Source organism: Eriocheir sinensis, chromosome 20 (genome assembly GCF_024679095.1).
Source record: "Eriocheir sinensis breed Jianghai 21 chromosome 20, ASM2467909v1, whole genome shotgun sequence".
NCBI lineage: Eukaryota > Metazoa > Arthropoda > Malacostraca > Decapoda > Varunidae > Eriocheir > Eriocheir sinensis.
The window spans coordinates 8675077-8746497 of NC_066528.1; the positions used below are offsets into that span (position 1 = coordinate 8675077).

Below are 71421 nucleotides of genomic sequence, written 5' to 3' on the forward strand. Positions count from 1 at the left end.
GTGGTGGTGGTGATGGTGGTGATGGTGGTGGTGGTGGTGGTGGTGGTGGTGATGGTGGTGGTGGTGGTGGTGATGGTGGTGGTGATGGTGGTGATGGTGGTGGTGGTGATGGTGGTGGTGGTGGTGGTGATGGTGGTGGTGGTGGTGATGGTGGTGATGGTGGTGGTGGTGGTGGTGATGGTGGTGGTGGTGGTGATAGTTGTGGTGGTTGTGATGGTGGTGATGATGGTGGTGATGGTGGTGGTGGTGGTGGTGGTGATAGTTGTGGTGGTTGTGATGGTGGTGATGATGGTGGTGATGGTGGTGTGGGGTGGCCAGAGCTACGGAGGCATGGCCAAGGTCGAGGGGAAGGAAGAAAGACGAGCTGACCTCCCTGGCTCTTTCCTGTCGGGACTGCCTCCGTCCCCGTCTAGAGTACTGTGTACAGCTTTGGTCTCCCTACTACAGAAAAGACATAGAAAAGTTGGAACGGGTTCAACGAAGAGTAACAAAGATGGTTCCTAGGTTGAGAAATTTATCATATGAACAAAGGCTTAAAGAAGTAAATTTATTCAGTCTATCAAAACGAAGAATGCAAGGCGATCTAATAGAAGTGTTTAAAATGTTTAAAGGATTCAGTGATATTAATGCGGAAGTTTACCTCACAATTGATCGATCAAATAGAACAAGAAGAAATCACAATTTGAAGATAAGTGGTTAAAGATTCTCGTCGCACGAAGCTAAACACTTCTTCTTCAATCGAGTTGTTAATGTTTGGAACTCTCTACCTTGTGATGTCGTTGATAGTACAACAGTTACGGCCTTCAAGAATAGATTAGACAAGTATTTTGAATCCAACCAGCAACTAAGATATTACTCCTCCTCCTCCCTATCTTCCCTCCTTCCTTCCCTCCCTCCTCCCTATCTTCCCTCCTTCCTTCCTTCCCTCCTCTCTATCTCCCCTCTTTCCTTCCCTCCCTCCTCCCTATCTTCCCTCCTTCCTTCCCTCCTCCCTATCTTCCCTCTTTCCTTCCCTCCCTCCTCCCTATCTTCCCTCCTTCCTTCCCTCCATTCTCCCTATCTTCCCTCCTTCCTTCCCTCCTCCCTATCTTCCCTCCTTCCTTCCCTCCTCCCTATCTTCCCTCCTTCCTTCCCTCCCTCTTCCCTATCTTCCCTCCTTCCTTCGATCCTTCCTCCCTATCTTCCCTCTTTCCTTCCCTCCATCCTCCCTATCTTCCCTCCTTCCTTCCCTCCCTCCTCCCTATTTTCTCTCCTTCCTTCCCTCCTTCCTCCCTATCTTCCCTCCTTCCTTCCCTCCCTCCTCCCTATCTTCCCTCCTTCCTTCCCTCCCTCCTCCCTATTTTCCCTCCTTCCTTCCCTCCTTCCTCCCTATCTTCCCTCCTTCCCTCCGTCCTCCCTATCTTCCCTCCTTCCCTCCCTCCTCCCTATCTTCCCTCCTTCCTTCCCTCCTCCCTATCTTCCCTCCTTCCTTCCCTCCTCCCTATCTTCCCTCCTTCCTTCCCTCCCTCCTCCCTCTCTTCCCTCCTTCCTTCCCTCCCTCCTCCCTATCTTCCCTCCTTCCTTCCCTCCCTCCTCCCTCTCTTCCCTCCTTCCTTCCTCCCTATCTTCCCTCCTTCCTTCCCTCCCTCCTCCCTATCTTCCCTCCTTCCTTCCTTCCCTCCTCCCTATCTTCCCTCCTTCCTTCCCTCCCTCCTCCCTATTTTCCCTCCTTCCTTCCCTCCTTCCTCCCTATCTTCCCTCCTTCCCTCCCTCCTCCCTATCTTCCCTCTTTCCTTCCCTCCATCCTCCCTATCTTCCCTCCTTCCTTCCCTCCCTCCTCCCTATCTTCCCTCCTTCCCTCCCTCCCTCCTCCCTATCTTCCCTCCTTTTTTCCCTCCCTCCTCCCTATCTTCCCTCCTTCCCTCCATCCTTCCTATCTTCCCTCCTTCCTTCCCTCCTTCCTTCCCTCCTCCCTATCTTCCCTCCTTCCTTCCCTCCCTCCTCCCTATCTTCCCTCCTTCCTTCCCTCCCTCCTCCCTATCTTCCCTCCTTCCTTCCCTCCTTCCTCCCTATCTTCCCTCCTTCCTTCCCTCCCTCCTCCCTATCTTCCCTCCTCCTTCCTTCCCTCCCTCCTCCTTATCTTCCCTCCTTCCCTCCCTCCTCCCTATCTTCCCTTCTTCCTTCCCTCCTCCCTATCTTCCCTCCTTCCTTCCCTCCTTCCTCCCTATCTTCCCTCCTTCCTTCCCTCCCTCCTCCCTATCTTCCCTCCTTCCTTCCCTCCCTCCTCCTTATCTTCCCTCCTTCCCTCCCTCCTCCCTATCTTCACTCTTTCCTTCCCTCCCTCCTCATTATCTTCCCTCCTTCCCTCCCTCCCTCCTCTCTATCTTCCCTCCTTCCTTCCCTCCCTCCTCCCTATCTTTCCTACTTCCTTCCCTCCCTCCTCCCTATCTTCCCTCCTTTTTTCCCTCCCTCCTCCCTATCTTTCCTACTTCCTTAACTCCCTCCTCCCTATCTTCCCACCTTCCCTCCCTCCTCCCTATCTTCCCTCCTTCCTTCCCTCCTCCCTATCTTCCCTCCTTCTTTCCCTTATCCCTATCTTCCCTCCTTCCTTCCCTCCCTCCTCCCTATCTTCCCTTCTTCCTTCCCTCCCTCCTCCCTATCTTCCCTCCTTCCTTTCCTCCCTCCTCCCTATCTTCCCTCCTTTTTTCCCTCCCTCCTCCCTATCTTCCTTCCTTCCCTCCCTCCTCCCTATCTTCCCTTCTTCCCTCGCTCCTCCCTATCTTCCCTCCTTTCCTCCCACCCTCCTCCCTATCTTACCTCCTTCCTTCCCTCCCTCCTCCCTATCTTCCCTCCTTCCTTCCTTCCCTCCTCCCCATCTTCACTCCTTCCTTCCCTCCCTCCTCCCTATCTTCCCTCCTTCCTTCCCTCCTTCCTCCCTATCTTCCCTCCTTCTTTCCCTCCCTCCTCCCTATCTTCCCTCCTTCCTTCCCTCCCTCCTCCCTATCTTCCCTCCTTCCTTCCCTCCGTCCTCCCTATTTCCTCCTTCCTTCCCTCCTTCCTCCCTATCTTCCCTCCTTCCTTCCCTCCCTCCTCCCTATATTCCCTCCTTCCTTCCCTCCCTCCTCCCTATCTTCCCTCCTTCCTTCCCTCCCTCCTCCCTATCTTCCCTCCTTTTTTCCCTCCCTCCTCCCTATCTTCCCTCCTTCCTTCCCTCCCTCCTCCCTATCTTCCCTTCTTCCCTCCCTCCTCCCTATCTTCCGTTCTTCCTTCCCTCCTCCCTATCTTCCCTCCTTCCTTCCCTCCCTCCTCCCTATCTTTCCTCCTTCCTTCCCTCCCTCCTCCCTATCTTCCCTCCTTCCTTCCTTCCCTTCTCCCTATCTTCCCTCCTTCCTTCCCTTCCTCCTCCCTATCTTCCCTCCTTCCTTCCCTCCTTCCTCCCTATCTTCCCTCCTTCCTTCCCTCCCTCCTCCCTATCTTCCCTCCTTCCTTCCCTCCCTCCTCCCTATCTTCCCTCCTTCCGTCCCTCCTCCCTATCTTCCGTCCCTTCTTCCCTCCCACCTCCCTATCTTCCCTCCTTCCTTCCCTCCTCCTCCCTATCTTCCTCCTTTTTCCTCCCTCCTCCCTATCTTCTCTGCTTCCTCCTCCCTCCTCCCTATCTTCCCTCCTTTTTCCCTCCTCCTCCCTATCTTCCCTCCTTCCTTCCCTCCGTCCTCCCTATCTTCCCTCCTTCCCTCCCTCCTCCCTATCTTCCCTCCTTCCTTCCCTCCTCCCTATCTTCCCTCCTTCCTTCCCTCCATCCTCCCTATCTTCCCTCCTTCGTTCCCTTCCTCCTCCCTATCTTCCCTCCTTCCTTCCCTCCCTCCTCCCTATCTTCCCTCCTTTTTTCCCTCCCTCCTCCCTATCTTCCCTCCTTCCTTCCCTCCCTCCTCCCTATCTTCCTTCTTCCCTCCCTCTTCCCTATCTTCCCTCCTTCATTCCCTCCCTCCTCCCTATCTTCCCTCCTTCCTTCCCTCCCTCCTCCCTATCTTCCCTTCTTCCCTCCCTCCTCCCTATCTTCCCTCCTTCCTTCCCTCCTCCCTATCTTCCTTCCTTTCTTCCCTCCTTCCTCCCTATCTTCCCTCCTTCCTTCCCTTCTTCCTCCCTATCTATGACAGGGTCATTCTTAAACATTTCGGAACCCAAGCACACACATTTGACAAGGCTTTCGTAGGAGCTTCGGGCACTTCCAGGGGCAGTTTATGACCATTCTGGTAGTCTGACCCTTCTTCTGTGCCATGAACCTAAAAAACACTCACTGTAACCCGATTGATGTCCTTTTTCGGCCCTTGGAAATAGTTGATGTGAGAGGCGGAAGCGTCTGGGAATACCGACCTGTGACCTTACGTAAAATCACAACAAGGAAAAGACACAATACTAACGTGATGCCGCTGATCTGCGTCTTCGTCGCCTGCGGCAGACCACCACCACCACCACTATCACCACTATCACCACTATCACCAGGAGTATCACCACCGCCACCACCGGCACCACTATCAGCAACACCACTGACGAAGACGAAGACGCAGATGTAGTGCTTTGGGTGGTGGTTGCAGGTGAGATACTGCCTGAAGGTGGCCTGAATGGAGGAGGCTTTTCGCAGGTGTACACAGGAGGGTGTGATGGCCTCGGCACATTTACAAGACACGTTGTTCCTGGATGGTCACTTCTCCAATTTGAGGGCCCACGAGCCACAACACTCAGACCTCCAAGGGGCCACGCACATGAGACATCATTATAGCGTTCACATGTCCTTCGGCAATAATCAGTAACCAGATCAAAGTGAATGAGGCAATATTTTAAACCAAGATTCGTCCACCCCTGGTACATTGTTACGTTCACTTTCATCCACTCCCACTTCTCTCCTGTGGCAGGGAAGCAAGGGTCAGCAGGGAACCAAGCTACGTGTTGAACGTTCCAATGATTTACTTTGACGCTGATCCCTCCAAAATCTTTCCCCGGCTGCACGTACCCCACGCTCCACAGATTGTATCGTACTGCATTGGAAGACATCACTTCGTCTTCCGAGTATCCCACTCTTCTATCAGAGTAGCCACACCACTGCTGGGCCGAGGCGGGGTTGAGGGCGCCCCCAGCACCCAGAGCGAGCAAGGCAGCGACAATCACACCGGTCTGCACCATGGCGAGTGTATCTCTTTGTGTGGAGAAGCGAGCCTACGTGTTGAGCATGGGACAGGATATCCTCTCGACGACGTCTCGCACACACACGCTGTCATCTTTACTCACTGTTGCAACTATGAGGAGCTCGGGCCACCTAAGTAAAGAAAAGATTTTCCAACTTATACCACATTTTGGGAAATAATAACTCAATCTACGTAAAGCAAAACGGATAACACCTACTACTGTGTGGGCACCGAGCTCCCTCACGAGTTACTTCCCCTAATAACCCTAAGCGCTTACCCCATATACAGACTGTATAGCTCCTGTTTGTGTTTTGTTTTTTCCTTATCTATTGGCTGAAATACAATCTTTCTTTAAAATATATTAATAAAAGATAATGGTTTATAATTACAGCGCTCATGAATGAAAGTTTTATGTTGCCATCAACGGAAATCTTTATATATTGTCCACAGAGTCAACCTTTACAAATGAGTGTTTGGTAATCACTCGACACTCCGTCACCCTCAGCCTTCCCTCAGCCTTGTAAAATAAAGGTACAATGGGGACGCGTTATAGCCGCGCTCATCACAATCTCGCTGGCCCCAGAGCCTGCAGCGGGGAAGAACCATTACCCCGGGACACAGGGCCAGTGTGACGTGCGGGTAATCACTGTTTATCTTCACAATGTTACCGTAGATGTTACAACCAAATCAACAAAACAGAAGTTAACCTTTCCAGGAGCGCTACAAGTAATTCGTCTATCTATTCAGTGTTTTGGTCGCTGCTTCGCTCAGAACATATCGGACTCAGCGAGGCACAGAAAAACTTATTATTTTGCCATAGTGAAAAAAGTTTTCATGTGTCACAGAGGGGAAAGCTAAGTTTGAGTAGTGCCATATACACAGACGTCTATCAGAGAATAAAATAGTTTGAACCACAAACGAAGGTACACTGGAACACACTGTCGGTTCTTACTATGACACCTTTCCTCTCTAGCAGGTCGGTATTCCCCGACGTTTCCGCCTCTCACGTCAACTACTTCCAAAGCCCGGAAAACACATCAGACGGGTCCTGATGAGTGTTTTCATAGGTTCACGGCAGCCTACAGAAGAAGGGTCATCAAACTACCCGTGGAAGTGCCCAAAACTCCCACGAAAGCCGTGCCAGATATGTTTGCTTGGACGCCTAAATGTTTAAGAATATGACCCTCGGGTTCTGTGTGAACGCGTTGACAAGCGCTTAGGCCTATCAATGTGGTAGCAATATAACTGATACCACTGCCTTGAACTCACTTTTCCTGGGGCCAAACCTGTAAGCCAGCACACCTGTCACCACGGGCCGGTGCCGTCACCCTACCTCAGCAAGCTGCCGCAGGAGGGGAATGACGACACACAGAAATACGGTGACGCTGCAAAGGTTGGTCTGTTATGGAGGGTTTGGTGAGCAGCAGAAAAGACAACAATTTTATCTGTTTTCATTTAATGGTGCTAAGGACGCTGTTTGCTTTGCCTCAAAATAAAGAATAATTAATGTCATAAGTGTTGGCACTGTAGTGATGATAATGGGTAACAGTTGAAGCTCTCATAATGGATCAGAGTTGTTGCCCTCGGTGAATCACGTATCAAGGCATCGCATCCTCATGTCAGTTGTCTTTGTACAAACTCAATCCTGTTTTGTACTGCCATTAACCCGTCCGCTGCGATTGGCACGGATTTCGCCTTCACTGGTAGCCTGGCAACATATGCTATAGGTCTTTCTTTGCCTCTGTGGTGGATAGTGGAGTGTTTGCCATGTGGTATTGGTATGCTAGATTTCCCCTCCCAAGGTGCAGAACTTTATATTTTTCTTCACTGAATTGTAGCAGCCACTTTTTCTTACACTCCTGTATAGCTTGGTGATGTCTTCTTGTAGGAAATCTGCAGTCAAGGGATTAACTCCAAATTATGTTCATCCCACACAGGTGCTGGTGGTTCCCTCAGCCCAAGGAGACTTGAGCTTCCTGTCACACACAGAAGACGCCCCTCGGCCTGCCCGGGCTCGCAGACACAGGCTGAGAATTGCCTCTAACCCCCCAGCAGGTCAGTAGCCCTCCACCTCAGCCCTCAGTGATACACACACTGAACTTGCCTCTAATTTAAGTTGCCTCTTGTCTCATACTTATTTATAGAAGATAAGAACACTAGTCTTTCACTCCAAGATGTGTTTTTGGAAAATAAATTAATGAAGAGGAGGCGCAGGTCCACCAGTAACGGCCCTTCCCCCTCCCAATGCCTTAGGACGAGAAGTAACGCTCAGTGTGCCTTGCCCAACCAGTGGCCTTACACAATCAGGTACTCCTGGCTTCCTGCCCAGCCTTCCACCACTCCTTGAGGGGAGGACCCGGCCTTTGTTGAGTGGTTGTGCTGCTCTACTGCAGTAACATTATTAGCTGTCGTAGAGGTTGTGGGTCTACAGTAGCTGTGGGTTCTGCTTGTAGATGTTTTCCTGTTAGTAAGTCACTCTTGTATTTTGAAGATTGGCTGTCCAGCGGCTGACCTGTTTAGTCTAGTCATTGTTACATTGTGCCTTCCATGCTGTTGTGCAAAACAGTGGCTGTGTATTGTGCAGGACTACGCACATCAACACACCTCAGAGGCCACAGCCAAGGTTTACTACAAACAGATAACTTTGTTGTCTGTAAGACCTAAAGAAGATGTTTTATTATCAAGATAGTGGTTATTGTACAAGAGATCATCACAGGCAGATTCAGTGTGTAATGTTATAAAGCAGATACACATCCTGTGCTGCAGCAGAGCAATTATCTAGTCACACAAGGTCCTATACTTTTGTCTAGTCATATGTAGAACAGTTAGATACATGTACTAACCTAAGTATTGTTTATAAATAAGTACCTGAAGAGTGTATGCACTCACCCTTCTACATGTACTAACACCTTCACGGAGAACTTGCAGTAGTTTTATATAACAACATAACGGTGCTCCACATCAGGTCTGGAGAAGTAGTTACATGGGACAGTTTTATATAACAACATAACGGTGCTCCACATCAGGTCTGGAGAAGTAGTTACATGGGACAGTTTTATATAACAACATAACGGTGCTCCACATCAGGTCTGGAGAAGTAGTTACATGGGATAGTTTACAGCCAATACAGCAGTTTGTCAGCTCCCAAACCAAACACAGAATATAAAAAGGAGGAGGGAATTTTAGGAAACTTTATAGTAAATCTCTTTATTAGTACCTGGTATTGAGTATAAATAACGGATCATTGTGGGGAATATGGTTTGGTTTGGGCGCTGACAGTGACTGTGTTGGACTGTCGACCTGGCCAATAGACAGTAACATCTGTAAGGCAAACAAACCCTTCACAAGTGACTGTTTTCTAACCCCTGACAGTTTACTTTTTATATATGTCAGGAAGTGGTGAGCAAGCATTATTAAGTACTACAAAATCATAACACAAAAGGCCAAAGAAAGTGTTCATTCAATTCAACATAGAGATATTAAAAGTAAAACCGGTTAAATAGGTGACGAAATATATCACCTTGAGGAATGCCTCCTCTACCAGCCAAAACCTGCTGCAGCATTCATCAACCATTACATTTACTTGCTTACATTACATTTACCATCAACATTTACATTTTCTGGCTGCTGGAAAGTCACCATAATCAGAAACACGGCCACCAACACACCGTGACTTAACTTAACACAGGCAACACGCTGTAACACAAGGCTAAGTAACAATCCGGTGCACTAAGGTCACTATTCTCAAACACACCCTTCTCTTACCTCAATCATTTCTAAAGGCCAAGGAAGAGGTTAAACACGTCATCTTGAGTGTGTCTTTACCTTCATGGTGCAGGAACTTTGCCAGACTACCACCAGGTCATAAAACTACTACCACTGGAAATGCCCACAAATCCCCTGAAAGCCTTGTTAAATGTGTGTGCTTGGCGCTGAAAGTTTACGAACATGACCCTAAGGCAGTGGGGCAAGGAACGGTGTGTGCTTGTTGCCCAGCGTCCAGGAAAGAGTTTGTGCGTCTGTCCAAGTGTTATTAGCTGTAATGATGCTGTTTGTGACCGTCTGTGTGCCTTTGGACAAGAAACAGATTATGCGGCAAACCAAAAGACTCCTAGTGGTAGTTTTCTTATCGGCGCTGTCCCCTCCTATAAAAAGTACAGGAATTCAGGAACCTTACTTAAACTTACTTAAGCCTTATTTAATAACAGGACGCGGATTCAGTTGGTTCATGACAGTATCTAAGCTCCATAGTCAGCATGGTCAAGGTAAATTATAGGAATCTTTATTATACACATTACTTTTTTATCAAAGTGTGTCCTCTGGTGGTGCTGGTACGAGGGACACGGAGTGGTTCATTGAGACCATTTTCCACGACTACTGTCCCTTGCCGTTATATTATAGGAATCTTTATTATACAAACCAGTGTCTTCATCTATGGGTGTGTCCTCTGGTGGTGCTGGTACGAGGGACACCGAGTGGTTCATAGAGATCGTTCTCCACTACTACCGTCCCTTGCCGTTCCCATGTAGCACCAGGGTTGGCAGGTCCAGGGAGAGGTTCGTACAGGTTGTTCTCCACGACGTATACTTGTTGCTGGTCATCCCTGGCTCTGGTGGGGTTTACAGGTCCAGGGAGAGGTTCATACAGGTTGTTCTCCACGACATATACTTGTTGCTGGTCTTCCCTGGCTCTGGTGGGGTTTACAGGTCCAGGGAGAGGTTCATACAGGTTGTTCTCCACGACGTATACTTGTTGCTGGTCATCCCTGGCTCTGGTGGGGTGTACAGGTCCAGGGAGAGGTTCATACAGGTTGTTCTCCACGACGTATACTTGTTGCTGGTCTTCCCTGGGTCCAGTGGGGTTTACGAGGCCTCCGAGTGGTTCATACAGGTTGTTCTCGATGACATAGTCTTGTGTGGGTGTGGGTGGGTCAAGCTGGTGATGATACTGGACCCCCATGCCTGTTGATCAGTTGTTATAATAGTCATAAGTAATATTAATAGTAGTAGCAGTAGTAGTAGTAGTAGTAGTAGTAGTAGTAGTAGTAGTGATAGTAGTAGAAGTGGTAGTAGTAGTAGTAGTAGTCAGGGTCAAAGGAGTAGTAGTAGTAGTAGTAGTAGTAATGGTAGTAGTAGAAGTAGTAGTAGTACTAGTAGTAGTAGTAGTAGTAGTCAGGGTCAAAGGAGTAGTAGTAGTAGTAGTAGTAGTAGTGGAAGAAGTAGTAGTAGTACTAGTAGTAGTAATAGTAGTCAGGGTCAAAGCAGTAGTAGTAGTAGTAGTAGTAGTAGTAGTAGTAGTAGTAGTAGTAGTAGTACTTAGTAGTAGTAGTAGTAGTAGTAGTAGTAGTAGTAGTAGTAGTAGTAGTAGTAGTAGTAGTAATGGTAGAAGTAGTAGTAGTAGTAGTAGTAGTAGTAGTAGTAGTAGTAGTAATAGTAGTGGTAGAAGTAGTAGTAGTAGTAGTAGTAGTATGATCAGTTTCTAAAAGGTTTATATAAGTATTATCATTTCTAGTATCACACACACACACACACACACACACACACACACACACACACACACACACACACACACACACACACACATCCGCTCCGCTAGCTTATACCGCTCCAGTAGCTCAATGGTTAGAGCGCCGTGCTGCAAGGCTACACGGCCAAACAGGCGGCGGTTCGAGCCCCGCTCTGGCCGGATTCTTTCCGATGACTAGAAGTGGTTACTGTCCCCCCTTGAGCAAGGGGGATGGGGTGTGTGTGCTGTGTGGGGTCCTGGCAGTGCCCAGAGATCGACGATAATGAACATGAACTTGCTCGTGTCGGGAGGGTACCTGCTGGCGACAGCGAGTCCAACTCTTGATCAGGCCGTGGTGAATTACACACACACACACACACACACACACACACACACACACACACTGTAGCCCGTAATATGTTCCTGGTTTACGTAAATTACATGGTGGACAGAAGTGAAGACCTTGAGGAAAGTGGAAATTGAGAAAGACTTAAAAATACTCCGGGATGATCCAGACGGGACTCACGAATGGAACCAGTCATGGGAAACGAAATTCAGTGCAAAAAAAGCAAATTATTAGCCGACAGTTGTAAGAGGCATCACTGAACTATTCATTGGGAAACTGACGGATTACAAGAACGAGAGGGGAGTGTAGGAGTTAAATGGGGGGGGAGGGGTGATTCAGCCTGATCTGTCACCCATAAGACACATTAAGTTAAGCTGTAGATAGACTTGAGCGAAATTTTACGAAGAGAGGAAAGAAAACATGATGGCTCTTTTGCGCTTTAGACAAAGCAAGAGAACGAAAAGTGTAATGAAGATGGAGATAATACAAGTAGTTAGTTACATATATATATATATATATATATATATATATATATATATATATATATATATATATATATATATATATATATATATATATATATATATATGTAAGGAAACACAGGAAAAGAATGTAACTGCTGTCCTTAAGAGAGAGAGAGAGAGAGAGAGAGAGAGAGAGAGAGAGAGAGAGAGAGAGAGAGAGAGAGAGAGAGAGAGAGAGAGAGAGAGAGAGAGAGAGAGAGAGAGAGAGAGAGAGAGAGAGAGAGAGAGAGAGAGAGAGAGAGAGAGAGAGAGAGAGAATGGGTGGGATAGTTTAACAAAGGAACATGGAAAGGTTTGAAGAAGACAGACGAAGGATGGAATACAGTTTTCCACATCGAAGCTTTGAAAGGTCAAACAGCCTCGGCAAAGAGATCGTCAAATAAAAATAAATAAATAACTACAAAGCTACATAGGACAGCTGAGACTCGAAGCCCCACGAGAGCAGCGCATTTCCGGCTGTGCTACGGTCTTTGTTCTCAGACGCTCCCGGTTCCCATAATATTATCAACTATTTCCAAAGGCCAAAAAGGAGGTCAGCAGGGGTTCTAATGCGTTCTTTTTAGGTTCATGGCACAGAAGAAAGGTCAAACTACAACCTGAGTCATAAAACTTCCCCTGGAAATGCTCAAAACTCCCTCGAAACCCTTGTCAAATACGTGTGCTTGGTAAAAGGGTTGGTTTTCTCCGACGTTTTCGCCTCTCGCATCAGCTGTATTTCCAAAGGTCGAAAAGGAGATCAATGGGGTTTGCAAGGTTCTCTTTAGTTTCATGATACAGAAGAGGGGTCAAGCTGCCGCCAGCCCGTAAAACTACTCGTGGAAATGCCCTAAACACCTGTATACGAAAGCTTTGTCAATTACGTGTGCTTGGACGCCGAAGTTAATAGGGTTACGACAGGGTCATTCTTAAACATTTCGGAACACAAGCACACACATTTGACAAGGCTTTCGTAGGAGCTTCGGGCACTTCCAGGTGCAGTTTATGACTATTCTGGTAGTCTGACCCTTCTTCTGTGCCATGAACCTAAAAAAACACTCACTATAACCCGATTGATGTCCTTTTTCGGCCCTTGGAAATAGTTGATGTGAGAGGCGGAAGCGTCTGGGAATACCGACCTGTGACCTTACGTAAAATCCCAACAAGGAAAACACACAATACTAACGTGATGCCGCTGATCTGCGTCTTCGTCGCCTGCGGCAGACCACCACCACCACCACCACTATCACCACCACTATCACCAGGAGTATCACCACCGCCACCACCGGCACCACTATCAGCAACACCACTGACGAAGACGAAGACGCAGATGTAGTGCTTTGGGTGGTGGTTGGGGTGGTGGTTGCAGGCGGGATACTGCCTGAAGGTGGCCTGAATGGAGGAGGCTTTTCGCAGGTGTACACAGGAGGGTGTGATGGCCTCGGCACATTTACAAGACACGTTGTTCCTGGATGGTCACTTCTCCAATTTGAGGGCCCACGAGCCACAACACTCAGACCTACAAGGGGCCACGCACATGAGACATCATTATAGCGTTCACATGTCCTTCGGCAATAATCAGTAACCAGATCAAAGCGAATGTAGCAATATTTTAAACCAAGATTCGTCCACCAATAGTGCATTGTTACGTTCACTTTCATCCACACCCACTTTTCTCCTGTGGCAGGGAAGCAAGGGTCAGCAGGGAACCAAGCTACGTGTTGAACGTTCCAATGATTTACTTTGACGCTGATCCCTCTAAAATCACTTCCCGGCTGCACGTACCCATCGCTCCGCACATTGTATCCTTCTGCATTGGAAGACATCACTTCGTCTTCTTCCGAGTATCCCACTTCTTTATCAGGGTAGCCACACCACTGCTGGGCCGAGGCGGGGTTGAGGGCGCCCCCAGCACCCAGAGCGAGCAAGGCAGCGACAATCACACCGGTCTGCACCATGGCGAGTGTATCTCTGTGTGTGGAAAAGCGAGCCAACGTGTTGAGCATGGGACAGGATATCCTCTCGACGACGTCTCGCACACACACGCTGTCATCTTTATTCACTGTTGCAACTATGAGGAGCTCGGGCCACCTAAGTAAAGAAAAGATTTTCCAACTTATACCACATTTTGGGAAATAATAACTCAATCTACGTAAAGCAAAACGGATAACACCTACTACTGTGTGGGCACCGAGTTCCCTCACGAGTTACTTCCCCTAATAACCCTAAGCGCTTACCCCATATACAGACTGTATAGCTCCTGTTTGTGTTTTGTTTTTTTCCTAATCTATTGGCTGAAATACAATCTTTCTTTAAAATATATTAATAAAAGATAATGGTTTGTAATTACAGCGCTCATGAATGAAAGTTTTATGTTGCCATCAACGGGAATGTTTTAATATTGTCCACAGAGTCAACCTTTACAAATGAGTGTTTGGTAATCACTCGACACTCCGTCACCCTCAGCCTTGCCCTCAGCCTTGTAAGATAAAGGTACAATGGGGACGCGTTATAGCCGCGCTCATCACAATCTCGCTGGCCCCAGAGCCTGCAGCGGGGAAGAACCATTACCCCGGGACACAGGGCCAGTGTGACGTGCGGGTAATCACTGTTTATCTTCACAATGTTACCGTAGATGTTACAACCAAATCAACAAAACAGAAGTTAACCTTTCCATGGAGCGCTACAAGTAATTCGTCTATCTATTCATTGCTTTGGTCGCTGCTTCGCTCAGAACACACTGTCGGTTCTTACTATGGCACCTTTCCTCTCTAGCAGGTCGGTATTCCCCGACGTTTCCGCCTCTCACGTCAACTACTTCCAAAGCCCGGAAAACACATCAGACGGGTCCTGATGAGTGTTTTCTTAGGTTCACGGCAGCCTACAGAAGAAGGGTCATAAACTACCCGTGGAAGTGCCCAAAACTCCCACGAAAACCGTGCCAGATATGTTTGCTTGGACGCCTAAATGTTTAAGAATATGACCCTCGGGTTCTGTGTGAACGCGTTGACAAGCGCTCAGGCCTATCAATGTGGTAGCAATATAACTGATACCACTGCCTTGAACTCACTTTTCCTGGGGCCAAACCTGTAAGCCAGCACACCTGTCACCCACGGGCCGGTGCCGTCAACCTACCTCAGCAAGCTGCCGCAGGAGGGGAATGACGACTCACAGAAATACGGTGACGCTGCAAAGGTTGGTCTGTTATGGAGGGTTTGGTGAGCAGCAGAAAAGACAACAATTTTATCTGTTTTCATTTAATGGTGCTAAGGACGCTGTTTGCTTTGCCTCAAAATAAAGAATAATTAATGTCATAAGTGTTGGCACTGTAGTGATGATAATGGGTAACAGTTGAAGCTCTCATAATGGACCCGAGTTGTTGCCCTCGGTGAATCACGTATCAAGGTATCGCATCCTCATGTCAGTTGTCTTTGTACAAACTCAATCCTGTTTTGTACTGCCATTAACCCGTCCGCTGCGATTGGCACGGATTTCGCCTTCACTGGTAGCCTGGTAACATATACTATAGGTCTTTCTTTGCCTCTGTGGTGGATAGTGGAGTGTTTGCCATGTGGTATTGGTATGCTAGATTTCCCCTCCCAAGGTTTGTTATTTTTCTTCATTAAATTGTAGCAGCCACTTTTTCTTACACTCCTGTATAGCTTGGTGATGTCTTCTTGTAGGAAATCTGCAGTCAAGGGATTAACTCCAAATTACGTTCATCCCACACAGATGCTGGTGGTTCCCTCAGCCCAAGTAGACTTGAGCCCCTCGGCCTGCCTGGGCTCGCAGACACAGGCTGAGAATTGCCTCTAACCCCCCAGCAGGTCAGTAGCCCTCCACCTCCACCCCCTCAGTGATACACACACTGAACTTGCCTCTAATTTATGTTGCCTCTTGTCTCATACTTATTTATAGAAGATAAGAACACAAGTCTTTCACTCCAAGATGTGTTTTTGGAAAATAAATTAATGAAGAGGAGGCGCAGGTCCACCAGTAACAGCCCCCCCCCCCCCCCCCTCCCAATGCCTTAGGACGAGAAGTAACGCTCAGTGTGCCTTGCCCAACCAGTGGCCTTACACAATCAGGTACTCCTGGCTTCCTGCCCAGCCTTCCACCACTCCTTGAGGGGAGGACCCGGCCTTTGTTGAGTGGTTGTGCTGCTCTACTGCAGTAACATTATTAGCTGTCGTAGAGGTTGTGGGTCTACAGTAGCTGTGGGTTCTGCTTGTAGATGTTTTCCTGTTAGTAAGTCACTCTTGTATTTTGAAGATTGGGTGTCCAGCGGCTGACCTGTTTAGTCTAGTCATTGTTACATTGTGCCTTCCATGCTGTTCTGTGCAAAACAGTGGCTGTGTATTGTGCAGGACTACGCACATCAACACACCTCAGAGGCCACAGCCAAGGTTTACTACAAACAGATAACTTTGTTGTCTGTAAGACCTAAAGAAGATGTTTTATTATCAAGATAGTGGTTATTGTACAAGAGATCATCACAGGCAGATTCAGTGTGTAATGTTATAAAGCAGATACACATCCTGTGCTGCAGCAGAGCAATTATCTAGTCACACAAGGTCCTATACTTTTGTCTAGTCATATGTAGAACAGTTAGATACATGTACTAACCTAAGTATTGTTTATAAATAAGTACCTGAAGAGTGTATGCACTCACCATTCTACATGTACTAACACCTTCACGGAGAACTTGCAGTAGTTTTATATAACAACATAACGGTGCTCCACATCAGGTCTGGAGAAGTAGTTACATGGGACAGTTTTATATAACAACATAACGGTGCTCCACATCAGGTCTGGAGAAGTAGTTACATGGGACAGTTTTATATAACAACATAACGGTGCTCCACATCAGGTCTGGAGAAGTAGTTACATGGGACAGTTTTATATAACAACATAACGGTGCTCCACATCAGGTCTGGAGAAGTAGTTATAGGGGACAGTTTTATATAACAACATACAGGTGCTACACATCAGGTCTGGAGAAGTAGCTACATGGGACAGTTTTATATAACAACATACAGGTGCTCCACATCAGGTCTGGAGAAGTAGTTATAGGGGACAGTTTTATATAACAACATACAGGTGCTCCACATCAGGTCTGGAGAAGCAGTTACATGGGACAGTTTTATATAACAACATACAGGTGCTCCACATCAGGTCTGGAGATGTAGCTACATGGGACAGTTTTATATAACAACATACAGGTGCTCCACATCAGGTCTGGAGAAGCAGTTACATGGGACAGTTTTATATGACAACATACAGGTGCTCCACATCAGGTCTGGAGAAGTAGCTACATGGGACAGTTTTATATAACAACATACAGGTGCTCCACATCAGGTCTGGAGAAGTAGTTACATGGGACAGTTTTATATAACAACATAACGGTGCTCCACATCAGGTCTGGAGAAGTAGCTACATGGGACAGTTTTATATAACAACATAACGGTGCTCCACATCAGGTCTGGAGAAGTAGTTACCTGGGACAGTTTTATATAACAACATAACGGTGCTCCACATCAGGTCTGGAGAAGTAGTTACCTGGGACAGTTTTATATAACAACATAACGGTGCTCCACATCAGGTCTGGAGAAGTAGTTACCTGGGACAGTTTTATATAACAACATAACGGTGCTCCACATCAGGTCTGGAGAAGTAGTTACCTGGGACAGTTTTATATAACAACATACAGGTGCTCCACATCAGGTCTGGAGATGTAGCTACATGGGACAGTTTTATATAACAACATAACGGTGCTCCACATCAGGTCTGGAGAAGTAGTTACATGGGACAGTTTTATATAACAACATAACGGTGCTCCACATCAGGTCTGGAGAAGTAGCTACATGGGACAGTTTACAGCCAATACATCAGGTTTGTCAGCTCCCAAACCAAACACAGAACACAACAAAAATTCCTTGTAGCTCCAGTGTTTGGCGTTGATATAAAAAGGAGGAGGGAATTTTAGGAAACTTTATAGTAAATCTCTTTATGAGTACCTGGTATTGCGTATAAATAACGGATCATTGTGGGGAATATGGTTTGGTTTGGGCGCTGACAGTGACTGTGTTGGACTGTCGACCTGGCCAATAGACAGTAACATCTGTAAGGCAAACAAACCCTTCACAAGTGACTGTTATCTAACCCCTGACAGTTTACTTTTTATATATGTCAGGAAGTGGTGAGCAAGCATTATTAAGTACTACAAAATCATAACACAAAAGGCCAAAAAAAGTGTTCATTCAATTCAACATGGAGATATTAAAAGTAAAACCGGTTAAATAGGTGACGAAATATATCACCTTGAGGAATGCCTCCTCTACCAGCCAAAACCTGCTGCAGCATTCATCAACCATTACATTTACTTGCTTACATTACATTTACCATCAACATTTACATTTTCTGGCTGCTGGAAAGTCACCATAATCAGAAACACGGCCACCAACACACCGTGACTTAACTTAACACAGGCAACACGCTGTAACACAAGGCTAAGTAACAATCCGGTGCACTAAGGTCACTATTCTCAAACACATCCTTCTCTTACCTCAGTCATTTCTAAAGGCCAAGGAAGAGGTTAAACACGTCATCTTGAGTGTGTCTTTACCTTCATGGTGCAGGAACTTTGCCAGACTACCACCAGGTCATAAAACTACTACCACCGGAAATGCCCACAAATCCCCTGAAAGCCTTGTTAAATGTGTGTGCTTGGCGCTGAAAGTTTACGAACATGACCCTAAGGCAGTGGGGCAAGGAACGGTGTGTGCTTGTTGCCCAGCGTCCAGGAAAGAGTTTGTGCTGCTGTCCAAGTGTTATCAGCTGTAATGATGCTGTTTGTGACCGTCTGTGTGCCTTTGGACAAGAAACAGATTATGCGGCAAACCAAAAGACTCCTAGTGGTAGTTTTCTTATCGGCACTGTCCCCTCCTATAAAAAGTACAGGAATTCAGGAACCTTACTTAAACTTACTTAAGCCTTACTTAATAACAGGACGCGGATTCAGTTGGTTCATGACAGCATCTAAGCTCCATAGTCAGCATGGTCAAGGTAAATTATAGGAATCTTTATTATACACATTACTTTTTTATCAAAGTGTGTCCTCTGGTGGTGCTGGTACGAGGGACACTGAGTGGTTCATTGAGACCATTTTCCACGACTACTGTCCCTTGCCGTTATGTTATAGGAATTTTTATTATACAAACCAGTGTCTTCATCTATAGGTGTGTCCTCTGGTGGTGCTGGTACGAGGGACACCGAGTGGTTCATAGAGATCGTTCTCCACTACTACCGTCCCTTGCCGTTCCCATGTAGCACCAGGGTTGGCAGGTCCAGGGAGAGGTTCGTACATGTTGTTCTCCACGACGTATACTTGTTGCTGGTCATCCCTGGCTCTGGTGGGGTTTACAGGTCCAGGGAGAGGTTCATACAGGTTGTTCTCCACGACGTATACTTGTTGCTGGTCATCCCTGGCTCTGGTGGGGTTTACAGGTCCAGGGAGAGGTTCGTACAGGTTGTTCTCCACGACGTATACTTGTTGCTGGTCTTCCCTGGCTCTGTTGGGGTTTACAGGTCCAGGGAGAGGTTCATACAGGTTGTTCTCCACGACGTATAATTGTTGCTGGTCTTCCCTGGCTCTGTTGGGGTTTACAGGTCCAGGGAGAGGTTCATACAGGTTGTTCTCCACGACGTGTATTTGTTGCTGGTCTTCCCTGGGTCCAGTGGGGTTTACGAGGCCTCCGAGTGGTTCATACAGGTTGTTCTTGATGACATAGTCTTGTGTGGGTGTGGGTGGGTCAAGCTGGTGATGATACTGGACCCCCATGCCTGTTGATCAGTTGTTATAATAGTCATAAGTAATAGTAATAGTAGTAGCAGTAGAAGTGGTAGTAGTAGTAGTAGTAGTAGTGATAGTAGTAGAAGTAGTAGTAGTAGTAGTAGTAGTAGTAGTAGTCAGGGTCAAAGGAGTAGTAGTAGTAGTAGTAGTAGTAGTAGTAGTGGTAGAAGTAGTAGTAGTACTAGTAGTAGTAATAGTAGTCAAGGTCAAAGGAGTAGTAGTAGTAGTAGTAGTAGTAGTAGTAGTGGTAGAAGTAGTAGTAGTAGTAGTAGTCCTTAGTAGTAGTAGTAGTAGTAGTAGTAGTAGTAGTAGTAGTAGTAGTAGTAGTAGTAGTAATAGTAGTAGTATGATCAGTTTTTAAAAGGTTTATATAAGTATTATCATTTCTAGTATCACACACACACACACACACACACACACATACATCCGCTCCGCTAGCTTATACCGCTCCAGTAGCTCAATGGTTAGAGCGCCGTGCTGCAAGGCTACACGGCCAAACAGGCGGCGGTTCGAGCCCCGCTCTGGCCGGATTCTTTCCGATGACTAGGAGTGGTTACTGTCCCCCCTTGAGCAAGGGGGATGGGGTGTGTGGTGTGTGGGGTCCTGACAGTGCCCAGAGATCGACGATAATGAACATGAACTTGCTCGTGTCGGGAGGGTACCTGCTGGCGACAGCGAGTCCAACTCTTGATCAGGCCGTGGTGAATTACACACACTGTTGCCCATAATATGTTCCTGGTTTACGTAAATTATATGGTGGACAGAAGTGAAGACTTTGAGGAAAGTGGAAACTGAGAAAGACTTAAAAATACTCCGGGATGATCCAGACGGGACTCACGAATGGAACCAGTCATGGGAAACGAAATTCAGTGCAAAAAAAGCAAATTATTGGCCGACAGTTGTAAGAGGCATCACTGAACTATTCATTGGGAAACTGACGGACTACAAAAACGAGAGGGGAGTGTAGGAGTTAAATGGAGGGGGGGGGGGGGTGATTCAGCCTGATCTGTCACCCATAAGACACATTAAGTTAAGCTGTAGATAGACTTGAGCGAAATTTTACGAAGAGAGGAAAGAAAACGTGATGGCTCTTTTGTGCCTTAGACTTGAATATACAAAGCAGGAGAACGAAAAGTGTAATGAAGATGGAGAGAATATATATATATATATATATATATATATATATATATATATATATATATATATATATATATATATATATATATATATATATATATATATATATATATATATATATAAGGAAACACAGGAAAAGAATGTAGCTGCTGTCCTTAAGAGAGAGAGAGAGAGAGAGAGAGAGAGAGAGAGAGAGAGAGAGAGAGAGAGAGAGAGAGAGAGAGAGAGAGAGAGAGAGAGAGAGAGAGAGAGAGAGAGAGAGAGAGAGAGAGAGAGAGAGAGAGAGAGAGAGAGAGAGAGAGAGAGAGAGAGAGAGAGAGAGAGAGAGAGAGAGAGAGAGTGGGTGGGATAGTTTAACAAAGGAACATGGAAAGGTTTGAAGAAGACAGACGAAGGATGGAATACAGTTTTCCACATCGAAGCTTTGAAAGGTCAAACAGCCTCGGCAAAGAGATCGTCAAATAAAAATGAATAACTACAAAGCTACATATGACAGCTGAGACTCGAAGCCCCACGAGAGCAGCGCATTTCCGGCTGTGCTACGGTCTTTGTTCGCAGACGCTCCCGGTTCCCATATCAACTATTTCCAAAGGCCAAAAAGGAGGTCAGCAGGGGTTCTAATGCGTTCTTTTTAGGTTCATGGCACAGAAGAAAGGTCAAACTACAACCTGAGTCATAAAACTTCCCCTGGAAATGCCCAAAACTCCCTCGAAACCCGTGTCAAATACGTGTGCTTGGTAAAAGGGTTGGTTTTCTCTGACGTTTTCGCCTCTCGCATCAGCTGTATTTCCAAAAGTCGAAAAGGAGATCAATGGGGTTTGCAAGGTTCTCTTTAGTTTCATGGTACAGAAGAGGGGTCAAGCTGCCGCCAGCCCGTAAAACTACTCGTGGAAATGCCTTAAACACCTCTATACGTGTGGTGCCCCGCGGGTCGCGACACCACTCGCTCCGGTAGCAGCTGTGTCATCATCCTCACCGGCACTATTTTCAGATGACGACAGCGGTATCGACCGCTAAGCACAACACGGACTCCGAAATATAGACACACGAAACCACAGGGTATTCACTTATGCACCGCTAGCCAACACATGACTGTCCTCAACCGCACTGTTTACTTACCAACCTATACACAATGGCCCATTAACGCACCCGCTTATCTCTCTAAGCCAAAACGCGGAACAAAATGTTATGACAACAAAGCTGCGTCACCGCGTGACAGCTACACTAAGGATTAAAGTCGAGTGTGAGCCAATCTTATTAAACATGTCGGTTAGGTAGATTATTGTATGAGCTTGATGTAAGTTTGATGTACGACTCATACGCCTGACGTGTTACCCTCGTGATGTCTGTATGTATGCTTGCCTCCTATATAAGAAGCTTTAGTCAGGCTAGACCTCAGATCAGCCAGCACTCTACTCGGTTGCTGTACACCCACTTGTCCCTCCCTAGACAACATGGGCAGAACACTCATCTTTGCTACTGTGAGTATGGAGTGAAGTTATACCATAGAGGAAAGCGTATCTAACATATCTATTGTGTTCTATTATATTAGTTTTATTTAGGATTATATTTCTGTGATACTTTATTGTGTGAGTTTTTACTCAATATTATACCAGTGCTAACGTCAGTAACCAATAGTGAAAGAAAACCTGAAGACTTATTGAGTCTCGTAAGCCAGTCGCTGGTTTAAACCATTTTGTTACCCTTTGTAATATTAGGTAGTATTAAGGTAGAATAAAATACATATAAGAAAGGCGACACCGTTTCATCACCCCATTTACGAACCCCTTTACTCCTAAAGTACCAGAATTTTAAGTCAAGTGTCACTAACACAAACAGTGTGTCGTCTTCCCTGTGTGACCCGGGTCGTGGGTTACAACATTGGTGTCAGGTGTGGGGTGGTGAAACTTGTGGTGGAACTTGCGATTTATATTGGTTTATATTGGTATTGTACTGGTGTATGTCCACATCCGAAAGCGAGGGAGAAGACAGTTATTCTTGGGATTACGGGAATAAGACTTTAGAGTTAAATATGACAGACCAAGGCGAGGATCCTCCAACCTCCTCCAAAGATATCACCCTTGCCCGTGATGATCTTGTCACGCTACTTAGCCGTCATACCTTGAATGATTTTAGTAGAGTGCAGGGACTCTTATATTTTTGTGGTGGAGAAGAAAAAAGTAGCAAAGCACCAAACCTCCCATGTCATAAGCTAGCAAAGAAATGGATAGAGGATATTGAAAGCCGGACACAGGCAAATTGGGACACTACCGGAAAGATTGAGTTAGCCAAACAATATGCCCTGGGAGCAGCGCGCGATCATCTCCTCGGTTGTATCACTAGATGTGGACAGGATTGGGAAAAAGTAAAGGAAGACTTCCTACGTGTGTTTCCCACAGTAAGGACCTTTGAGGTCCTTCAAAAAGAATTGGGAGAGGCAAAACGGCGGACAGGAGAAAACATCCGCACCTTCCTCATTCGGCTAGAGACATTGAGAGACGAGTTGATCGCTCTCAAACCTACCCATGCCAGTTTGCTAAATGAGACGGCAGCTTTACGGCTCAGAGAGGCTTTCCCTCCGGCCTTCTTACTCATCCTAACGGAGGAAGAAAAGGGGGACCCACAGAAAGTATTAAAGAAAGGGTATGAGTATATTAAAGCTTATCCAGAGTCGAAGCTATCCGATGCCGATATCGCCAAAGAAATAAAAGTGCTGAACGTCTGTTCCACCCAGGCATCCGGACCCAAACATGTCTCACAAGCCCGTCCTCCACGCCCTCCAGGCCAGTCACGTTACCCGCTACCCCAAAGGGGAGGACGGCACGCCGCGCCACCTACACGCCCATATGGGAACGCGCCCACGCCACCTACATGTTATGCTTGTGGGTATGTAGGACACATAGCTCGCGATTGCACATATGGAAGGCAGTCTAGGGGTGCCTACCACCCACCAACGGGCTCTCGGTACCCTCAGTACCAGTCCACTCGAAACAGGCGTCAGCCTGTCTCGCCTTGCGCTGCCTGGCGCCCGGAGTACACGGCCGGTCCCTCACCCCGTAGCTCCTGGGTCAACCCTGACCACGAGAAGAACAAAAAAAAAACGACCCCAGAGTAGCTGCGGCAGTCCACGGCCCTACCAACGCCCTCACGTTGAGATTGTGCGTAGGCGCTAATGCACCAAAGGAGATGGTTTACGCAATGCTAGACACAGGAGCAGGAGCGTCCCTAATAGAAGAAGATTTATTTAGGAAGGTAGGAGGGAAGATGATAGTTACAGAACCTCTCTCCATACAAGGGGTAGATCGGACTCCAATCCCTAATAAAGGAATAGCCGAAGTAGTAGTAGACTTTGGGCACGGAGAAATAATAGAAAAATTTGTAGTAATATCACAAGGTATAGTGTTACCAACAGCAGTTTTGTTGGGCCTAGAATTTATGTGGAGACAAAATGTGGTAGCTGCACCGCTGGCCACACCTGGGCAGTTTAGTGTAATGGTGGGCGCCTACCCAGTGGAAGTACATTCCCTGGCTGCGGACGATATGAGCCCGTACCCAGAAGATTGACTAACCGACCATAAACCTACTTTAGACGAGATGGAGGAAGTACCAGTGAAAGCATACGCTATTAACGTGGCGTCCTTGCTACCAGGCACGGCAGGGTATGTCACTCTGGAGGCAGAGATTGGCAGAGCCCAGCAAGCCTTATTTCTCCCAAGGTCCAATGATATCCCTTCTTCATTTTTATTTCCCGGGTTAGTAACCTTAACTCCTAACGTCAAACAAACCAAAGGCAAATTCATCATTCCCTATGCTAACCCAACTGAAGAAACTATTGAGATGCCAACAGGTGAAGTGATGGGACACATTTATTCTTGTCACTCAGAATACTATCAATCATCGACTAATGAATGTGTAGCGGCTGTCACAAAAACAGCTACAAAGCCGCCTGTCACCCAGTCAAGTAAGCAGATGATACTCGATAAGCTGATAGACGAGCTATTTTTACCCTCACAACGGGAAAATTGCTGTCTGAAGGGCCTAACCCGCAAGTATCCTGATGTGTTTGCTCTAAAAAACGAGCCACTCACTATTACCCCCTATTATGTTCACACTTTAAGGCTAAAAAAATGACAAGCCTATATATAAAAAGCCATACCCAATACCAGTAAAATATCATAAAGAAATAGAGATTCAGCTCAAGGACCTTGAGGCCCAGGGTATTATACGCCCTAGTGCGTCACCCTACAGCGCACCTCTAGTCCCTGTTGCTAAAAAGGATGGTGGAGTCAGACTTTGTCTCGACTTCCGCGCTTTGAACGATGAATTGATTGATGACAAACACCCCCTCCCTAACATTAACCTCATTTTGCAACAGTTAGGGGAAAGTAAAGTATTCACCTCCCTTGATTTGCGCCAGGGCTACCACCAAGTCCCATTGGCAGAGGAATCTAAACACTTGACAGCCTTCACGACACCTTATGGCCTCTATGAATTCACTACAGTCCCCTTTGGATTAAAAACAGCACCTGCAGCCTATCAACGGATCATGAATCAAGTTCTCATAGGTCTGACAGGAAGAATTGTACATGTATACCTTGATGATTTGATAGTACAAGGGAAAGACATGGACCATCACCTAAAGAACCTCCATGCCGTCTTGGACAGACTGCAGAAGGCTCACCTGTCCTTAAGACTAGATAAGTGTTCCTTTTTCAAAGAGCAAGTAGATTATCTGGGTCACATTGTTAGTGCTTCTGGCTTGAAGCCTCAGCCCTCAAAGGTACAGGCGGTGCAACAACTCACTCCTCCGAAAACAGTTAAAGAGCTTCAAGGTTTCCTGGGATTGGTTAACTTTTATAGGAAATTCATTAAAGACTTTGCCAAGATAGCATCCCCACTTAATAATTTACTCAAAGGGAGGAAAGTAACCAAGAATGATAAGACACATCTGGAGTGGAATGAAGAGGCATTGCATGCATTTAGCACACTAAAGAACAGTCTAACGACTGACATTGTTTTAGCCTTTCCGGATTTCCGGAAGCCCTTCAATCTCACCACAGATGCGTCAGATAAGGCAATAGGTGGTGTGTTGCAACAAAAGGATGAAAATGGTAGTTTACGTCCCATAGCCTATTTTAGTAGAACCCTGAATGGAGCAGAACGTAACTACTCAGCGGTAGAGAGAGAAGCTTTAGCAGTCATCTATGGCCTCAGTACTAACCGACCCCTTATCTTGGGTTATAGGATACACATCCTGTCGGACCATAGACCACTGACTTGGCTGCTAAAAAGCACAGTACCTAGCAGCAGGATTGCACGCTGGCAGACACTTCTAGGAGAGTTTGACTTTAGTATTGATTATCTCCCAGGCTCCAGCAACATGGTAGCAGATTTTTTGTCAAGGATTAGGAATCAGGAGAGCGACGTGATAGAAGGCGAATTGGATGCTCGAATTATGTCTGTCACCCTTACGGATGGACAGGACATGTCTGTCGCCTCTCCGGAGGGACATGACAAACAGGATAAGTTTCTCCACTGGAGTCTTGCTGGACTCATGGAGCACCAGGATCGCGATCCTGAACTGAGAGAATTGAAGCATGCTTTTGAACAGACCACCGGTGGTAACGTACATGAGAAAGATGAGAAAGATGAGACAGATGAGAAAGATAAGAAAGATGAGAAAGATGAGACAAAGGTTGCAGAGAGGAGCAATGTAACGTTAAATGCAGCTAAGAGGCACTTCAAAAAACTGCCTCTTAGTGAAGTGTGTGTAGAGAACGGCATTCTCTACCGCGATGTTTGCGATGAATACAACAAACAGAAAAGACTGGTTATCGTTCCACCAAGCTACATTCCTAACGCGTTAGCTTTGGCGCATTCCATGCTACCTGCAGGGCATGGAGGCACTAAGGTTACGTTGGCACGTTGTCGCAAGTTTGCGTACTGGCCGGGAATGAAGGCGGACGTGGAGCAATATGTCAGATCTTGTCCTGTCTGTTGTCGGTTTAAGAAGAGGGGATCCCCGCCAGCTCCACTTATGAGGTATCCAGAGGTTGGCCAACCGTTTGACAGAGTCCATATGGATATTGTCGGACCTTTGTCTGTTTCAGACGAAGGCTATAGGTATGTACTGACAGTGATAGACGTCCTGTCACGCTTCTTGGTAGCAACCCCCCTTCGTACGAAGGCGGCCAAGGAAGTGGCAGCTGCGTTCTACAAGAACGTAGTCTGTGTACACAGCATCCCGCCGATTCTAGTCACGGATCAAGGAAAGGAGTTCGTCAACACTCTCTTACGAGAGTTGACTCAGTTGTTACAGATTGATCATCTAAGGACAACTCCTTATCACCCGTCTGCAAACGGTGTGATAGAAAGGCCTAATGGCACCTTAATAAATATCTTGAGAACTTTGTGCGAGGACAATCGCGGTATCTGGGACCAAATGCTTCCGGTTGCAACACACGCCTACAACACTGCCTACCATCGTGTTCTGAAAGATTCACCATTTTTCTTGCTTTTCTCTCGGGACCCAAATGTTCCTTTTGAAGTGCTTGAGAATAAACTTCAACCTTGTTATGATGTTGACAGCTATAAAGCATTTACTTCTAGTGTCGCTCAGCGGACCTATAAACTATGTCAGACCAATATAGATATAGGATGGCAGGAGTCAGAAAGAATGTTTAGGAAATCCAAACCCAAACAGGTGGTAGTAGGAGATCGGGTCTACTTAAGGCATGTATGTACAAAGGGCGAACCAAAGAAGCTCCAGCCCTTGTTCAATGGACCTTTTAGGGTGCTAGAAAAAATAAGCCCTGTAGTCTTACGACTGCGTCATGTTAGAGGTGGTAAGATCAAGACAGTTCACACCAATAATGTTCAGGTCGTTCACGAGGACTCTCTTGGCTTCCATGACTCTCCTAATGTCAGACGTGCATACCCTCTCCCTGATCAAGTAGTAGAAGTGGACCCACTCCCCATGACTTATTCCCCCGAGGAGCCGCTGCCATTGTCCTTTTCAGCTCCTTCCGAGCTCTCCTCACCGGCTCCTGTCTCCTCAGATGCTTCAGAGGCTCCCTCATTGGTTCCCTCAGCTCCTTCAGAGCCCTGTGTCAGTCGCTCATTACGCTCCAATGCGGTACCCCCTTCTCTCCCCAATGTCATGGAACGCCCTCTTGAGTATCGCCAACGCCCAACGAACTGATGCCCCCTATAATTACAGATCCTGGGTGTTGCCCTCTCCTTGTCTTCCCTTGATCCCTCCCGGGAGCAACCCATTCGTCCCGGCCTCGTCTTCTCCCCAGTCTTTAAGATGCTGTTGACAGGACGGTACTATGTCGTCCCCGTTGTCATCAAGACGGACGACATCCAACGTCCTCTCATCAACGTGGCAAATCTAACAGCGGAAGTTTCATGGTCGATTGAACATATGAATCAATCGTTTCCTACGGTTGGTCTGCTCAGGCGCACTCTAGACTCTTTTCACATTGAGTTTGCGAAGTTATTCAAAGATCTTAACGACTTTCTGTCGGCTATGAGTGGTAGAGATGGGAGCCCGTTTCGGACTCGCCAGAAGCGAGGGGCCGTGGATTTCCTTGGCTCGGTAGCAAACCTCCTTTTCGGTACGGCCACTCAGGCCCAAATAGATGTGATACACGGGAAGCTCTCCCAGCTCTACACTCTGTCCACAGACGAGAGACGTCAACTTAACCTCCATCAGGAAGTCCTCAACGCCACAGTTCGGGACCTCCGTCATGTTCATTCTGCCATCTCCCGTCTAGAGTCCGCCTCGGCTTTGGCCTCAGCTATTATCCGTCAGTTCTCATTAAGAACCTTGCAAATTGAAGGGGAAATGCGTATTTTGGAGACTATCCTTCTCATTCAGTTGGCACTTAGTGACCTGAATCATGATACTCTGAATCTCAAGCTTGGCCTTCAGCAGCTGTCCCAAACGCAGGTTTCCCCTCTCCTCCTTCCAAATGATGTACTATTTCGTGTGCTCAGCAATGCGTCACTCCATTACCCAGGCTTACTGTTCCCTGCAGCACATGAATATTTAGCATTGTATAGAGATGTCTCTAGGGTTATTTCTAAAGGTACGCTTTCCTCAGGAACCCTTCACTTCTACTTACAAATCCCCATGAAAGGGGATCCCTCTGACGTGTTCGATGTGTTTAAAATGGACGCGTTGCCTTTTCATCTTGAGGGCACGCCATATTTTCTGCACACCGACACGCTTTCCACTTACCTTGCGGTTTCTGAAGACCGCACTCACTATATGCTCTTAGACTCCTTGGACCGCTGTACTAAACACCACCTGCTCTATGTATGTCCCCCTGTCGCCCCTGTCTACTCGACTTCTGTCCAGCGCTGCGAGATCGCTCTCTTTCTCGATCGCCCAGACGCCCTCTCGCTGTGTTCTAAGTCTCTCCTCAGAATCTTCCCCCCGGTCTTCATCCCGTCTCCTGCGGGCTGGGTCTTCGCTACCGATACCCCCCAGGTGGTCACCATGGTCTGCCCGGACAGCCCGGTCTCCAAATACAAGCAGACCATCAACGGGACGGGTCTCCTCAGCCTCGGTATGGGCTGTAGTGCCCACTCCGACGCCTTCAGCCTCCCTGCCTCTGCTACTATGGACGGTGACGCCCCGCTGACGGTTCATCGCGCCCCCTTCCACATCGGACGTGACGTGGTCTCATCGCTCCTGGCCAGGACTCCCCTTGGCCCCTTCCCCTCCCCGCCGCCGTCGCCCGGGTCGTCTCTGGCCCCCCCGCTGGACCTCCCTCCAGCACTTCACGCGCTCCAGGAATCCGTCTCTCCGGTCCCCGCCTTCGACCCCTTCCTCCCTTGGTGGGGGTGGCTGCTCCTCCTCGGCGTCGTCTTCGTCGCCGGTGGGGTGGCCTTCTTCAGTCTCTTCGGGTCCCGTCTCTCGCCGGACTCCTCCCCCGCGATCCCGCCATCCCCGTCTTGGTCCTCCATGGTCGTCCGCCCGACGGAACGCTTCGTGCCACGAGGACGTGGCGTGATTTTAACGGGGGGGGTATGTGGTGCCCCGCGGGTCGCGACACCACTCGCTCCGGTAGCAGCTGTGTCATCATCCTCACCGGCAATATTTTCAGATGACGACAGCGGTATCGACCGCTAAGCACAACACGGACTCCGAAATATAGACACACGAAACCACAGGGTATTCACTTATGCACCGCTAGCCAACACATGACTGTCCTCAACCGCACTGTTTACTTACCAACCTATACACAATGGCCCATTAACGCACCCGCTTATCTCTCTAAGCCAAAACGCGGAACAAAATGTTATGACAACAAAGCTGCGTCACCGCGTGACAGCTACACTAAGGATTAAAGTCGAGTGTGAGCCAATCTTATTAAACATGTCGGTTAGGTAGATTATTGTATGAGCTTGATGTAAGTTTGATGTACGACTCATACGCCTGACGTGTTACCCTCGTGATGTCTGTATGTATGTCTTGCCCCCTATATAAGAAGCTTTAGTCAGGCTAGACCTCAGATCAGCCAGCACTCTACTCGTTTGCTGTACACCCACTTGTCCCTCCCTAGACAACATGGGCAGAACACTCATCTTTGCTACTGTGAGTATGGAGTGAAGTTATACCATAGAGGAAAGCGTATCTAACATATCTATTGTGTTCTATTATATTAGTTTTATTTAGGATTATATTTCTGTGATACTTTATTGTGTGAGTTTTTACTCAATATTATACCAGTGCTAACGTCAGTAACCAATAGTGAAAGAAAACCTGAAGACTTATTGAGTCTCGTAAGCCAGTCGCTGGTTTAAACCATTTTGTTACCCTTTGTAATATTAGGTAGTATTAAGGTAGAATAAAATACATATAAGAAAGGCGACACCGTTTCATCACCCCATTTACGAACCCCTTTACTCCTAAAGTACCAGAATTTTAAGTCAAGTGTCACTAACACAAACAGTGTGTCGTCTTCCCTGTGTGACCCGGGTCGTGGGTTACAACATACGAAAGTTTTGTCTATTACGTGTGCTTGGACGCCGAAATTAAAAGGGTTACGACAGGGTCATTCTTAAGGATTTCGAAACCCAAGCACACACATTTGACAAGGGTTTCGTAGGAGTTTTGGGCACTTCCAGGGGTAGTTTATGACCCTTCTAGTAGTCTGACCCTCCTTCTGTGCCATAAACCTGAAAAACACTCACTGTAACCCGATTGATGTCCTTTTTCGGCCCTTGGAAATAGTTGATGTGAGAGGCGGAAGCGTCTGGGAATACCGACCTGTGACCTTACGTAAAATCACAACAAGGAAAAGACACAATACTAACGTGATGCCGCTGATCTGCGTCTTCGTCGCCTGCGGCAGACCACCACCACCACCACCACTATCACCAGGAATATCACCACCGCCACCACCGGCACCACTATTGGCAGCACCACCGACGAAGACGAAGACGCAGATGACGCAGGGGACGGGAAGGGATCTGTGGTTGTGGTTGTGGATGTCGTTTCCGTAGTGGTTGGGGTGGTGGTACTCGTTGGTGGGGTAGTTGTTGTCGTGGTTGGGGTGGTTGTAGTCCTGGTTGTGGTTGTGGTTGTTGTAGTCGTGGTTGGGGATGTTGTAGTCGTGGTTGTGGTGGTGGTTGTAGATGGGGAAGTCCTTGAAGGTGGCCTGAATGGAGGCCTTGCAGTGCTGATATAACGACTTGAAGGCTTCTCGCAGATGTTCGCAGTAGTGGGCGGCTGACTCACTCTCACACTTGCAAGACATGTTATTCCTGGATTATTCAGTCTCCAAATCGGGGGCCCACGAACAACAACACGCAGACTTCCAAGGTACCACCACTCACATGAGACATAACGCTTACATATCTTGTGGCAATAAGCGGTAATAAGATGAAAGCGAATAAAGCAGTATTTTAAAGCATGATTCGCCTTCTGGTATTTTGTTACGTTCATTCTCATCCTCTCCCACTTCCCTCCTGTGGCAGGGAAGCAAGGGTCAGCAGGGAACCAAGCTACGTGTTGAACATTCCAAGTATTTACTTTGACGCTGATCCCTCTAAAATCACTTCCCGGCTGCACGTACCCATCGCTCCACAGATTGTATCCTTCTGCACTGGAAAACATCACTTCGTCTTCCGAGTATCCCACTACTTGACCAGGGTAGTCACAGACCTGCTGCTGGGCCGAGGCGGGGTTGAGGGCGCCCCCAACACCCAGAGCGAGCAAGGCAGCGACAATCACACCGGTCTGCACCATGGCGAGTGTGTCTCTGTGTGTAGAGAAGCGAGCCAACGTGTTGGGTATGGGATAGGATATCCTCTCGACGATAACAGGACGTCTATAGGTCACACGCAGGTAAACACACAGGCTGCCATCTTTGTTCAATGTTGCAACTATGAGGAGCCCGGCCAAGCCACCTTAAAGAAGAGATTTTACCACTTATATCACGTTCTGAGGAATAACAATTAACTCAATCTATTTATCTAAAGCATAATGGGTAATGTTGTATGGGCACTTCCCCCCCCTTGAATCTCGCCATATAGGCTACATACTGCTGTTTGTTTTTTTGTTTGGTTCTCCTTATCCATCCTCTATCTCATCTATCTATCGTTACCTATCGTTATCTATCGTTACCTATCTACTTCTTTCTTATCATATCGCTATCTTTTTTCAAAATATATCGATAAAAGGTAATGATTTATAGTTGTAGTTATATTTCTTCGGGAATGAAGGTGTTATAGATCACCAACAAGAATCTTTAATATTGTCCACAGAGTCAACCTTTACAAATGAGTGTTTGGTAATTACTCGACACTCCCTCACCCTCAGCCTTGCCCTCAGCCTTGTAAGATAAAGGTACAATGGGGACGCGTTATAGCCGCGCTCATCACAATCTCGCTGGCCCCAGAGCCTGCAGCGGGGAAGAACCATTACCCCGGGACACAGGGCCAGTGTGACGTGCGGGTTATTACTGTTTATCTTTACAAGTTTATTTTATCCAACAACCAAATCAGCAAAACAGAAGTTAACCTTTCCAGGAGCGCTACAAGTTCGCCTGTCTATTCACTGCTTTGGCCGCTTCTTCGCTCAGAACATATCGGATTCAGCGAGGCATGGAAAACATATTATGTTGCCCTAGTGAACAAAGTTTTCATGTGTCACAGCGTGGAAAGCGAAGTTTAAGCAGTGCCATATACCTTGACATCTATCATAGAAAAAAATAACTTTAATCACAAACGTGCATTGAAAAATACCGTCTGTTCGTAAGTTTGTTCCCATCTAGGTCAATATTCTCAGGTTTATGTGAGCGCGTTGACAAGAGCTTAGGGGTATCAGTGTAGAGACAAAATGACTGAGAATGGTATTATCAAACGCTTCAGGTTCTTGTTACGACTATTTTTTAAGGTCAGAGAGGAGCTACGTCGAGTTGTCACGAGTGTTTTTCCCGTTCACAGCGCGGAGGCCTTACAAAACTACCGCCGGGCTCAGGAAACCACCCATGGGAACCCCGACAACTTCTGCGAGCCTTTCGAAATTGATCTACTAAGCCTTCGAAGGGTTATTAATATGGAGCTACGTTGGTTTTCATGAGTGGGTTTCCCGTTCACAGCGCGGAGGCCTTACAAAACTACCACCGGGCTCAGGAAACCACCCAACCCTGGAAACCCCGACAACTTTTGAGAGCCTTTCGAAATGGATGGACTGAGCCTTCGAAGAGTTTGATAATGCAGACCTATGTGTAGGCGCTTAGGCCTATTACTGTAGAAGCAAGGTGACTGATATACCACGGCCTCGACCTTTTTTTTTCTGCGCCCACTCCTGTGAGCCATCATATCTATCGTCCACATTACAATTCAAGCTTTATTTATAACTACGACTGTTAACTAGAATTACAGTACAGTTCAACCTACACTTCAGTCGATCTCCGAGTGGTATCTCCAAAACCAGTGTGTGGCAACCCCCCTGCAGCCAGTGAGTCGAATCTCCTCATGAATCGTGCGAAACCGTTCCTCTTCTAAGGGGATGAATCATCCACCACCGGGCAACCCTGACAATGATGTGCTTAAACGTACATGCTTTCTGTAAGGTTCTATAGTACTGTGCTAACTGCCAAAGGGAAGATCGTGGTCATTTTGGGAAGATTCACTTTAACAACTAGACACACACACACACACACACACACACACACACACACACACACACTATTGCTACAATAAACGTTCTGTGCGATTCCAAGGTATTGTGAAGATAAGTCAATGATTATAATCCAATAACATTTAATTTAATTTAAATACTTATTGTTGATTAAAAAAATAATATAGTAAAATAATAAGGCCATGTAAACGTATTTCATTTTGCTTGAGGGTCAAAATAGCTTGGTTTAGAGAATACTGTAGGAAAATGCACACGTCTTCAATATATTATAATGACATTGGTACCCATGAAAATGAAGACTGTGCAGCCTTATACATTAGGCTATTAAGTAAAGATGCACTTATAACCCAACCTAGAGGAGTTCCTAGTTGAAGACCCTTCACATGAGCAAATAGTAACCTAACCTATCACCGCTGAAATAGTAATATTTCCCCGCATCTTAAAATCTCATAAACGAGTAATAATAATGGAACCGGTTACCAGAGTGATGATTAGCAAATACAATATAAACAAATAATGTGTTAACCTTTAGAGTGAGTTGGGTGTGATTCTAGAGTTTTACCAAGACAGGTATGGCTCACCAGAAGCTAGCTTCTGTTCATTAAACTCTCGTAACACGTCCAGTCTATTAGACTGTGGCCTTGATGAGACTGTGAAATATCCATTGTGAGTCTGTAATAACAGCTAGAGCCCTGTGGGAGAGATCACACCCAATAATTTTGACCACAAGGGCCACACCTTCCCTCATCAGCTTCGATGTCTGGACCTGATGTGAACGATTGTCTCAATCCTCGTAGCTGTGCCTCTCTCACAATGATTTCCAATTTTCCATTGACAGTACAAAGGGAGGGCGGTTATGACAGCAAGACACACACAATGGCAGTGTGTTTGTCTTGCTGTCATAACCGATGGTTTCCTCCCAAGACGACTGACTGTTAGCACACCTCTGTCTTCTCAGCGGCCTTGCAGTTAAATTATACACTTTGTATCCCCTCTGTGGCATGTTGCTACAGCCGAAGGCTAGGCAGCAAGGCATTGTTACATTAAAAAGCAGCCGAATCCGCTTCCAAAATAGGTAAAATTATGTTTTTATTACTTCAGTACAAAGTTGGCGCGGTGCTCCAAGGGCCAAAAATGGCACCCAGCAGCCTTATACACAGTGCCGCCTTTGTCGGGACTCTCTCTATCAAGGGACTCTAGTCAAGTCTTGCGACAGTCGTGACGTCTGTCGGAGCTATTTTTCAAATTTTTACCGTTTCCTATCGGCACAGTCGTCGGTGCCGACTACTTCAGAATAATGAGGGACTGTCGTGACGACAGTCTTCGCCTAATGAAGGACGTTCTTGACTGTCGGCTCAGAAATATTGGCTAACAATGCCGCCATCAGGGAATTTATATTTTCATTTTACAATCACGAGCACAACAACTTCTGGGCATGGTTACGTTTTACTGTGACTGGCACAAATTTGGGAGCCGCACGGCACGCACGCACTCCTGCTGCCTCTCTCTTGTGTTGAATGACACAGCTAGGGTTGCCACTTGAGGTCAGAAAAGTGTGGAATGTAACATCTCACTCTCCAGTACGGAATGGATCCATATTTAAAGGAACGGCTGGCAAACCTAAAATTTCTCGAGCACGCAATGAGTGACAGCCGCAGCACGCTGCTGGTGGAGGCAAGAGGGAGGGGGGAGGGACGTTACGTCTCGTATTCTCCACGTATTTTAGGACGAACCTTGACAAATTTTACGGACTGGTTTTGTGATTAACCGAAAAATGCGCTCACTACAATTTTAAGATACTGAATTGCATCTGCTTGACCATTCCGATAACAAAATACGGAACAAATGCCGTTCCGTATTGGTTAAAAACGAAACGCTACATTTCATTCTCGAATACAGAGCGATTCCGTATTTTAAGGAACGGCAAGGCTGCCGCCAAGACAGTCGCGAAGACCGTCGGCCAACTCCTTGGCGAGTGTCGGCCAGCTGGTCGGCCAACCAGTTGACAGACAATCTGCAAGACTATCGTCAAGACCTCTGCGACTGTCGGCCAATCGGTCGGCAGATTCGTGGTTGTCGTAGACATGGCGCCATTTCAAAAAATGACCGTTGAGACTCGTCTTGAGACTAGTTGGCAGCACGTCACAGACCTGCTGGCAACTAGTTGGCCGAATGTCCCAGACAGTCAGAAATCATGGTAGCCGACACCAAGACGTCAAAAAAATCCCCCCCATTCTTGGAGCGTGGGAGCCGACTTGTCAAATGCAAAAGTCGCTGGGTTGTCGTGGCCCAGAGTCGGCACAGTGCCCCGTTCATGATGTAGAAAAGTAAGTTGAGACTGCACCAAATTTTTCTTCACCAACGTTGTAGTGCGAGAATGGAATAAGTTCCCACCTCCAGTGATCCAGTGTAACACGACTGACTCCTTTAAAAACAAGCTCGACCGTCACTTCCTTGAACTTAATATTAACTAGAGTTGAAATGCAACGTTTTGGAGACATCTGATTAATGTACAATCACTCATATTTAAGGACATAACACATAGTCTGGAGTCTGGTGTCTAAATCTCTCTCTCTCTCTCTCTCTCTCTCTCTCTCTCTCTCTCTCTCTCTCTCTCTCTCTCTCTCTCCTCTCTCTCTCTCTCTCTATGTCTCTCTCTCTCTCTCTCTCTCTCTCTCTCTCTCTCTCTCTCTCTCTCTCTCTCTCTCTCTCTCTCTCTCTCTCTCTCTCTCTCTCTCTCTCTCTCTCTCTCTCTCTCTCTCTCTCTCTCTCTCTCTCTCTCTCTCTCTCTCTCTCTCTCTCTCTCTCTCTCTCTCTCTCTCTCTCTCTCTCTCTCTCTCTCCTCTCTCTCTCTCTCTCTCTCTCTCTCTCTCTCTCTCTCTCTCTCTCTCTCTCTCTCTCTCTCTCTCTCTCTCTCTCTCTCTCTCTCTCTCTCTCTCTCTCTCTCTCTCTCTCTCTCTCTCTCTCTCTCTCTCTCTCTCTCTCTCTCTCTCTCTCTCTCTCTCTCTCTCTCTCTCTCTCTCTCTCTCTCTCTCTCTCTCTCTCTCTCTCTCTCTCTCTCTCTCTCTCTCTCTCTCTCTCTCTCTCTCTCTCTCTCTCTCTCTCTCTCTCTCTCTCTCTCTCTCTCTCTCTCAGTACTCACCCTGCCCCTCTCCCTGTCCACGCCGTCGCCTCCGGTAGGTCACACACACCACAATGGCCTGGATCACCGCCACCACCACCGCTATCGGCACCGCTATCACACTGCCGGAGAGAAAGGTGTGAACGTGGTTATGGTTGTCAGGGTGGAGGAAGAGCTTGCAAGAGGAACACCTGGAGGGGCTGTGGTGGCATAGGTTGTGGAGGGTGTTGTGGCGTTAGTACTGTACCTAGGAGGTGTTAGTGTTGTTGTGGTGGTGGTGGTGATGGTAGTGGTTGTAGTGGGTGTTGTGGTGTCAGGTGGTGTTGTTGTTGTGGTGTTGGTGGTGATGATGGTAGTACTTGAAGGTGCTGTTGTTGTTGTGGTGGTAGTGGTGCTTGGGGTGGTGGTGGTAGTACCTGGAAGTGCTGTTGTTGGTGTCGTTGTGGTGGTGGTGGTGGTGGTGGTGGTACCTAGAGGTGGTGGTGTTGTGGTGGCAGCGGTGGTGGTGGTAGTATTTGGAGTTGTTATCGTTGTTGTTGTTGTGGTGGCGGAGGTGGTAGTGGTGGTGGTAGTACTTGGAGTTGTTATCGTTGTTGTTGTTGTGGTGGTGGTGGTATTGATGGTGGTGGTGGTACTTGGAGTTGTTATCGTTGTTGTTGTTGTGGTGGTGGTGGTATTGATGGTGGTGGTGGTACATGGAGTTGTTATCGTTGTTGTTGTTGTTGTGGTGGTGGTGGTGGTGGTACTTGGAGTTGTTATCGTTCTTGTTGTAGTTGTTGTGGTGGTAGTACTTGAAGTTGTTATCGTTGTTGTTGTTGTTGTTGTTGTTGTTGTTGTTGTTGTTGTTGTTGTTGTTGTTGTTGTTGTTGTGGTGGTGGTTGTGGTGGTGGTAGTACTTGGAGTTGTTATAGTTGTTGTTGTTGTTGTTGTGGTGGTGTTCGTGGTTGTGGTGGTGGTAGTACTTGGAGTTGTTATAGTTGTTGTTGTTGTTGTTATTGTTGTTGTTGTGGTGGTGGTGGTGGTAGTACTTGGAGTTGTTATAGTTGTTGTTGTTGTTGTTGTGGTGGTTGTGGTGGTTGTGGTGGTGGTGGTAGGGCTCGGCGGATCCTTGCAGGCGTTTGGCTTCTGCAGGTTCGTGAATTCTTCCGGACCGTGACAGCTGCCGCCCGTATCTTCGGCTCTGCTTGTCCGGTTGGAAGAGCCGTGAGCCGCAATACTCAGGCCAGTAATGTAAATGTTTGGTGAAGACCTTTTACATTTTCCTTTGCATCCTCCAATGTTTAGGGTGAAATGCAGAATACTGTATATGTTTTTTTCTCTCACATCCACCTCCTGTTTAATCCACTTCTTGTCGTTGTAACACTTGTCAAGGCCAAACCAGGCTAGTTGACGATTTGTAGCAGAGATGAGTCCATGCGTGATAACTCCCTTGAAGTCACCTCCCGGCTGCACGGACACTGTTGCCGACACTTTATTTCTTCCCTCCTTCACTGACGACCACCATTCCATGAAGATCCTCACAGTCCCTGGCCAGAGTGTTGCCGTGGGCGCCTCCAAGACGCAGCAGGAGCACCGCCGCCACAGCCACACGCCCCGCCATCACCCCAAGACACGCCAGGCCTGTTTGTCTCTGGTGTCTCCGGGTGTCTATTGGTGTCATGGTGAGGGAGCCGATATGGACGCCGAATATACTCTCCCTGATTATAAGATGCCGACACACACACACACACACACACACACACACACACACACTAGGGATGGGCAGGTACCGTTAATTTGAGTACCTGTAATACAGGTACCAAAAACTCAGGTACCATTAGTACTGGTACCAGTACCGGTACCCAAAAGAGTTTTTCTTTTTATCTTAATGCCGTCTGATGAAATTACGAAATAAATTTTCTGTAAAGAAAACACTCTCTCTCTCTCTCTCTCTCTCTCTCTCTCTCTCTCTCTCTCTCTCTCTCTCTCTCTCTCTCTCTCTCTCTCTCTCTCTCTCTCTCTCTCTCTCTCTCTCTCTCCTACCTAGTCTCTTACCTAGTCAGTAATGTCACGGTAGGAGAACACCTCGGTTCCTGCGATCATAAACTAGTGCGCGTTGACATTAGAGCTCAAACATCGGTGACTGAAAATAAAGTAAAGGTGCCCAATTTTAAAAAAGCCAACTTCGTAGAAATCCGACGAAAACTAATAGATATGCAACTAACAGATGACGGCAATGTAGAGGACGCCTGGCTAAGCTTTAAAAATCACTTACTCACTCAGCAGGACACATTTGTCCCCTTGTGCGAGAAGCGAATTAACACTAATAAAAGCCCACCTTGGTTTAATAGCGAAATTAAACACTCAGTCAAGGAGAGAAAGTTGTTTTACAGGTTAAAGAAAGAACAAAGCACGCCCGAAAACATTAGACTCTATAATGATGCCAGGCGACGAGTAAACAGATTAGTGGGTCAGGCAAAGCGTAGATATGAAGAAAATATTGCAGCCAACTGTAAAAATAATCCGAAATCCTTCTGCAGTTACATACACAACAGAAAGGCGATCAGAAGTGGAATTGGACCCTTAACAAACAGCGACGGTGCACTAGTGACTGACAGCCAACACGTTGCAAACCTATTAAACAATTACTTTTCCTCGGTGTTTAATACTAACAGTCCTCCAACCACTACCACCAACACCAGTACTAATGTAAATCCCGAGCATGCATTGCCTAACTTTGAAATAAAACCCGATGAAGTCCTAAAGCCCTCAAATCACTTAAAACAAATAAAAGTTCTGGACCTGACAAAGTATATCCAACTCTGCTGAAAGAAACAAAGTGCGAAATACTCTCCTCCCTCACGACCGTATTCAATATGTCCTTGCGACAAGGCATCGTCCCTTCGGATTGGAAAAAGGCTAACGTGACATCGATTTTTAAGAAAGGAGACAAAAAAGTACCAGGTAATTACAGACCCATTAGTCTAACTTCGGTTGTAGGTAAGCTACTTGAGGGCATAATTAGAGACAAAATTGTGTTACCTTGAAAGCCACTCATTAATTGGGGACTCACAACATGGCTTCCGAAACAAAAGATCCTGCCTATTAAACCTATTAACCTTTTATAACGACCTCTTCACTATTTATGACGTAACCAAATCACTGGACGTAGTCTATCTTGATTTCCAGAAAGAGTTTGATAAAGTCCCACATCATAAATTACTTTACAAATTAAAGCAAATAGGTATTGACGGTCAAGTAAACCAATGGATCGCGAATTGGTTGAGCAACAGACAACAAAGAGTAGTGATGACGGATTTAACTCAGAGTGGGCGCCGGTCACTAGTGGCGTCCCTCAGGGCTCGGTTCTTGGCCCAGTGCTCTTCATTATTTACATCAACGACGTGGATGTTGGACTCAATAATCGCATTAGTAAATTTGCAGACGACACAAAGATCGGTAACTCGGTTCTCACTGACGAAGACAGGCAAGCCTCCAAGAGGATTTGCACAAAATTTCAGCTTGGTCGGATAGATGGGAGATGCCCTTTAACGAAGACAAGTGCCATGTCCTTCAAGTTGGAACGAGGAATAAGAAGTTCGATTACGAAATGCGCGGCGTTAAACTTAAAAGCGTTCAATGCATCAAGGACTTGGGGGTCAAAATCGAGTCAAACCTCAAATTCTCACAGCAATGCATCGATGCAGCAAATAAAGCGAACAGAATGTTGTACTTCATTAAAAGAAACTTTTTATTCAAGAATAAAGATGTAATACTTCCGCTCTACAATAGTTTAGTCAGACCCCACTTGGAATATGCGGTACAGTTTTGGTCTCCCCACCATGCAAAGGATATTGCTAAATTAGAAGGTGTTCAGCGTCGGGCAACGAAAATGGTCCCTTCCTTGCGCAACAAATCCTACGAAGAAAGGCTTTCCACCCTTAACATGTTCTCTCTTGAGAAACGTCGCCTCCGAGGAAAACTGATCGAATGTTTTAAAATACTTAATGGTTTCACGAATGTAGACAGATCAACATTGTTTATGATCGATGACACTTTGCGCACGAGGAACAATGGCGTAAAACTCAGATGTGGACAAGTAAATTCAGACTGCACCAAATTTTTCTTCACCAACGTTGTAGTGCGAGAATGGAATAAGCTCCCACCGTCAGTGGTCCAGTGTTACACGATTGACTCCTTCAAAAAAAAGCTCGACCGTCACTTCCTTCAACTTAATATCAACTAGAGTAGAAATGCAACGTTTTGGAGCCTTCTGATTAATGTAAAATCACTTAGGTTTAAGGACAGACCACCTAGTCTGGACCATGGGGTCTGTGTGGTCTGATTTTCTATGTAAATCTGTGTAAAAAATCTCTCTCTCTCTCTCTCTCTCTCTCTCTCTCCCCTGAATGAAGTGAATATTTTTTTCGATAAAAAGTATAGCATATGTATACGTAGTTATTATGGATGTACTCATAGTCTAATGATAATAACAATATATATTAGTATCATAAAAAAAAAGATTCAGACATGAAGAATCATCCAATAAATCCAATCTTCTGGCACAATGGTACCGGTGGTGCCGGCTGAATGATTCTTCTCGGCACCCGGCACCGGTACCGGGTGCCGAGAAGACTCGATTCAGCCGGCACCCGGTACCGGTACCCATTGCCGGGAAGACTCATTATCACTCGGCACTGACCATTACCACTAGTGCTGGTACCGTTTGGATCTTGGTGGCGCTCGGAGGCGCGCGGGGCTGGCCAATCTCCTTGCGGTACCGGTGTGGCCCTGTGGGACGATAAGTCTTGAATGTTGTGCTGGCTGCTGAGTCACTGCCTCGCTGACCGTCTTCCCAAGTTCCCACCATTTTGTCCTGCTTTTCGTTTCCATCATAGCTCCTGTCTCCACTATTTTATTATTGATTTATTTTGATTTACTGGATAATTCTTCATGTCCGATTCTTTTTAGGTTAATATTTATTGTTATTAGATTATGATCTAGTACATCCATAATTTCTATATATGCTATTTTTTTATCGAAAATATATTCATTCAGAAATGAGAAAAAGTCCACTGTGTGTGTGTGTGTGTGTGTGTGTCTCACACACACACACACACACACATACACAGTGAACTTTTTTCTCATTTATTTCTGCCATTAATTCTCTCTCTCTCTCTCTCTCTCTCTCTCTCTCTCTCTCTCTCTCTGAATGAAGTGGATATTTATTTTTTTGATAAAAAATAGCATGTATAGTTATTATGGATGTACTCGATCATAGTCTTATAACAATAACAATATTTATTAGCAACCTAAAAAAAAAAAAAGAATCAGACGAAGAATTATCAATAAATCCAATAAATAAATCCGAGCAATCTGGTACCGGTACCGTACCGTTTAGCTGGTACCGTTAGTACCGGTACTAGTACCGGTACCTGCCCACCCCTAACACACACACACACACAACTGGTTAGAGCGCTGCGCTGCCAGGCTTCACGGTCTGACAGGGCGGCGGTTCGAGCCCGCTCAGGCCGGATTCTTTCCGTTGACTAGGAAGGGTTACTGTCCCCCCCTGGTTCCACGTGGTCATGTCAGCTGGTATGAAGACTGCTTGTGGCTCATTGTTTACAGGCGTCCCCAAAGTGGTCAGTACGGATCCGCCCAGGGCTCGCCGGACCATTCTGTGCCATGAACGTGAAATAAACGCCCATGAAAACCAGATCGATCTCCTTCACGGCCTCTGGAAATGGTTGACGTGAGTGGCGGAAGCGTCTGGCAGCACCGACCTGGGATTGTCAGATTTCCTTCGCATTTCAGATTTTCAGATTTTGTTTGAAGGAAATAATATGCACACTTTCATGTTAAAAAAAGAAATGAAATATAAATAGATTAACGATAATGGAGAAAAATATTACGAATGATAAACGTAGATATAACTTATTAATGTAGATAAAGGAAATGATTTTCGTGGCATGCTCGAACTTTAAAACTACTCAGTAAAAATGGTCAATATATTCTGGTGTTGGCACTCTGGCACCTCTCGGACGAACGTTGTTATCACAGGAAAGTTTCACGACACACGTAGAGCAGTGCGGGGCAACAGAGACGCTTAACATTGTATTATTATGTTCACTAAACTATCAAGCACACATACTCCATTTTATAATGATGTACGGTACTTATACTGGGAAAAAAAGACACTTATTGAGGAGACAGTGCGATAATTCCCAACTGAAAACGTGGCGACAACTGAAGGCACAACGTTACGATGTTGATTGTCGTACTCAGCACATTATATTTCCCGGTATCTGCCCTAAGCCTGCCGCACCCACACAAATAACGATACTGAATTATGCTTAGTGTTAAAACCTTTGATTACAGATGTTCTTTTTCTAGTGGAAACGTTAAATCAACGTTCCTAAAACGCCCATCATTACCGTATTTCTTACTTGTCATGATCAGAAATCCGAATTGATACTTTTTGCCAAATGTTACGTTTTCAAATTTCCACTGTGAATTACACTGGTGGTGGTGAGCAGGGTTGCCAGATTATCGTACCCACCATTGTATTTACCGTTTTTAGACACTTAACTATAGCAAAAAGACACTAATGATATAACCCTTCAACGGTAACTATAGATAAATGTAGTTTTTGGAGTGAGGAGACAGTTTTGGGGTCGGAAATCGGAAAACAAAAGAGGCTGAGTACGACAATCTGGTGATGCAGGTGTCGAGTCAGTGTCGGAGTGTTGGTCAGTGAGGGTGGGCGTGCAGGTGTTGAGTCAGTGTCGGAGTGTTGGTCAGTGAGGGCGGGCGTGCAGGTGTGAGTCAGTGTTGGAGTGTTGGTCAGTGAGGGCGGGCGTGCAGGTGTGAGTCAGTGTTGGAGTGTTGGTCAGTGAGGGGGGGCGTGCAGGTGTGAGTCAGTGTCGGAGTGTTGGTCAGTGAGGGTGGGCGTGCCGGTGTTGAGTCAGTGTCGGAGTGTTGGTCAGTGAGGGTGGGTGTGCAGGTGTGAGTCAGTGTCGGAGTGTTGGTCAGTGAGGGTGGGCGTGCAGGTGTGAGTCAGTGTCGGAGTGTTGGTCAGTGAGGGGGGGCGTGCCGGTGTTGAGTCAGTGTCGGAGTGTTGGTCAGTGAGGCCGGGCGTGCGGGTGGTGGCGTCACGTTGTGCTGACTGATGCGTGGTACTAATCCAAAGTTACGGAGACTGAGGCGGGACACAAAGGCCGGGGATATGGAGGTGACAGCCCGGAGCCCCAAAGTGATATGGTAGGAGGCATTTAAGTACTGTTTAGAGAGAGAGAGAGAGAGAGAGAGAGAGAGAGAGAGAGGTTCGAGACACGTGCTTCATCTCTCTCTCTCTCTCTCTCTCTCATGGCTGCCACTCCTACCTTGTATTACCTTTATTGTTTGTTTCTTATTTATTAGTGTTCTTTTCCAACGCATGCGAATGATTCTCTACACATCAAGCTGACCTTTCCTCAGCCACTCACTTCCGCTTTCCTTTGGTACAGTAACAGCACTCGGCAGCTTTTATTTGAGTTTTTCGTATTTTTATTTACTTTTCCGCCCTTGAGCTGCTTCCTGTGCTGTATCTTGAGTGCCGGTGTGTCTTATTCTGTCCCTTCCATTTTGTATTGTTATTTATTCCCTTTATCTTTTATTCATTGTCTATGGTCGGTAAAAGTTAATCTATGCCATTGTTAGTCTAAAATAATCCACATAATTCGTTAACTCAGAGTGACAGGGTATGGGCAGTGTCAATCGGGTTCCTTACATAGTGGAAGAGGGATGAGAGGAACAGGAGGGAGGCAGGAAGAGGGGCATAGGAGTTTACTAGAGGATGACTAGGCTATTTACGGTTAGCCTAATGCTTGTTCAAATTCCTCCACCTCCTCATTTTCACTGTTTTCATCTATATTAATATCTAGTTGAAGAGGCCTATGGAGGGATGTGAGGGATAGGAACGAGGCAGGAAGAGGGGCATAGGAGTTTAATAGAGGATAACTAGGCTTTTTTCTGGTTAGCCTAATGCTTGTTCAAATTCCTCCACCTCCTCCTCCTCCTCCTCCTCCTCATTCTCACGGTTTTCATCTATATTAATATCTAGTCGAAGAGGCCTAGGGAGGGATGTGAGGGATAGGAGGGAGGCGAGAAGAGGAGCATTGGAGTTCAAAGAGGATCGCTAGGCTATTGCTGGTTAGTCTAATGGTATCCCTCCTTTTTCTCCTCTTCGGCCACCAACATTATTTTTTACCCATTTTCACGGTTTTGATCAATTTCTTATTGGAAATAGTATAGGGAGGGATGTGAGGGATAGCAGGGAGGCAGGAAGTCGAGTATAGGAGTGTAATAGAGGAGGGCTAGGCTATTGTAAGTTAGCCTAATAGTTGTTCAGTCCTCTGCCTCCTCCTCTTCGCCTACCAATTCACCATTTTAACCGCCCGTTTTCACGGTTTTCATCACCTAGTTGAAGAGGCCTAGGGAGGGATGTAAGAGATAAAAGGTAGGAAGAGGGACATAGTTTTAATAGAGGATGGCTAGGCTATTCATGGTTAGCCTAATGGTAGTTCAAATCCCCCCTTCCTCTCCTCTTCTTCGGCCACCAACACACTATTTTTAACACATTTTCACGTTTTCTTGTATTGCTGCCAATCACACCATGTGTTGCCTGGGGTTTAGGATGGCATGTTCCTCCCTTTTCCTTTGTTGTGTACTTTTGCAACAATAAACCATCAATCAATTAATCAATACATCATTAATGTAAGCTAAGTATGGTAATTACTAAAATCAGAAGTTAGTTACTTAGAAGCAGAAAAGTTATAGGAGTTGGGAAACATTTATTTATTCTTTTATTTATCAGTTCATAGTGGCTAATATTGAAGAGAGGGTAGCCACCTTTTTGCGAAATTAATACTTACAATATGGATTCTTTTATTTGGTCCCTGATTGAATGCAGTGCAGTAAAAAATTACTTCCGGAAAATAGAAGGGCCGGGGGCTCGTGGGGGGAGAAGCTCTCCCATCATTGGGGTCGTCGGGGGCGAAACCTTCCCCCCGTTAGGTAGATTGCGTAAGGTTAAGTTACTATACATTTCAGCGGCAGACAAACGCTGTTTTTCGCAAATATCTCCTAAACGAATCTTTGGATCAGTATGATATTTCAGCACACTACCTATAATACCCGGACCTAATTTATGGCTAACCTACCACATTACTATATGTCTTATGTGACGAGTTTACTTGTGAAAAATAACACAAACCCGACGAGTCATGTTGACGCATTCGAAGGAAAGTGTGCCCCCTGCACCCCAAACTATTCCTAGCCACAACTACTCCCCTTCTCTCGTTATCCTCCTCTTCTCCCCTAACTTCGCCTCCTCATCACTCTTGTGTCACTCCCTATTTCTCCCATCACTGTATTATATATTAGAATGTTATGTACGTGTATATGTATAGATAGTATGATTATTAACTAAGAGCATGGTACAGTTCCATGGAGGCAAGACGTATTTCACGTTGATAATTACTGTACAACAGCATGTTTACATACATATAGTATGTAGAAGGTCCATGTTTGCAGTCCTTATGGTCACCCCAGTGAACACGATGTACTGGCATTACCTGTGGTCTGGACCTTCTAGGAAAAGTTATTACTGTTATTACATACTGTGTAGTACATATTCATCATAAAATGTCAACTTGGTCCAGTTAATATAATGTTATTTTGTTGACTTGTCTCTTTCATATTTATATTTTGCCAAAATTATAAACCGCATATATTTTTCTCCATCTATACATATGGTTATCATGCGTAATACGTAGTCATTACTATATATATATATATATATATATATATATATATATATATATATATATATATATATATATATATATATATATGTACATCGTGTATTATTGTAAATACGATTACATACATTCCACTACTTATTAAGTGGAAGCAATATGAAAAAAGTATGTAATTATATATATATATATATATATATATATATATATATATATATATATATATATATATATATATATATATATATATATTATAATGAGAGTGTCGGCGGCTTTAGTCATAGCCGCGGGCGGGGGCAGGGGGAGGGGGGGAGGAGGGGGGTGAAGAGGGCCACCAGGAGGGGGATACTGCGATATTGGAGTAGGGAAGGAGTGGTCTTTGGGTTGTTCGGGGCGTTGGTGGAGGGGCTAGAGGAGTACCCCACACTCGTCCGATTCTGTTTAACACCTTAGATATGATGACTGGATTAGGCTTAATATCACTCAGTAAGCTCCTAACATAACACATATTGCAACATGGTATATTAGCCATAAATTAGGTCCGGGTGCTAAAGGCAGTGTGTTGAAATATCATACTGATCCAATGATTCGTTTAGGAGATATTTGCGAAAAACAGCGTTTGTCCGCCGCTGAAATGTATAGTAGGTCAGGTGTGTGGCGGGGCGGCGGTGGAGGTGGTCCACTACACGGGCCGGTGGTAACGGGTGGGAGCGGGGCGGCGGTGGGGGTGGTCCACTACACGGGACGGTGGTAACGGGTGGGAGCGGGGCGGCGGTGGGGGTGGTCCACTACACGGGCCGGTGGTAACGGGTGGGAGCGGGGCGGCGGCGGGTACACACACAGGCATTGAAAAGTTAATCAGTTAGTGATTTCCGGAAAAAAAAAAATTCTATCTCCACAAGCAAAATCATCATGCTTTGTCCAGAAATAAGTATTCAGTGACTCGAAAGGAGAAGGCTACCCTCTCTTCAAGTATCCCCATTACTTTTTATCCATATAGTTTCTCGTTTATCACCTTTATGTAATTTATCATACGGCTGTAGACTTTTAAACTCAAGGGCTGCGTACGAGGCGAAAATATTGGAATCTCCCTTAAAATTACCATTTTCTTTTTTTGTTTTCTGAGAGAAAGTTTGATTGAGGGAAAACTGTGTTAAAATATTACTGAAATCTGATACCCGTATTTAGGCAGGAATTCACCTTTTATGACCCTCCTGCACGCTGAGAGAGAGAGAGAGAGAGAGAGAGAGAGAGAGAGATGTAGTTTTTGCTATATAGTCACATTCAGTATCACCACCATTCCAACCACCACTATCATCACCACCACCTGCACCACCACCACTTTTACACTAGTGGTGATTGTAGTGGTGATGATGTTGTTACGTGGTGAGTGTATAATGGATGAATCTCTCTCTCTCTCTCTCTCTCTCTCTCTCTCTCTCTCTCTCTCTCTCTCTCTCTCTCTCTCTCTCTGCACACTTTCTTCGATCTTTTCTCCACCTTTATTTTTTACTAACATCTATTTTTCTGCCTTTCCCTTCTTTCTTTATTTTTATCTTATTATTATTATTATTATTATTATTATTATTATTATTATTATTATTATTATTATTATTATTATTCGTCATCCTTCATGTTCATTGTTCTCTTACTATTACTCCTCCTCCTCCTCCTTCTCCTCCTCCTCCTCCTCCTCCTCCTCTTTCGTCGCAGCTGGGTAAGCACAAACCAGTAAGGAACAGGTAACTTTTTATAACTCATATCCATTGGCGGATCCAAGGTGGGGGGTGGCCTGGGGGACCGGGGGGCCAATGGTCCTGAGCGGATACAGGAAAACTAGCTCAAAAGCGCTGCGGCTATAACAATGCTTTTTCTCAGAGCAATCGGCCGTCTCATTCGGATCCGAAGAGGAACACTGGCCGCCCAGGAATGCTTTGGCACCAAGACCAATCGTTATGCCCATTAATTGATTCAGGTCTGTCCACCAGTTATTCAGGAGCAGGACTGCCGAGGATGGCGAACCGGTAATGCTAATGCCCCTTCCACCCGCAAAAATCCTGGCATCGGGCCACCCCAAACTTTATTCCTGGATCCGCGCCTGGCTTACATGAGAGGCTACGGTGCCTAGTAGTGGGTTTTCATAAGGATGCCTTGCTCTTTTCTATAGCTTTTCCTTTTATTTTTTATTTTTTCCTTTCTAAACCCATCATGACTGTCCTCCCTCCAGCTGATCTGGCAATGCTGGAGGTAGAAGAGATGCCTTGCATGGTGTGTCGGCTCCACCATGTTGACCGTTTACTCCGACATTTATAAACATCTTTTATGGCTTTTCATTTTAAGCTCTTTCGTAAATATTGTTGCTCTCTCTCTTTATTTTACATCTTACACAGTGCAAAGGAATTACAATTATGTCGATGGGGGAAATTTTATTGGTGTTGCTGTTTTTGTTAAAATCTACTTTGCAAATATTGTTGCTGTTTTTGTTAAGTTTATTTTTTATAACGTTGCCTTTGTATTATTTTTACTTTTATTACCTGGTGACATTGAGTTAAATCCTGGCCCTATGCCCACTAAACTACGTCAGTGTCGTATGCTATATAGTTACACCAGAGGCCTTCATGCCAACACCAGTGATCTTGTTGTTGCCTCAGGCCAGCATGACCTATTGTTTTGCTCAGAGACACTTGCTTCTCAAATGCAATGCGGCATGTATCTGAATTACTTATTCTTGGCTTCAAGAAGCCAATACTACTGAAGCGTGATATCTTTCCTAGAGCTCGTGGTATGGCAGTTTGCATTCGTAGTGGCTTTTCTGCCTATCATTAAGTCATGTTTCGAATGTGAGTGTCATGAGATTCAGGTCATGAAAGTATGTGGAAGGCATAATGATTTCTATATTTTTTCCAAATAACGTAACCCAGACCTTGGCGATAGTATATTTAATTGTGTTGCTGATAAGATGGCAGCCGTACAGCAGACTGATAGGAAGGCTTCATTTATTTTTGTTGGTTATTTCAGTGTTCATCACAGAGAGTGGCTGAACTCTGCTTCACCAAGGGGTTGTCATGGGGCTGCAGCTCTTGATTTTACGACAGAGTCTGGCTGTGAGCAATTAATTACGAAAGCCGCACACAGGTCTGGTAATTGCCTTGAGTAGGAGTAGGAGGACCGGAACCTGTTGCCCCATTGTTAGCCTTGGGATCAGAGCGTACTGTGTTTAGGTATATATGTTAACTTTTTTTTTTTTCAAGGGCACAGAAAAAAAAGAAAAAGCCCGCTAATCGCTGCTCCCATAAAAGAACCAGAAGAGGTGGCCAAAAGCAAGGTCAAATTCGGGAGGAGAGGTGTCCTGATACCCTCCTTTTGAAAGAGTTCAAGTCGTAGGCAGGAGGAAATACAGATGAAGGAAGATTGTTCCAGAGTTTACCAGTGTGAGGGATGAAAGAGTGAAGATGCTGGTTAACTCTTGCATAAGGGGTTTGGACAGTATAGGGATGAGCATGAGTAGAAAGTCGTGTGCAGCGGGGCCGTGGGAGGGGGGGAGGCATGCAGTTAGCAAGCTCAGAAGAGCAGTCAGCGTGGAAATATCGATAGAAGACAGAAAGAGAGGCAACATCGCGACGGAATTTAAGAGGTAGAAGACTATCAGTAGGAGGAGGAGAGCTGATGAGACGGAGAGCCTTAGCCTCCACTCTGTCCAGAAGAGCTGTGTGGGTGGAGCCCCCCCCACACGTGAAATGCATACTCCATACGAGGGCGGACAAGGCCCCTGTATATGGAGAGCAACTGCGCGGGGGAGAAGAACTGGCGGAGGCGATACAGAACGCCCAACCTCGAGGAAGCTGATTTAGCGAGAGAGGAGATATGAAGTTTCCAGTTGAGATTTTGAGTTAAGGATAGACCGAGGATGTTTAGTGTTTAAGAATGTGACAGCTGAGTGTTGTCGAAGAATAGGGATAGTTGTTTGGAAGATTGTGTCGAGTTGATAGGTGGAGAAATTGAGTTTTTGAGGCATTGAAGGACACAAGGTTCCTTCTGCCCCAATCGGAAATGATAGCAAGGTCTGAGGTTAAGCGTTCTGCAGCCTCCAGTCTGGAGTCGTGTACTTCCTGTTTTGATGGTCTTCTATTGAAAGAAGTTGAATAATGCAGAGTGGAGTCGTCGGCGTATGAGTGGACAGGACAGTTTGTTATGGAAAGAAGATCATTGATGAATAACAGGAAGAGAGTGGGTGATAGGACAGAGCCCTGTGGAACGCCACTGTTGATAGGTTTAGGGGAAGAGCAGTGACCGTCTACCACCGCAGAGATAGAACGGCCAGAAAGGAAACTGGAGATAAAGGAACAGAGAGAGGGATAGAATCCGAAAGAGGGCAGTTTAGAAAGCAAAGACTGGTGCCAGACTCTATCGAAGGCTTTCGATATGTCTAGCGCAACAGAGAAAGTTTCACCGAAACTGCTAAGAGAGGATGACCAAAAGTCAGTTAAGAGAGCAAGAAGATCGCCAGTAGAACGCCCCTTGCGGAATCCATACTGGCGATCAGAAAGAAGATTAGAAGTGGAAAGGTGCTTTTGAATCTTCCGGTTAAGGATTGATTCAAAAGCTTTAGATAGACATGAAAGTAAAGCTATTGGGCGGTAGTTTGAGGGATTGGAGCGGTCACCCTTCTTGGGCACATGCTGTACAAAGGCATACTTCCAGCAGGAAGGAAAGATAGATGTTGATAGGCACAGACGAAAGAGTTTGACCAGGCAGGGTGTCAGCACGGAAGCACAGTTTTTAAGGACAATAGGAGGCAAGGGTTGTTTAGTGTGAGAGGAGGAGGAGGAGATAGGGAGGTGAGGAAGGCCCAGCAGGAATAGGCGCACCTAACATCACCATAGCCGATCCAGGACTCAGGACGTTTCCTAAGTCAAAGAAGGTACCGTTATAATTGTATTTCGTAAAGAATCCTTATAACCAAAAACTTACAAAAATTATGAGTATTCTTTTTCTTGAACACAACATTGAATAAACAACAGAACAATAATATGAAAATACGTATAGCCACCGTTGCCAGATATTCGTACTCAGAGCACAGTATTTACCGGTTTCCGACGCCTAACTATTGCCAAGAAGCATCAGGATCTAACTCTTTTAACGATAACCATAGACTTCACAATCTCTTGACGGGAAACGGGGCGCGGGGCCGATTCGCAGGGGGCCGATTTTCAAAAATTTAAAATTTAAATATTTTCAAAACCAAAGCAGCTAGCGACCTGAAACTAAAACAGGCACCTCCCTTAGGCATATATGAGTCTCCATGAGCAGCGGTATCAAAAAATTCAAAGTCGTTCCCTAATAAAATCCCGATTAATTGTTTTTTATATAAGTATAACAAAACTTAAAAAGGCTATAAAATCCTCAGATTTTACGCTAGATGCACAAACATCACCAAATGCAGAGATAATCACTTATATTTTCAGAATCAATAGCAATATTTAGCATATCTTATAAGTTTTTGCCCGAAATAGCTACTTATTTTTTTTATTTAGTGCAATTTTTTACGTAAGTTTTTAACATCTAATAAATCACTTAATTTTCACATTAGAAACTTAATACTTGAGGAAAGCATGCAGAAACATCTTAATTTTACTCAACAAAAGCAAAATATTCATTTTTCTATATACAATCACAACTTATTTTGGTTGAATTCCGATGTCACTATTGCCGCAGCACGTCTTGCCGGCTATCTGGCCCTCGTCCCTGAACAATCACTTTAGCCTTTTGGCCTATGACTTGTGGGCCCCGGTCAGTTTCCTGGACTTGTCCCTGTTCCTCGCCGTCTCCTTCCTGCCCTCCTCGATACTGCTCCTCTTCCTGCCGGTCGGCTGCTTCAAGGCCTTGTTCTTCCTCGCTTCTGAGGTCACGTCCTTGGAGAAATTAGCACCGAAACAGTTGAAGAGGGACCTGCTGATGTGCGGCAAGATGGTGTTGGCCAGGTTGTGCCCTCCTGGCACCTGTACCCCTGCAAGGTCGGGTCTGAGGCCGCCAGGAACTCCAGGAGGTGCCTGAACCCGTCCCTGTGGCGCATGGCAGGGAGAGGAACCTCAACCTGCGCTCCTTCTTGTCCTCCCTGCACATCAGGGAGTCCCAGCGACATCCCGAAGGACGCCATGTGGGACATTGGGAGAGATGGCCGCTTCAGGACCGCCCGGCCCGTCTCCAGCTCTCCCCTGTCGACCAGCTCGACCAGGGCGTCGAACATCACAGAGGGCGGGTCGCCCCTCTCGAGTTCCACGGTAATCTTCATCTCCTCCTGCTGGGCAAGCTCCTGCTTGCAGCACTCGGCCACAGAGGAGTTGGCCTGGACCTTCCTGGCCAGGTAGCCGGCGTAGTTGCCGACCGCGGCGAGGAGCAACTCGTCCGTCGGCGGGTCCGGCTGGTCGTCGGCCAGCTCCCTGGCAAGCTGGGCCAAGATCACCTCGTCGTCCTCCTTCTCCTCTGCCTTGGCCCGGTCCAGGTCGGCCTGCACGTCCCCGGGGAAGAACCCGACGAGCTTCAGCAAATGCAGGCGCTGGGCCAACCTGTTGCTCACCATGAAGTTCTGCACGCTCGTCCAGTAGCTGGCGCCGCACATGGTGCGGCGCTTGCCGAAAGAGTGCTCAGTCGGGTCAGAGTTGGCCTTCCCCATGCACACATACTCGACCCCGTAGGACGTAGTGAACAGCCCCCTCACTACCACACTGCACTGAACACACCACTGCACTGCACACAACACTGAGTCACTGCACTGATGGCGTAGTACGGCTCCTCCACAGTTTACTCCACGGGGTCGCGGCGTCCTCATATCTTGTGTCTCCTCCGTCACTTCCACTCGATCCACTGCCTTCTGTGTCTTCTTGTATCGTCCTCTGGATCCTTGCAGTTGTGGGGAAGGGTACAGAGACGATGAATAACTGTAGGTCCTTTACTTGGAGAGTAAACAGAGGCAGGACAGCGATAATCCTTTACAGAGGGGAAGTGCCCAGCTGACTGCGTGCCTAAGGCGAGTTAGGCGACGCGGGAACTGAGCTGAGTTGCCATGTAGGCACTAACTAAACGTACATTTCTTGTTTCCTAATACGTAAAACTGTGGACTTCACTATCCTACAGTTATCATTCATTTTACGTAAAGATTTCAACCTAAAGTTACGCAAATTTGCCATTTTTTACACAACGTTTTCAAAGTGCACGCATGGTGCTATTTTATATAAGTTACCTTGAATCCTCGACCAAATCACTCTAGAGACACTCCTGCCTGCTTGTATGCACTAAAACTTGAAGATTTCGTCCTGTTTCCACTTAAATTCGGAGTAAGAACGCAGAGTGTGTTTGAGTTGTCGCAGTGAAAGTCGCCATAACAATCGGCCCCTTACGCGAAGCCAGCGCGCCAAGACTGAAGAGATTTCCCGTCAACTAGTTGTGAAGTCTATGCGATAACTATAAATTAGTTTCGTTATTGGAGCCCAGAAGACAGTTTGGGGGCAGGAAGTCGGGAAATATAAGCGTGAGTTCGACAATCTGGCAACGTTGGCCTGTAGCCTCGATGCCCGAGGCAGCAGTGCCCGCCATTTTGCGGGTATCAGATACCTTAAATAGCATATTTTTACTGCGCAAAGCAGGTGATGTCTCTTACTGTGACTTCGTGAGCTTTCATATTTATCTATTTGTGTATATTTTATGGTGGCAAAACCTACATTACTAGTTTCATTTTTACCAGTGACACGAATTTGTGACTGCTCATCACAATAGAATTTCAATCTAATAAGTGAATCAGACACCACGGAAATATTATTACCAGTGTGTGTATGAATGAATACAACGATAAGCACATACTTTGATTTAACTCTAGGATGTCTCGTGATCATTAATAAATAAAAACAAAATATCCGGATAGACTACTCTTGAGCCCATTACCTTCAATGGCCGCCAAAAAATGTCACTCCGCCAAGTTTGTGCCCCACATTTGGTGATGTTAGGTGCGCCAATTAAGGGGAGGAGAGGAGGAGGAAGAAGAAGGGGAGTAGAAAGTGACGAGACAGCTTAGGTTGTATTATACTTGACTTTGAATGAGGAGAGACAGGAAGTATGGAGGAGGAAGAAGGAGGAGAAGGAAGAGAAGAAGGAAGTAGAGAAGGTGGGAGTGTTGAGAGAGTAAGAAGAGTACGTAGGAAGGGGAAAAATGGAGTAAAGTAAGAAAAAAGAGGAGGAAACAACATGAACGAAGAAGGAAGAGGAGGAGGAAGAAGGGCGGAGGTAGGAGTACTGAGAGAGAAAGGGGAGCAGGAAGAGGAAAAAGGAGTAAATAAAGAAGAGGAGCAAACATGGAATAAGGAAGAGGAGGAGGAAGAAGGGGAGGAGGTAGGGGTACTGAGAGAGAAAGGGGAGCAGGAAGAGGAAAAAGGCGTAAATAAAGAAGAGGAGCAAACATGGAATAAGGAAGAGGAGGAGGAAGAAGGGGAGGAGGTAGGGGTACTGAGAGAGAAAGGGGAGCAGGAAGAGGAAAAAGGAGTAAATAAAGAAGAGGAGCAAACATGGAATAAGAAAGAGGAAACATGGAAACATGGACTAGCAGGCAGCAGAAAGCCTGTTGGCTCATTACTAGGCTGCCTGCGTTCAGTGATTCAATCAATCCGTTTGCCATAGGAGTGGCTTGCAGGGAAGGATTAAAGCACTTGTGTATCTACTCTCGAGAACGTTCAGTTCACTCCCGATGCAGCAAAGTGGCGATCAATGCGTTTCTTGAAGGAGTTGATGGTCTCTGCGCTAACCACTTCTGCAGGAAGGCTGTTCCAGTGGCGAACAACTCTATTCGAGAAATAACTCCTGCCGATGTCGGTATTGCATCGCTTTGCTTGAATTATTTTTCCGTTGTTTCTTGTTCTCAGGTTGGTTTGTAGCGTGAAGAGTTTGGAGTGATCAACGTTGCTGAGCTTGTTCAGGTACTTAAAGACTTGTATCATGTCTCCCCGCAGGCGTCTCTTTTCCAACGTGAAGAGGTTGAGTCGCTCGAGTCGCTCTTCATAGGGCTTCGTCCTCAGTGATGGTATCATCTTCGTGGCGCGGTGCTGTACTCTCTCAAGTAATTCAATGTCTTTCCTGTAATTAGGAGACCAGAATTGCACGGCGTATTCCAGGTGGGGCCTTACCAGCGAATTGTACAAGGATAACATAACTCCCGGCGTCTTGTATTCGAAGTTCCTCGATATGAACCCAAGCATTGTATTGGCTTTCTTACAGGCGGACTTGCAGTGTTTTATTTGTTTCAAGTCACTGCTGATGGTGACCCCGAGGTCTCTTTCCTCTTGCACAACATGTAGTGGTTCGCCACCCATGTGGTATGTGTGGTTGCTGTTTCTGGATCCGATATGCATTACTTTACATTTGGCAGTGTTGAAGGACATCTGCCATTTTTCTGACCATCGAGTGATCTGGTCCAGGTCTCTCTGGATAATTTTGCAGTCTGCCGTTGTGAGGGCCTTCCGACCCACCTTTGTGTCGTCGGCAAATTTTGAAAGATTGGATTTCAATCCTAGTTCTAGGTCGTTGATATATATGATGAAAAGTATGGGTCCCAGCACTGACCCCTGTGGCACTCCACTTGTGACCGGGAGCCACTCGGAGGCCTGTCCGTTGAGTACAACTCGTTGTTTTCTTCCAGTGAGCCAGTCCTTGATCCACGCTGTCAGATTGCCGCCTAATCCCGCCGACTTGAGTTTCTTGAGGAGTCTTTCGTGTGGCACTTTGTCAAAGGCTTTCTGAAAGTCTAGATATATAACATCGCTGGGGATATGATTATCCCAGTTTTCATAGATACCTTGGAAGAAGTCCAATAAATTGGTTAAGCATGAGCGCTTGTTCCTGAAACCGTGCTGAGCATCGGAAATGATGTTGTTGTCTTCAAGGAACCTAATGAGTTTGTCTCTGATGATCTTCTCGAGGATTTTTCCCGCCACAGAGGTCAGGCTGATTGGTCTGTAGTTTAGGGCCACACTTTCGTCTCCCTTTTTGTAGATCGGAGTTACATTCGCTTGTTTCCAGTCTTTTGGGACTTTGTTTTGTTGTAGTGACAGATTGTAGATGGTGGTGAGTGGCTTGAGGATTTGCTGCTTGAGTTCCTTGAGCAGCCTGGGTGACAAGTCGTCGGGTCCGGTGGACTTATTTGTCTCGAGTTTGTCTAGGTACTTCTTCACATCCCGTTCTTCGATTGTGCCAATTTCTAGGGGAGTGATTCCCATCGGTGGGGTAGGGCTCTCGGGTACGGACTGGGTATTCTCGACCGTGAACACAGACGCGAAGTTTCTGTTTAGGATTTCGACCATTTGTCTACTGTCATGTGTTAGTACGTCACTTTCATCTTTTAAGGGACCGATATTGCTTTTTGTCTTCTTTTTGGTTCTTATATACGTGAAGAACTTTTTCGGGTTGGACTTGGCTTCGCGTGCAATTTGCTTTTCATAGTCGCGTTTACGCTGGCGAATGAGTGTTCTGCAAGCTCTGAGGCTTTGATGGTATTGTTCGCGTGCCTCGTCAGCGCCGTTTTCTTTGAGCGAGTTGTATTTTCTCTTCTTTAAATTAATCGCCCGTCGAACCTGGGTAGTCATCCATGGTGGGCTTGTGGCATTATTTGTTCTCCTTGTCTTCATGGGAACAGTTGTTCTCTCTACCTCCAGGAGTTTGTTCTTGAAGCCATTCCACACTCCGTCCACAGGAGTGTAGGTCATGGGTTCCCAAGTTGTCTGGGTTAGCAGCTCACGAGCGAAATTAAAATTGGCTCTTTTGTAGTCTGGAATCTTGGACGTGTTTTCGGTGAGTTCATGGTCTGTTCTGATCTTTAGGCGGATTAGGTGATGGTCGCAACCATCCAGCTTTTCGCCGACTTGACATTCACGTGTGAGATCTGAATCACTCACGAGTACTAGGTCTAATATGTTATTTTCCCTCGTCGGTTGGGTAACAATCTGAGTGGAGGAAGAAGGGGAGGAGGTAGGGGTACTGAGAGAGAAAGGGGAGCAGGAAGAGGAAAAAGGAGTAAATAAAGAAGACGGGCAAACATGGAATAAGGAAGAGGATTCAAATTCAAATTCAAGTAGTTTATTTCCATGGAACTCGGTTATTCTTTTGCTCGTACGTGTACATAAGTAATTCTAGTTTGAATTACGCGGTCACCTAAAACGTCATAGAAAGGGTAAACATCAACCTATAAAACGTTAAACAATAGATTATAAGAAAGATAAAGCAGCAAGACAAGATAAATGATTAAACAGTAAAACAAGTTAAACAATATATCTCTAGAATGGGAAAAACAAAATATCTAATCTAAAAATACATAAACTACATTGAATATATAAAATGAGCCTAAAAATAACCAGAAATTAATAAAACAAATTAACTAAAATGTTGCATAAAATAGGTGAAGATTAAAAGGAGAATTAGTCATAAGTCTTTAAAAGTAGATTTCTGAGACTATATTTAAAGTTGTGTAGGCTTCCTGAGCTTAAGATATACTGAGGCAAATTGTTCCAAAATTTAGGTCCACACACAGTAGTGGCCCTTGCGCCGGTGTCTGTTCTCGTTCGTTGTACATACTGGTTATTTTCTTGCCTTGTTATGCTTGCAGCATTTTCTCTGACTGGGGGGAACTTTAGAAACCACTCAGGATAAAGTTCATTGATTACTTTGTACACTATGGTGCATTTTTCAAAAACTTATTTATCTGTAATAGTCAGCCACTCTAGTTCTTTTCTTAGAGGAGTTACGTGGTCATATTTTCTTGCCCCTCCGATGACAATCTTTGCGGCAAAATTTTGCAGTTTCTGCACACTATGTAAATGAGTTTTGTTACAACAGCTCCATATGTTAACACTATAATTCATCACACTAAGCACCAAAGACTGAACAACAATTTTTTTAGTTGATTTGTCAAAGTCCTCACTTATTCTATTTATGAACATCAGTATTCACATTACTTTCTTATTTAGTTTTGTAATATGTACATCAAAAAGCATGTACCTGTCGAAATAACCCCCCAGATTTTTTACATATGTGCTAGGGTATATGTGCACACCATCACAATTGATATAAGTGTCAGGGGGAATTCTTAATAGAAGCTGTCTATTTCCAATGAACATGCATTGCGTTTTTTGGGGATTTAATAGAAGTCCACTTTTGAGAAAATATCGTTTCATATCACGCAATGTATCTTCAGTGTTTGAGATGAGGTTATTGAGATTATCTGTCGTATCAGCTTGGAGAAACTGGGTGTCATCCGCGTATTGTATGAAAGAACATGCGTTTATTTTCTCAGCAAGATCATTTACGTATATAGAGAATACAATAGGCCCAAGAATTGAGTCCTGCGGAACCCCATAACCGACTTTCACTTCCTCATATATTATTATATTAATGGGGACAGATTGAGTTCTATTTCTAGTGTAACTTGATAACCAAAAACTATCAACATTGAGTTTAGCACATTTACGCAAAAGACTCATGGTTAACACTATCAAAAGCAGTTGATAGGTCACATTGAGTTAAAATAGAACGTTTCTTTGAGTCCATGTTACCAAATATTTTGTCCGTGATAACTGTGAGGGCAGTCTCTGTCGACAGTCTTGGACGGACACCGTGCTGCGTATTAGAAAGAAGGTTGTTGAACTCCAAGAACTGCATGAGCTGCCATGCAACATTTCTCTAGTATTTTAGAAACAACGGGTAAAAGCGAAATGGGTCTGTAATTATTTATATCATTACTATCACCACTTTTAAAGAGTGGGACTACAAGGGCATGTTTCCAAGAGGTAGTGACAGTGGAGGTGTTGATGATGCATGTTAGATAAAAGGCAATGAAATACCGTCAGAGCCTACCGAGTTTGTTTCCTTAAGACCTTTTAACGGGAAGAAGGGGGAGGAAGGAGGAGTATCGAGAGGGAAAGAGGAATAGGAGAGAGGGAAAACAGTTGGGAGGGAAGGAAGAGAATGAAGAGGAAGAGGAAGCATGAAAGAAGAGGAAACATGAAAGTAGAAGGAAGAGGAGGAGGAAGAAGGTGAAGGAGGTAGAAGTGTTTAGAGAGAAAGAGGAGTTAAAGAGGAAAAAGGAGTAAAGAAGAAAAGAAGAGGAGGAAACATGAAAGGAGAGAAAGCATGGAAGAAGGAAGATGAGGAAGGAAGAAGAAGAAGGACGTAGGAGTGTTGAAAGATAAAGAGGAGTTGGAGGAGAGGAGGAGGAGGAGATGGGAGAGAGGGAAAAGAGAGGAAGAAACATGAAATAGCAGGCAACAGAAAGCTAGCGGGATAGAGTCACGGGTAGAAGGAGATCGACCATCTTTTGCCTCTTCCTCCCGGGGATCGAACCCAGAACCTCTCGGGTGTGAGTCGAATGTGCCAACCATTGCGCCACGGAGCCACTAGAGAATTGCATGAAGAAGGAGGAAGAGAAAGAGAAAGAGGACTATGGAATTTAATAAGAAGGAAATCGTAGATGGAGAAGGATGAAGAAGAAGGAATGATGAAGAGGAGAAGGAGGAGAAGAAAAAGGTAGTGAAGAAAAGGGGAGGAGGGGGAGTGTATAGATTTGTTGTGAAGGGTGGTGATGGTGGTGGTGGTGATGGTGATGGTGGTGGTGGTGGTGGTGGTGGCGGTGGTGGCGGTGGTGATGATGGTGGTGGCGGTGGTGATGATGGTGGTGGTGGTGGTGGTGGTGGTGGTGGTGGCGGTGGTGATGATGGTGGTGGCGGTGGTGATGATGGTGGTAGTGGTGGTGGTGGCGGTGGTGGCGGTGGTGATGATGGTGGTGGTGGTGGCGGTGGTGATGATGGTGGTGGTGGTGGTGGTGGTGGTGCGTGTGCCTAGGGAAGCAGAGCCAAGCAGGTGGTGAAGAGGAGCAGGAGGAGGAGGAGGAGGAGGAGGAGGGGAGGGGTGAAGGAAAGGAGGGGCAAGGGACGGGACGGAGAGAGAGAGAGAGAGAGAGAGAGAGAGAGAGAGAGAGAGAGAGAGAGAGAGAGAGAGAGAGAGAGAGAGAGAGAGAGAGAGATTTAAATAGAAAATCAGACCACACAGACCCCATGGTCCAGACTAGGTGGTCTGTCCTTAAACCTAAGTGATTTTACATTAATCAGAAGGCTCCAAAACGTTGCATTTCTACTCTAGTTGATATTAAGTTGAAGGAAGTGACGGTCGAGCTTTTTTTTGAAGGAGTCAATCGTGTTACACTGGACCACTGATGGTGGGAGCTTATTCCATTCTCGCACTACAACGTTGGTGAAGAAAAATTTGGTGCAGTCTGAATTTACTTGTCTACATCTGAGCTTTACGCCATTGTTCCTCGTGCGCAAAGTGTCATCGATCATAAACAATGTTGATCTGTCTACATTCGTGAAACCATTAAGTATTTTAATACATTCGATCAGTTTTCCTCGGAGGCGACGTTTCTCAAGAGAGAACATGTTAAGGGTGGAAAGCCTTTCTTCGTAGGATTTGTTGCGCAAGGAAGGGATCATTTTCGTTGCCCGACGCTGAACACTTTCTAATTTAGCAATGTCCTTTGCATGGTGGGGAGACCAAAACTGTACCGCATATTCCAAGTGGGGTCTGACTAAACTATTGTAGAGCGGAAGTGTTACATCTTTATTCTTGAATAAAAAGTTTCTTTTAATGAAGCCCAACATTCTGTTCGCTTTATTTGCTGCATCGATGCATTGCTGTGAGAATTTGAGATTTGACGCGATTTTGACCCCCAAGTCCTTGACGCATTGAACGCTTTTGAGTTTAACGCCGCGCATTTCGTAATCGAACTTCTTATTCCTCGTTCCAACTTGAAGGACCTGGCACTTGTCTACGTTAAAGGGCATCTTCCATCTATCCGACCAAGCTGAAATTTTGTGCAAATCCTCTTGGAGGCTTTGCCTGTCTTCGTCAGTGAGAACCGAGTTACCAATCTTTGTGTCGTCTGCAAATTTACTAATGCGATTATTGAGTCCAACATCCACGTCGTTGTTGTAAATAATGAAGAGCACTGGGCCAAGAACCGAGCCTTGAGGGACGCCACTAGTGACCGGTGCCCACTCTGAGTTAAATCCGTCAATCACCACTCTTTGTTGTCTGTTGCTCAACCAATTCACGATCCATTGGTTTACTTGACCGTCAATACCTATTTGCTTTAATTTATAAAGTAATTTATGATGTGGGACTTTCTCAAACGCTTTCTGGAAATCAAGATAGACTACGTCCAGTGATTTGGTTACGTCATAAACAGTGAAGAGGTCGTTATAAAAGGTTAATAGGTTTGATAGGCAGGATCTTTTGTTACGGAAGCCATGTTGTGAGTCCCCAATTAATGAATGGCTTTCAAGGTAACTCACAATTTTGTCTCTAATTATGCTCTCAAGTAGCTTACCTACAACCGAAGTTAGACTAATGGGCCTGTAATTACCTGGTACTTTTTTGTCTCCTTTCTTAAAAATCCAATCCGAAAGGACGATGCCTTGTCGTAAGGACATATTGAATACAGTTGTGAGGGAGGAGAGTATTTCGCTCTTTGTTTCTTTGAGCAGAGTTGGATATACTTTGTCAGGTCCAGGACTTTTATTTTTTTTAAGTGATTGGAGGGTTTTAAGGACTTCATCGGGTTTTATTTCAGTTAGGCAATGCATGCTCGGGATTTACATTTGTATTGGTGTTGGTGGTAGTGATGGGAGGACTGTTAGTATTAAACACCGAGGAAAAGTAATTGTTCAATAGGTTTGCAACGTGTTGGCTGTCAGTCACTAGTGCACCGTCGCTGTTTGTTAAGGGTCCAATTCCACTTCTGATCGCCTCACACACACACACACACACACACACACACACACACACACACACACACACACACACACACACTCACACAACGAAAATGCATAGGTATTCACGGAGGAGGCTCAATGTAACTTATTTATTTTTGTTCTTATTGCATTAAAAAATTACCAGTGGGTTAAAATAGAAAAAAAGTTTAGGTATAAGTTAATTAAATTTGTACCTTTGTTTGATTTTTTTTCTTTCCTTTATGAGAGAGAGAGAGAGAGAGAGAGAGAGAGAGAGAGAGAGAGAGAGAGAGAGAGAGAGAGAGAGAGAGAGGGGGGGGGGAGGGAATGGAAACATGGAAACATGGAAATGCAGGCAACAGAAAGCCTATTGGCTCATTACGAGGTCGCCCGCTTGGGTGATTTAATCTGCTCGACCGCCACTTGGGGCTTGATGAGCAGATGAAAGCACCTCGATATTGAGGAGCAGATGAAAGCACCTCGTTATTCAGTTTACTCCCGATGCAGCGAAATGACTTTCGATTCTATATTTGAAGGAGTTGATGGTATTCGCATTTACTACTTCTGATGGAAGATTGTTCCAGTGGCGGATGACTCGGTTTGAAAAGAAACTCCTTCCAATGTCTGTGTTACATCGACTCGACTGAATGGGTAAACCGTTATTTCTAATTCTTGTGTTGGTTTGCAGTTCAAAGAATTTGGAGTAATCGACATTATTGAACTTTTTCAGATACTTGATGACTTGAATCATATCCCCTCGTAGGCGTTTTTTCTCCAATGTAAAGATATTGAGTCGCTTGAGTTGTTCCTCGTACGGTTGAGCCCTTAAGGTTGGAATCATCTTTGTGGCGCGTCGTTGAATCCTTTCCAGTAAAGCAATGTCCTTTCTGTAAATAGGAGACGAGAACTGTACTGCATACTCGAGGTGCGGTCTTACCATGAAATTATACAAGGATAGCATCACGTGTGGTGTTTTGCACTCGAAGTTCTTCGCTATGAACCCGAGCATAGTGTTGGCCTTGTTGTATGCTTTTTTACAGTGATTCGCGTGTTTCAGGTCACTGCTGATAGTGACTCCAAGATCCTTTTCCTCCTGCATCGCCTGCAGAGGTTTCCCATTCATGATGTATGTGTGGTTACTTGTTTCTGGACCCAATGTGCATGACTTTGCATTTGTCAACATTAAAGGACATTTGCCATTTTTCCGACCATTCGATAATGTGATTGAGGTCTTTCTGAATGATTTCGCAGTCGGTCTTTGTGAGGGCCTCTTCACCCACCTTGGTGTCATCTGCAAATCTCGATATTGTGGATTTCAGTCCCTATTCTATGTCATTGATATATTTGGTAAAGAGGATGGGTCCCAGCACTGACCCTAGAGGCACTCCACTAGTGACTAGAAGCCAATAGGAAGGCTGTCCGTTGAGTAGTACTCGTTGTTTTCTGTCGGTGAGCCAATCTCTTATCCACGCGATCAGATTGGCTCCAATGCCCGCCGAGTGCAGTTTCTTAAGGAGTCGCTCGTGCGGTACCTTGTCGAAGGCTTTCTGAAAGTCCAGGTATATAACATCACTGGGGATGTGGGCATCCCAGTTCTTATATATACCTTGGAAGAAGTCTAATAAATTCGTTAGGCAGGAGCGCTTGTTTCTGAAGCCATGCTGGGTGTCGGAGATTATATTATTGTCTTCTTGAAACTTAACAAGTTTATCTCTAATAATCTTTTTGAATATTTTTCCTGCCACTTATGTGCCCGTAGTTTAATGCAAGCTTTTGTCTCCTTTTTTAAAAATCGGTGTTACGTTCGCCATCTTCCACTCTTCCGGGACCTTGTTCAGTTGAACTGACCGGTTGAATATGTTAGTGAGTGGTTGAAGTATTTGTTGTTTAAGCTCTTTTAATAACCGCGGGGGTCCCGTTGACTTGTTCGTGTCGAGTTTGTCCAAGTACTTTTTTACTTTTTGGTCGCATATTGAGTCAATTTCCAGGGGCGTGATCTCACTCGGCGGGTCAGGGCCCTCGGGAATGGTTTCGATGTCCTCGACTGTGAATACGGATGCGAAGTTACTATAGAGGATTCTGGCCATCTGTTTATTGTCCTGAGTTACAGATCCAGTCTCGTCTGTCAGGGGACCAATATTGGATTTTACTTTCTTTTTCGATCTTATTGTAGGGGCGAAAAATAGGGGATTGGTCATAGATATAATTAATGAAGAAAGGGCACTACGTCTGCACCTCATAGAAAACGGGGGCTGGGTCGTTTTTTAAGGGGGACTCATAAATAAAACCCTTGCTCAACTTACAACTACCCACATCTTAAGCCACATCCTTATGCCTCCCAGCGACACATTCACTTACTAGGTCACGCCACACGCTAAAGTTATGTATGTATCTATCTATCTAATCTCTACCTACCTACCTACCTACTTACCTGACCTTAATTAAACATAGATTAGTTATATGGGTTTGTTCTTTTTGTTTTATTCTCTCTCTCTCTCTCTCTCTCTCTCTCTCTCTCTCTCTCTCTCTCTCTCTCTCTCTCTCTCTCTCTCTCTCTCTCTCTCTCTCTCTCTCTCTCTCTCTCTCTCTCGTTATTTTGGTCCGAAGTATACTGAGGAAGAGTTCAAGTGATTATCGCTGTTTTATGTCTGTCTGTCCGTATCTGTAATTACCAATCTATCTATCTATCTATCTATCTATCTATCTATCAACAGATATCTATTTCTTATTGTTATTATTATTATTATTATTATTATTATTATTATTATTATTATTATTATTATTATTATTATTATTATTATTATTATCATTATCATTATTATTATTATTATTATTATTATTGTTATCATTATTATTGTAGTTTTTTTTTATTATTATTAGTAGTAGTAGTCGTAGTCTTAGTAGTAGTAGTAGTAGTAGTAGTAATAATAGTAATAGTGGTAGTAGTAGTAGTAGTAGTAGTAGTAGTAGTAGTGGTAGTAGTAGTAGTAGTAATAATAGTAATAGTGGTACTAGTAGTAGTAGTAGTAGTGGTAGTGTGTAATGTGTATATTATAATGTACATGTGTATGTATGACTGTACGTGTGGCGACACCCGGTCGGTGTCGCACAACAGAATGTCTAACAACACGTCGTGCTTTTGGCCGTGGGAAGCTGTGATGAACTGACACTAGGATCAGCAAATGATGACTTTCATCAACAGTCATCAACCGGAACGCACACCCTTCCGGACGATCTACAAACAAATAAAACGGGCGAACAACGCGGAGAAGAGAGAGAAGACAGGTGACGGGCAGGCGAGCGGTGCTCTGCCGCCCCGCGCCCTGCAGCGGTGTGGCTGTCTCTGATTTCGTGCGTCTCGCTCACGTAAACTGTAAACCTTATGTAGTACAACTGTTAATATAGTTAAAATACATTTGCTATTTGTATTAACCTGAGAGAGAGAATTAAAGTGAACTAAAGTGAACTTATAACGGCTACCGCTCGGCCACACATCACTTAACTAAAAGGCTATTGTGTTGTCTCAACCACTTCAGTCAACTGGAGAACGCAGGCAACGGTATACCGGACCTGACGTGAGACAGCAGTTCGTATAAGCAAACGTAACACGTTACATTAACCACGTTAAAAATGACGCTTAAAAGTCGTTAACATAAATAATGTGCAGCGTGGTTACGAACTACTCCGAATTTATATCGCTCTCTCTCAAACGTAGCTTCAGTGACAGTGTGTGGGGGACATCAGCGCGCGGCTTTTCCTGCCCCAGTGATAGAACAAACTGAGCTGGCAGGGGTGTAGTTGAGGCAGGAACAAACTGAGCAGGTGTGTAGGTGAGGCAGGAACAAACTGAGCAGGTGTGTAGTTGAGGCAGCAACAAACTGAGCAGGTGTGTTGTTGAAATAGAAACAAACTGAGCAGGTGTGTAGGTGAGGCAGGAACAAACTGAGCAGGTGTGTAGTTGAAACAGGAACAAACTGAGCAGGTGTGTAGTTGGGGCAGGAACAAACTGAGCAGGTGTGTAGTTGGGGCAGGAACAAACTGAGCAGGTGTGTAGTTAGGGCAGGAACAAACTGAGCAGGTGTGTAGTTGAGGAAGGAACAAACTGAGCAGGTGTGTAGTTGAGGCAGGAACAAACTGAGCAGGTGTGTAGTTGAGGCAGGAACAAACTGAGTAGGTGTGTAGTTGAAACAGGAACAAACTGAGCAGATGTGTAGTTGGGGCAGGAAGAAACTGAGCAGGTGTGTAGTTGGGGCAGGAACAAACTGAGCAGGTGTGTAGTTGGGGCAGGAACAAACTGAGCAGGTGTGTAGTTGGGGCAGGAACAAACAGCAGGTGTGTAGTTGGGGCAGGAACAAACTGAGCAGGTGTGTAGTTGGGGCAGGAACAAACTGAGCAGGTGTGTAGTTGAAACAGGAACAAACTGAGCAGGTGTGTAGTTGGGGCAGGAACAAACAGCAGGTGTGTAGTTGGGGCAGGAACAAACTGAGCAGGTGTGTAGTTGGGGCAGGAACAAACTGAGCAGGTGTGTAGTTTGGGCAGGAAGAAACTGAGCTGGCAGGTGTGTAGTTGGGACAGGAACAAACTGAGCAGGTGTGTAGTTGGGGCAGGAACAAACTGAGCAGGTGTGTAGTTGGGGCAGGAACAAACTGAGCTGGCAGGTGTGTAGTTGGGGCAGGAACAAACTGAGCTGGCAGGTGTGTAGTTGAGGCAGGAACAAACTGAGCAGGTGTGTAGTTGGGGCAGGAACAAACTGAGCAGGTGTGTAGTTTGGGCAGGAACAAACTGAGCTGGCAGGTGTGTAGTTGGGGCAGGAACAAACTGAGCAGATGTGTAGTTGGGGCAGGAACAAACTGAGCAGGTGTGTAGTTGGGGCAGGAATAAACAGCAGGTGTGTAGTTGAGGCAGGAACAAACAGCAGGTGTGTAGTTGGGGCAGGAACAAACAGCAGGTGTGTAGTTTAGGCAGGAACAAACAGCAGGTGTGTAGTTGGGGCAGGAACAAACTGAGCAGTGTGTAGTTGGGGCAGGAATAAACAGCAGGTGTGTAGTTGGGGCAGGAACAAACTGAGCAGGTGTGTAGTTGGGGCAAGAACAAACTGAGCAGGTGTGTAGTTGGGGCAGGAACAAACTGAGCAGGTCTGTAGTTGGGGCAGGAACAAACTGAGCAGGTGTGTAGGTGAGGCAGGAACAAACTGAGCAGGTGTGTAGTTGAGGCAGGAACAAACTGAGCAGGTGTGTAGTTGATGCAGGAACAAACTGAGCAGGTGTGTAGTTGAAACAGGAACAAACTGAGCAGGTGTGTAGGTGAAGCAGGAACAAACTGAGCAGGTGTGTAGTTGAGGCAGGAACAAACTGAGCAGGTGTGTAGTTGAAATAGGAACAAACTGAGCAGGTGTGTAGGTGAGGCAGGAACAAACTGAGCAGGTGTGTAGTTGAAACAGGAACAAACTGAGCAGGTGTGTAGTTGGGGCAGGAACAAACTGAGCAGGTGTGTAGTTGGGGCAGGAACAAACTGAGCAGGTGTGTAGTTAGGGCAGGAACAAACTGAGCAGGTGTGTAGTTGGGGCAGGAACAAACTGAGCAGGTGTGTAGTTGAGGCAGGAACAAACTGAGCAGGTGTGTAGTTGAGGCAGGAACAAACTGAGCAGGTGTGTAGTTGGGGCAGGAACAAACTGAGCAGGTGTGTAGTTGGGGCAGGAACAAACTGAGCAGGTGTGTAGTTGGGGCAGGAACAAACTGAGCAGGTGTGTAGTTGGGGCAGGAACAAACTGAGCAGGTGTGTAGTTGAGGAAGGAACAAACTGAGCAGGTGTGTAGTTGAGGCAGGAACAAACTGAGCAGGTGTGTAGTTGAGGCAGGAACAAACTGAGTAGGTGTGTAGTTGAAACAGGAACAAACTGAGCAGATGTGTAGTTGGGGCAGGAAGAAACTGAGCAGGTGTGTAGTTGGGGCAGGAACAAACTGAGCAGGTGTGTAGTTGGGGCAGGAACAAACTGAGCAGGTGTGTAGTTGGGGCAGGAACAAACAGCAGGTGTGTAGTTGGGGCAGGAACAAACTGAGCAGGTGTGTAGTTGGGGCAGGAACAAACTGAGCAGGTGTGTAGTTGAAACAGGAACAAACTGAGCAGGTGTGTAGTTGGGGCAGGAACAAACTGAGCAGGTGTGTAGTTGGGGCAGGAACAAACTGAGCAGGTGTGTGGTTGGGGCAGGAACAAACTGAGCAGGTGTGTAGTTGAGGCAGGAACAAACTGAGCAGGTGTGTAGTTGAGGCAGGAACAAACTGAGCAGGTGTGTAGTTGGGGCAGGAACAAACTGAGCAGGTGTGTAGTTGGGGCAGGAACAAACTGAGCAGGTGTGTAGTTGGGGCAGGAACAAACTGAGCAGGTGTGTAGTTGAGGCAGGAACAAACTGAGCAGGTGTGTAGTTGGGGCAGGAACAAACTGAGCAGGTGTGTAGTTGGGGCAGGAACAAACTGAGCAGGTGTGTAGTTGAGGCAGGAACAAACTGAGCAGGTGTGTAGTTGAGGCAGGAACAAACTGAGCAGGGGGGAGGTGGGGCAGGAACAAACGGAGCAGGTGTGTGGTTGAGGCAACGACAGAGTGTGTGGTTGGGGCAGGAACAAACTGAGCAGGTGTGTAGTTGGGGCAGGAACAAACTGAGCAGGTGTGTAGTTGGGGCAGGAACAAACTGAGCAGGTGTGTAGTTGGGGCAGGAACAAACTGAGCAGGTGTGTAGTTGGGGCAGGAACAAACTGAGCAGGTGTGTAGTTGGGGCAGGAACAAACTGAGCAGGTGTGTAGTTGGGGCAGGAACAAACTGAGCAGGTGTGTAGTTGGGGCAGGAACAAACTGAGCAGGTGTGTAGTTGAAACAGGAACAAACTGAGCAGGTGTGTAGTTGAGGCAGGAACAAACTGAGCAGGTGTGTAGTTGAGGCAGGAACAAACTGAGCAGGTGTGTAGTTGGGGCAGGAACAAACTGAGCAGGTGTGTAGTTGGGGCAGGAACAAACTGAGCAGGTGTGTAGTTGAGGCAGGAACAAACTGAGCAGGTGTGTAGTTGGGGCAGGAACAAACTGAGCAGGTGTGTAGTTGGGGCAGGAACAAACTGGGCTGGCAGGTGTGTAGTTGGGGCAGGAACAAACTGAGCAGGTGTGTCGTTGCGGCAGGAACAAACTGAGCAGGTGTGTAGTTGGGGCAGGAACAAACTGAGCAGGTGTGTAGTTGGGGCAGGAACAAACTGAGCAGGTGTGTGGTTGGGGCAGGAACAAACTGAGCAGGTGTGTAGTTGGGGCAGGAACAAACTGAGCAGGTGTGTAGTTGGGGCAGGAACAAACTGAGCAGGTGTGTAGTTGAGGCAGGAACAAACTGAGCAGGTGTGTAGTTGGGGCAGGAACAAACTGAGCTGGCAGGTGTGTTGTTGTGGCAGGAACAAACTGAGCAGGTGTGTAGTTGGGGCAGGAACAAACTGAGCAGGTGTGTAGTTGGGGCAGGAACAAACAGAGCAGGTGTGTGGTTGGGGCAGGAACAAACTGAGCAGGTGTGTAGTTGGGGCAGGAACGAACTGAGCTGGCAGGTGTGTATATAGTTGAGGCAGGAACAAACTGAGCAGGTGTGTAGTTGGGGCAGGAACGAAACTGAGCTGGCAGGCATATGTAGTTGAGGCAAACAATGAACCTTTAAATGGAGATTACATGAATGTATGGCCAGGAAGGGAATTTGGTGGAACACATCTTCAGGAGCTGCCTTGTGTGGCTGTCTGGCCTTGTGTGGTCTCCTCATGTCCTTGTGTACACTTGTGCACACTGGATGTAACAGTCCACAGGTTTGAGGTTTTCACTTTTCACAATGTTTTTCATCTGTAGGGTGCTAATGTATATAATATCATGTGGATATATCTGGCCTCGTGTAGTCTCCTCATGCCCTTGTGTACACTTGTGCACACTGAATGTCACACTTACTCTACAGGTTTGACATTTTCACTTTTCATAATGTTTTTCATCAGATTTTTGTGCCTTACCTGTTGGTGTCATAATTTGGGTGTGTTGAGGATATCCGAGTTTCTATGATTTTTTAGCTATAAGTATTTTATTTATGGAAATTCTCAAGTCTGAACAGAAAATTATTTAAAGTTACTTTCAGATGTAAAGGACTGCATAGAGCTGTGCTAATGTTACTGTGACAGTGCAGGAAAGGGTCAGTTTTACACATTATTATCATAACAATGTAAACAATTATTCCAACAGCCTGATAGAAGGAATTGGAGACATTCCCACCCCCATCTCAGTGGTGTTCCTGCTGAGCTCAGCACTTCAGCCGCTGGTCAGGAGGCAGCAGGCAGAGCTGAGCTGACGCAGGTGCTGCTGTCTGAGCACCACCTGGCACTTCACTGCCATTCGGTGCGGGCAGTGCTGCTCATGGAGGCAGGGGATGTCATGCATGAGTTTTATTCACATATATTCTCAAAGGTAAAGTGTTTTTCTTTTATCATACATGTGTTGTATTTGTCATGCTTATTCTCAGCTTCTAGAGTTCATGGGTTTCATTTTACCTCTCATATTTAGAGTTTGTCTTATTACCTGACTATAGTTTACAAATCCTTGAAGAGTTATTATTTACCTTCACAGCTACCACTGAGGGCATTAATATACTTCATAGTTTAGTATTACAGTTACATATTTTTCTTGACGAAGTTTAACCTTTCCAGCCGGAGACAGGAGAGCTGGTGGACAGCATCAGTCTGACTCTGAGTCCACCTACAATACTGTGTCTCCCGCCTCTACCCAGACCTTGCACAACACTTCTCCGTATCCTTGCCCCTGGGAGGCACGGAGGAAGAGGTCTCCGGCAAGGCCTCTCCTGCCGTGGTGGAGGATGAGACGCAAGACTTGAAGGGTTAAAGAGTCTTGTTGCTCGAGGAACTGGAAGGGTCAGGAGGAGCACTGAGGAAAGGATGTGTGACCCAAAACACTCCTAAAATGCTACCTGTCCAAGCTTCTCGTTAACCAAGGCTGGAATACAGGCATTACATGTCCACTATCAGGCAAGGA

At 45.9% G+C, this 71421-nt stretch overlaps 2 protein-coding genes and 1 long non-coding RNA gene across 46 annotated transcripts; 2 read left to right on the forward strand and 1 right to left on the reverse strand.

Annotated features, from left to right (window-relative positions):
• Positions 1-7410: 7410 nt before the first annotated feature.
• Positions 7411-19326, forward strand: LOC127001151 (uncharacterized). 43 transcript variants are annotated; one of them, XR_007754806.1, is made up of 7 exons: positions 7411-8246; positions 16259-16441; positions 16503-16732; positions 16794-16868; positions 17174-17234; positions 17296-18854; positions 18936-19169. It is a non-coding gene; the product is annotated as an uncharacterized LOC127001151 (long non-coding RNA). The 43 variants fall into 43 exon arrangements; XR_007754805.1 differs by having other exon boundaries at positions 16503-16671; XR_007754807.1 differs by having other exon boundaries at positions 16503-16549.
• LOC127001150 (histidine-rich glycoprotein-like) lies at positions 9975-31900 on the reverse strand. Of its 2 annotated transcripts, none has more exons than XM_050865355.1 (2): positions 30829-31899; positions 9975-10120 (listed from the first exon to the last, which is right to left on the reverse strand). In XM_050865355.1, the coding sequence occupies exons 1-2, from the start codon at positions 31269-31271 to the stop codon at positions 10090-10092; spliced, it is 474 nt and encodes a 157-aa protein (XP_050721312.1). In that variant the 5' UTR covers positions 31272-31899; the 3' UTR covers positions 9975-10089. The 2 variants fall into 2 exon arrangements, with proteins under 2 accessions (XP_050721312.1, XP_050721313.1); XM_050865356.1 differs by lacking the exon at positions 9975-10120 and adding an exon at positions 19210-19352 and having other exon boundaries at positions 30829-31900.
• Positions 21891-29986, forward strand: LOC127001149 (uncharacterized). Its single transcript, XM_050865354.1, has 2 exons — positions 21891-21980; positions 27719-29986. The coding sequence occupies exons 1-2, from the start codon at positions 21954-21956 to the stop codon at positions 29639-29641; spliced, it is 1950 nt and encodes a 649-aa protein (XP_050721311.1). The 5' UTR covers positions 21891-21953; the 3' UTR covers positions 29642-29986.
• Positions 31901-71421: the final 39521 nt, after the last annotated feature.

What these genes read in the sequence shown, in the direction of transcription:
- LOC127001149 (XM_050865354.1), top strand. Translation starts at nt 21,954, where the DNA reads ATGGGCAGAACACTCATCTTTGCTACT. An exon ending in GAACACTCATCTTTGCTACT is followed by an intron (nt 21,981 to 27,718) that starts GTGAGTATGGAG and finishes CTATAATTACAG; the next exon opens with ATCCTGGGTGTTGCCCTCTC.
- LOC127001150 (XM_050865355.1), bottom strand. Translation starts at nt 31,271, where the DNA reads ATGTCTTGCAAGTGTGAGAGTGAGTCAGCCGCCCACTACTGCGAACAT. An exon ending in ACGCAGATCAGCGGCATCAC is followed by an intron (nt 10,121 to 30,828) that starts GTTAGTATTGTG and finishes ACTGATCAACAG; the next exon opens with GCATGGGGGTCCAGTATCAT.